The sequence below is a fragment of the Rattus norvegicus genome, chromosome 19, assembly GCF_036323735.1.
Source record: "Rattus norvegicus strain BN/NHsdMcwi chromosome 19, GRCr8, whole genome shotgun sequence".
Taxonomy (NCBI): Eukaryota; Metazoa; Chordata; class Mammalia; order Rodentia; family Muridae; genus Rattus; species Rattus norvegicus.
In genome coordinates, this window is record NC_086037.1 from 51,300,228 (window position 1) to 51,365,001 (window position 64,774).

General features: G+C 46.9%; 1 protein-coding gene across 2 annotated transcripts; it reads left to right on the top strand.

Annotated features, from left to right (window-relative positions):
* Positions 1-3,186: 3,186 nt before the first annotated feature.
* On the top strand, positions 3,187-53,673 carry Cdh3 (cadherin 3). Of its 2 annotated transcripts, none has more exons than XM_006255559.5 (16): positions 3,187-3,332; positions 3,936-4,053; positions 29,805-29,878; positions 30,961-31,086; positions 31,238-31,393; positions 31,495-31,639; positions 34,135-34,310; positions 34,943-35,071; positions 36,624-36,809; positions 39,121-39,362; positions 39,584-39,729; positions 40,649-40,873; positions 43,404-43,613; positions 50,005-50,135; positions 50,431-50,577; positions 52,820-53,673. In XM_006255559.5, the coding sequence occupies exons 1-16, from the start codon at positions 3,297-3,299 to the stop codon at positions 53,027-53,029; spliced, it is 2,457 nt and encodes an 818-aa protein (XP_006255621.1). In that variant the 5' UTR covers positions 3,187-3,296; the 3' UTR covers positions 53,030-53,673. The 2 variants fall into 2 exon arrangements, with proteins under 2 accessions (XP_006255621.1, NP_446390.2); NM_053938.2 differs by having other exon boundaries at positions 3,329-3,721.
* The last annotated feature ends 11,101 nt before the right edge of the window (positions 53,674-64,774 follow it).

Sequence of the window (64,774 nt, forward strand, 5' to 3'; positions counted from 1 at the left end):
GGTGGAGGAAGCATTTCGGGCATGTTTTGTTTTTCCAAGACAAGAGGTTGAAAAAATATATCTGTATTTGCCCATGCTGACCTTGAACTCATGATCAGGCTATCGGGAAATTTAACTGAAACTCAAGACTGAGATTCATTTAGTTAAATGAATGAATTGATAAATGACCAGCTGGGGAAGCTGCGCAGAAGGCAGCGTCCGGGCCCAGGCTCGCCCCGAGGAGCTGAGTATCATTTTCTCCGCTCTGCTCGCGGCCCCCCGCCGGAATGCTGAGTGCCCTGGAAGGAGGCGGAAATGAGCGCGCTCCACAGCTCTCCAGTCGAGTGTTTACTTAATTAGGGCCTGTATCCTGAGGCTCGTTTGTGTTTAACTGTCTGCCTAATGGTTTCGCCTGGCTCCGGGCCGGCGCTGGGGAAACTTTGGGGGTGAGGATAGGTCGAGCCACCCCGTCCCCTCTAGGTTAGACCATTGATCAGCCCGGGCGGGCACCTAGGACTTGGCAAGCGTCCCCAGCAGGAGAGTTGGACCACTAAGCTGCCTTGGGCTTTTCCTGAAAGTTGCCACCTCCTACCACAGCTGCTAGGACTGCGCGGATCACTGAAGACTCCAGAGATGGCAGATGCCGGCTACCCGCAGCGGTGAAATTGAAGGATTCTGACACTGCTCATTCTCTTAGTTGTGGAACTGGGAACGCTAGCCAGTTCCCTGGCTGGTGAGGCAGAGAAAACTAAATGAGCCACATCTTAGAGCCCTAATACAGCATTAGGCAACACTGGGCCCTTGCTCAGTGCCAGCTTCTGAGTTCAGCGTTTTTAACACATTAATCTGTTTAATCCTCAAGTACACATATTCGTTTAATTCTAATACAGCCGAAATTTCTCCTCCCTGATCTGTTGAGACAGACAGACAGACAGACAGCTTGTTCATGAGTATGAGTAGAATCCGTGTGTATAGCCTGAGGACAACCTCTGAGACAGTCCTATCTTTCACCTTGTTTAAGATTGGGTGTCTGCTGTTTGACAATGTATAGACCAGACTTGCTGGCTGCTGGATTCCTTCTGCCCTTCTCCCATCTGTCCATAGGAGATCCTTATAGATGGGCTACTGCCTTCCACATTACATGGTATCTGGGGACTTGAACTTGGGACTTACCAAAACTTATTATCCACCAAGCCCTCTCCTCTAGACTACCCACCTTCATTTGAAACAAATGCTCACTATGTAGTGTAGGCGGTCCTTGAACTTGCAGCAATCATCTTGCCTCCATACCCTGTGTTGGGTTATGTCTCAGTAAGAGGCAGGGCCTGAGACTAAATCCCACCCAGTAAAGTGAGTCGAGCCAATGCTTGCCTGATTACATCATAAGTTCCACTGCTCAGCCAGAGACTTGGGTAGGAAGGACAGGTAGGTTCAGGTTAATACTTGAAGGCAAACAAAACAAAACCCCTATAAACACACCTTTCAAGCTGAGCTAGATGGAGAAAGCAGGGCATCATCCTGGGGTTCTCTGGAGAGCAATGGAAGATGGGGAGCACACGAGAATAAGAGCAAAAAAGAAAAGATACATTGGTTCAGAGAGCTCATCTTTTTTTTTAAAGATTTATTTATTTATTATATATAAGTACACTGTAGCTGTCTTCAGACACACCAGAAGAGGGCATCAGACCTCATTATAGATGGTTGTGAGCCACCATGTGGTTGCTGGGATTTGAACAGAGAGCTCATCTCATCCCGGGCTGAGGCTGCAGCTCTGCATAGAGCACTTGTCTGACAAGGGCAAGGTCTTGTGTTCAATCTCCAGCATTGCAGAGAGGCAGGGGGGGAAATGGGGGAGGAGCTGGAGAGACGGCTCAGTGGTTAAGAGCACTGACTGCTCTTCCACAGGTCCTGAGTTCAATTCCCAGCAACCACATGGTGGCTCACAACCATCTGTAATGGGATCTGATGCCCTCTTCTGGTGTGTCTGAAGACAGCGACAGTGAACTCACATACATGAAATACATAAAAAAAAATTTTTTTTAAAGTGGGGAGAGCTGCTTTTATTGGGAAAGGGCATGTGGAGTGGGGCAGTTGAAGCCCAGGGACCTGTGTGCCTGTGTGTAAGGAGGACAGTCACTTGTCCAATATAGTTGAAAGAGCAACATAGAAGAGGAACATGTTTTAGCTCGCTAGGAGCGCTGTCTTCAAGGGACAAGCACTACACTGCAGCTGGTTTTTATAATATGTACAGTATTTCAGGGCAATCAAAGCTACATTTAAGATTGTCACTATTGGGACTAGGGTTGTAGCTCAGATGACAGACTGTCTAGCATGCATGAAGCTCAGAGTTCAGTTGCCATTAACCACCTGAACCAGGCATGGGTATGCAAGCCTTAGTACTAGGAAGGTAGGTAGAAGCAGGAGAATCAGGAGTTCAAGGCTATCCCCAGGTGCATATTGAGTTTAAGGCCAGCCTGAGATACATTACACTTTTTTTCTTTTAAAAAGCATCATTATTAAGCTGGTCATTACGGGTCATGTCTTTAATCCCAGAAGTTAGGAGACGGAGATGGAAGGTTTGCAGTAAATTCAAGACCAGCCTGAGACTACAACGCGAGACCCTCATCAAAACAAAAACCCCATAAAAACAAACCAAATAAAAGGGCAAAGGAGATGACTTAGCAGGTAAAACACAATCCTGATGACCTGAGTTCAATCCCAGAACCTATTTAAATCCACAAGGTCGTCCTCTGACCTCCACTTGGGTGCAGTGGGTCATCACACATATAAAGATAACTAATAAGGAAAACATCTCCATTGTTTGCATTTAACATAAAATTAAAGGAACATTTATATTTGAGGAAGAAAATATTTATATTGGGGGTGCCAGAAATAATGGAGCTAAGTTGGGGGTGCCAGAAATAATGGAGCTAATAACAAATAACTTGTTCCCTACCTCAAGCCCTTTGAAGTTACTATGGCTTCCAAACTCTGGGGCTTTCTGTACTAGCTTCCTTCCACTTGTTCAGCTGCAAACGGAAGTAACTATTCTCTCAAACGTATATCAGATCCCTTACCGCGGTCCTTTGAGACCTCGATGCTACTTTTAAAACCCCAGTGCTTCCCCCGGGATAGTGTAGGAGGTGGAGAAAGTGGCAGAGGGCAGACCCCGCTATAGCTGGTGTAAAGACACGCCCTGCCTCCATCAAAGCTTTGAACACAAGCGCCTCCGGCAGCATGAATGAGGAGCCTCTGTTTTTTTGTCGGGTTTCAGATGAGTCTCCACTTTTTTTTTTTTTCCGCTGTAGCTGCCAGCAATGGAATATTTGTCTTCCCGTGCTGCAGAGGCAGAGGTGAAGTGGATTGGGGGTTTTGTTTTGTTACATTTGTTCCATTGAAGCCAGAAACTGCGAGAGCCACGGGGTACCTTTCAGAAGTAGTTCCAGAAGAGCAGGGAGGACGGAGGAGGGTACCGGGGAGGACCTTTAGGAGCTTCGGGAGCGACTTCGGCAAGCTGGTCTGGACTCCACCTGCGAGGGGGCGGGACCCTGTGACGTTTGACCAATCAGCAGCTACCTGAGCGCACCTGGCCTCCTCCCGCGGGCTCTAGCGAGCCGCGTTGCTCAAAGCTGCACCGGGAGCTTAGCGGAACGCTTGGCTACCGTCGCGGCAGCCTCCTCACCTCCCTTCAGTCATGGAGCTGCTTAGTGGGCCCCTGGTCTTCCTGCTCCTCCTGCTCCAGGTACCACAGTGCTTTGCTAATGGTCCTAACTCAGATTGCTCCCTGGAGGGCGGGTGGGGTTCTCACGCTGCGGGCGTCGGGGGAATCTTAGGGCTGTGCTCCTTGGGGCCAAGGTTGTCCCGGAGGCCCACCGAGGACTCCCAAGGATGGGTGTACAGAACCAGGCACGCTTGTGACTCAGCCTTCTCCTTAACCCTTCTTCCCTCGCACTCAGGTTTGCTGGCTACGCAGCGTGGTCTCCGAGTCCTACCGGGAGGACTTCATCCGGGAGGCTGGAGTGACCTTGGAGGTGGGAGGAACTGACCTGGAGCCGAGCCAAGCGCTAGAGAAAGGTAAGACCCCTCCCGGAGCCAGCCTGGATGGAACCACAGTGCGGAAGACCGCGCGTGGTTCGCTTTTCTGTGGCCCATTGGAGAGTTGTCTAGACCAGAGCTGGGACGTCTGGAGCCACCTCACAACCCGAGAGGCGCAGAAAGTGGCTCCGGGGCTGGGATGGGAGCGAGAGGGCTGCGCAACGGTGCGTCTACTAACGTCCAGCTCCTCTGTGCCTCGCTGCTGCTGCTGCTGCTGCTGCTGCTGCTGCTGCTGCTGCTGCTGCTGCTGCTGCTGCTGCTGCTTGTCTTGACCTCTTGGTGCCTCCCGGCTGAGCCCCTCACCCAGCCCCGACGTGGAAAACTCTCCCGCCTGGGCCACAGCGGAGGAATGCGCAATGCACATTCCTCCCGCAACCCCCGCGCAGGTGTGGGGATGAACCGTGCCCAGAGCAGCCCCCTTCACCCCTTCTCTGGCCCCCTTTGTGAACCGTGCTTTGTGTCTCCGACAGACAGACCGGGTCTGTTTCTCTTCTCCAGGCTGCCCTCCCCGCCCCCCTTCTTCCCGGGCAGCTGGAATGCACTCTTAACCCTGACATTCCCGGAGGGCCTGTGCCCCTGCTGCCTGCCTGCGAATGGCCTGGCACACCTGGGTGGAGGGCATCATGCATTGGGGACACTAAGTCCCTCACTTCAAGTGTCTTGGTACTAGGATGTTAGATCACTTGAGTCGCGGGGGGGGGGGGGGGAGGGGCAATCTGTGTCCCAAGCGGGCGAGTGAGCGAGGGATCAAAGCACATTTTGATCTTTCTGTTGCGATTTTCTTCACTCTAGTTCAAAAACTTGAAAGTGGAGGGTCATTTTGGTGCTGAGAACCAGTGTGTCATGAGACTCGGGCATCTATCAGCTGGTTGGCGGGCTCTTGACTAGAGAGGACAGTGGGGTTTTCTCGGTAGATTAAACCGAAGTTGTTAAACCAGGAGTAACTTGGGGATCCTTGAGTAAAGTTTCAGAGGACTTGGGAGAGGATCTGTAGTTTCAGCTGACTTCCAAAAAGCATTTGCCACCTAGCACTTTCTAGTGATTCTCACCCAAGGTACACATGGCCAAAGCTTGAATATGGGAGTGAGAAAAGTGAGACCCTCGGGTCTGTAGAATGCCTTAAAAAAAAAAAAAACTTTTCTCAAATAACTTTGCAGATTGACAAAACAATTAACACCCAGGCTAGGCTAGGTTCCTTAAAGGCTTGGCTGTAGGGAGCCGGAGCCCAGGCATTAAGAGGCCATGCCTCATAAACTTTAAATTCTTGCACATGGGTTTATTACTGGCGGGCTAACAAACTGCGACTGAGCCAACCTGTAAAAATGTTAACTTGGCCGGGGCCCCAAATCCAATTCTGGCTCCCTGAGGAAGCTCTATGGCTGACCAGATCTCTGCCAAATCCACCTCCCTGCCCCGGCCCTCGCCCCGCCTCCACATCCTCTGCTCTATTCGGAGAGCAGGTATGGCTTTGAGTTGTAGGTGTCTTATCTTCCTCACTGAAGCAAAAAGTATCAGATTAACCGTCACTTCACTTGGCTGGAGGTTGCTGATCCCGGGTTTTGATTACATGGTTAAGTTGACCTGAGCTTCCTGGTGATATCACGAACTTTAAAACTTTTTTCCCCCTAAGTAAATTCTGCCTTCTCTGATGTCTGGTTTATGATTGTGAAAATGGTAGGCTTGTGTGCCAAGAATGTACCTGGTTAATAAAACAGAGAGTGGGCTAATGTGCTTGGCACATCGTGATTTTTCCCTACGATCTCGGGGCAGGCTTCCCCGGAAATGGGAAGTCAGTTTGGTCTTAAGTGAAAGCAAGTTTCTGGCCCACTTTGAGCTAGTAAGTTGAGATTTTCCATGCTAGATAGTGTGCTTACAGTTCCAGCTCCTTCAGAGACTGAGACAGGATCCCTTGGCCCCAGGAATTCAGTTCAACATAGAGACTATAGCAAAATCCTAGCTTTTTTTTTTTTTTTTTAATTACTTAGTTTGGTGTGGTAATGCATGCCTTTAATTCCATCAGGAGGTGTAGGCAGAGGTCAGTTAGGCCAGGCAGGGCAACATAGTGAGACCCTTTATCAAAAAACAGAACAAACAAAATAACACCCAACAACAATATTTATTATTTGTGGCCAGAGTGCATTCAGAAGTCTATTTTCTTTTCCCTCTGTGGTTTCCTGATATTGAACTCAAGTTTTCAGGCTTGCTCAGCAAGCTTTTTCACTTAGGAGAGAGAGAGAGAGAGAGAGAGAGAGAGAGAGAGAGAGAGAGAGAGAGAGATCGATCCCGTATGTATGTATGTACAGCACATGAGTGTCCCCACAGAGGCCAGAAAAGGGCTCTAGTTCTCTGGTACTGAAAGTATAGAGGTCGTAAGTCTCCTGAGTGCTGGGAACTGAACCCAGGCCCTCTGTGCTCTTAATCACTGAGCCATCTCTCCAGCCTAAGAGGTGGTCTCTTAAAAAAATATAAATGCAGCTGTGGCTGTACCTCAGTGGCAGAATTAGGTCCTGGATTTGATACTTAGCACTGTAAAACTGGACTTTCAAATTCTAAATGAATGAAACTTCCCCCAACAACAACAAAAATATGCGGGTCTCACTCCCCAGTATTTTTCTTCACAGTCTTCAGCTGCTGTTACATTTCTACTTCTCTGCCTCCACCCTAACTCTCTTGAAACATTGATGTCCCTGGATCTGACAAGGTTAAAAGGCTTATCCTGCAGGTACATACAAACCCCCAAGTTTGGCCAAACAAACAACACTTTCCATATTACAACCCTCCCTCCTTGCCCCTGGGTTATGAATGTTACAAGAGGCTATGAAGTTGAGCTCAAAGAAATGATGTGGTGTAATTAGTGCCTTGTTTGTGTGTGTGCGCGCCTTTCTCTTCAAAGCCCTTCGACAACTCGGAGCTTGCTCTACCCTCTTAACATTCCCTCGAAGCAGGTAAGGTGAATATTAAATACTTTGAGGTCTTAGTGTCCGAGGTGGAACTTGAGAAACCCCATGGCCAAACCCTGCCAGAGATTTTAAAGATGGAGAAACAAAGGCTCGGCTTCCTGGTTTTAATATGTTCAACAGTTCATAAACATCTTCCAGGCTCCCAGATAGAACTTTTACTTCCTGGTGCTTACCCAACGCCCAGTAAGTCCATTGTGAAGGTCAGTCCTTTTTTTTTTTTTAACCCCTATCCCCAACCCCTTTTTTTAAAGCTAGGGTCTCATTATGTAGCCCTGGCTAGCCTAGAACTATGTAGATCAGGCTGGCCTTGGACTCACAAGAGATCCACCTGCTTCTGCCTCCCATACCCAGCTTGTCATTTTACAAAAGAAACTCCAGTGGCTGTGATTTTTACCACAGCCATTGTGTAGTGCCTCGCTAGGATTTGAATGTAAATTTTGACTCCCGTGTTGTGCGGAAGGAAGAATCGGAATGCTGGGTCATGGCTCTCACAGACACCAGTCAATCCCTACTCCTGTGAGCACTTAGTCGTTTGTCTGTCTGTTTGTTTGAGACAGAGTCTTGCTATGCAACCCTGCCTGGCCTAGAATTTACTCTTTAGACCAGGCTGGCCTTGAGCTTGCAGAGATCTGTCTGCCTCAGCCTGGTGAGTACTGTGGATAAAGGCAAGCACCACCATGCCCAGATAGTCAGATGTTTTCATTGTAGCATTTTTCAAAAACATTTCTTCACAGGGAGACACAACACAGTCTCCAAGGGTCCTAATATTAGGACTTTTACTATAGAAGTTAATCTCGAAGGAAAGAGAACAGAACTGTTCCTCTATTCTGGCCCCTCCCATGGGGGGAACCTTAGTCCTTCAGGTGTGATCTGAGAGCATTAGACAAACATAGAAAGTGATCAGTGGGAACTTGTGCGATATGAGTAGAGTTATTAGAAGTGAAAGACCATAGTCACCTTACCTGTAACCCTGAGCCTTTCCCAAATAAGGACACAGAGACTGACTATATTTATTGTAAGCTTTGGGTACTACTATAGCTGGGCTATAGTATCAACTATTCTAACCTGACAGTGTTGGCCTAGCCTATGTCCCGCCAGTCACCTGTCTGTCTTAGTCCCTGCACCTGCTTCTTCATCGTGTTGGGCTGGACTTTGCCTCTGCTTCCTGTCTGAGGCCCTCTCTTTCAGCCCAGATGTCCCACCTTAATCTCCAGCCCAGCTATTGGCTGTTCAGCTCTTTAACTGACCAGTCAGAAGGTGATGGAGAGAGATGTTTACAAAACATTGAGGCAGGATGTGCTTAACAATACCCAAATCCTGTCTGTAATTAGATCTCTGCCTTCTGAGGGTTCAGGAATCAGCATTTGAATAAGACAAAGACAATCTTTACCCAGTGTGCAAAAAAGATTATCCCTACACTTACCCATTCTTGAGTCGGAGCAATTGAGAGAAGCAGCTTCAAGATATTGGCCAAAGACACTCAGGACTGTAATTGACTCCTGTCAACCCTGTCCGCCAACTCTTAGGAAGCCTTTGGGTAAGTCTAAATGCTAATGGCCACTCTGTGTTCATCAGTGAACCTGACTTAGTTTCAATGTGGTTGTGTTTAGCCTAGCTTTGGGCATAAACCCCCCCACCCCTTAGCTTGGAGTGCTTCATTCTTTCAGTAAATGTGTAATTGATATCTTCGTGTTTCAGGGGTATCTAAAAGCAGCGAACTAAACAAAGTCCCTGCTTTTGGGAAGTTCACAGTCTGGCATGAGCTGTATTTTAATCCCTTGCAAAGCAGGTGCTAGGACCTTCCCCCATCCATGTAAAATGGAGTCACTGGGTAAGTCCAGGATGTAGAACCTGGTTGGCTGCCCATGGCCCAAGGGGGTTGATTCTATAGTGCCCCATAAATCTGCCTCAGAGGAATGAATGGTAGGGAACTGGGGTTTGGAGCCCAGCCAGCTGCCTTCCTCCCTCACAGAGGGGAGGGCTGGTTGCTGAAGACTCTGATCTATATCACCATCCATTGTGTCAGGGGAGCTGGTCTCAAACCTCTAGTCACCTCCTCTCCCAACACTGTTCCTAGGTTACCCAGAACCGGTGTTCTCACCTCTGCTGCATCAGGAAGGCATCTCAGGATGGACAGGGAATAACCAGGGCCAGAAGCTAAAGGTTTTTTAAGAAACATTTGGACGATGGTGGGATAGGAGGGGGAGAGGGCCTCCCCTGCCAAGATCAGTGAGGCTCCTGTCCAGAGACTTGATGTTGAAGAATACCGTAATGTTGAGGGCTGGCAAGATGGCAGCACTTTAAGGCCCTTGTCACTGAGCCCAGTGACCTGAATATGATCCCTGGGACCCACATGGTGGAAGGAGGTAACCATTCCTGCAGGTTGTCCTCTGACCTCCACACACACACCAGGTCACATGCCTTTCCCTCCTCCCCGCCATAACTGACTAGATAAATGTAATTCTAAGAAAAGAATTAACTGTGTTGGGATAAGTGGCAAAGTAACTGGCTTACTGACACATCACCAGCTTAAGATGTGTGTAGCAGCACACAGACCGCTGGTGTCACCAGTAACTTAGATGCCTCCCAGCACCCTTCTCTCACGATAACTACTGTTCTGGCTTCTGATATCGTAGGCTAATTTATCTACATTGGAATTTTATATATGAATCTCAGTGAGGTGTGCATTACTTTTCCTGTAACCCCAGTAGTTGGGAGCTAATGGATCTGTAAGACCTTGTCTCAAAAGACAAATGGTCTCAGCAGATAAAGACATTGCCAAACCTGAATTCAGTCCCTGGAATCCACATGGTAGAAAGTGAGAACTGACAGGCATGTGCCAGGTACCATTCTGAGGACTGGGGATACATTAGTGAACAAATGAATGAAAGCCCCAAGCTTCACGGGCCACTTTGAAAAGTGGAGAGGCGGTGGGAATGGAGACTCAGCTTAGAAGGCGATACCATTAGGAAGTGATGTCTTAGCTGGAGACCGAGACATAGCTAGAGTGCTGGACATGAAAGATGGCAGGGGATGTTCTTGCAGGTGAACATATGGGTTCTAGGGTTTTAAATACATTCCATATGGCTGGGCCATAGAATGTCAGGAGGGAGCGCAAGTGAGAGCTGTTTAGGAATGTCCGAGCCTGAGCACAGATAGCAAGGTGGTGTTAGGGAAAGGCAGGCCAGATGCTGGGGCACAGTCATAGTCTCACGGAAGTCCTCCTCTGAGCCAAGATGCTGACCCCCCCCATGCCCTCACCCGCTCCTCCTGGCTTTCCTCAGACCAGAAGACATGCCTTGTGTTGATCTCTTACCCCTTACTTCATTGATTTGGGCAGAGAAACTGGCAAGAAAGGGTTCAAAAGCTATCAGCCGAAATGACGTCTTTTATTTTTATTAGGTTTATGTATTTGTCTTGTATTTGTGTGTGTACATGGGCTCATTGGTGGTGCTCAGAGGGAAACTTGCAAGAGTTAGTTCTCTCCTTCCACTGTGTGGGATCCAGGGATCAAACTTGGTTTGTCAGGCTACCTTGACTCACCGACTTGGCTCTCCAGCCCTTGGCCCCCCTTCTTGAGAGCTTACTGCATTCCAGAACCACACTTCTTACTGATGTTATAAGCCCCTTTAACCCTCCAAAAGCCCCACGGGCGGGTACGGGCCCCATTTAGCTAGAAAACCTACATTAGTAATTTTGTAACTTGCCCAGTGTCATCTATTAGAAAGTTGTGGCATCCTGCTTTGAAGCTCCCGAAGTGTACAGTACCAACCATGTGGGAATCCAAGTGGTTGAGGGAAAGCCATTGCAAAGTCCTCTGGCCCCAGACAAGCTAGAGGAAGGTTGGAAATAGTTAACTTCTGACTCAGAAGCTTTGAATTCCTGTTCCCTCCCCTGGCTTCTGTTAATCACAGGGAACTGGTGTAGTGGGGGGTTGGGGATGGGGGCAAACACTTGTATCCAACAGCTCTGGTTCCTCCTTAGGATGGGGGGGGGGCGTGGAGTTCAGATACCAGGCCTGACCCTGCTCAGACTGACATTTTTAGCAGATACTGCCATGGGCTGTTTATCTTCTGCCTCTCCTCAACCCTCACCTCCCACCCCTGGCCCTAGACAGTAGAGCTTGAAAGACCCCACCCCCCTCTCATCTCCTCCACGACCAAATTCCAAACCAGAAGCATCAACATTAGTGGTCTAGAAACTACCATAGCTACCCAGGCTGCCGCAGCTGCCCTGGTCCTGCTGGGCTGCTCAGAAATACCTCATCCTAGGAAAGCAAGCCCAGTGAACAACTTCCTTTCTCTTTCACCACTTTGGCTTCATCACTCACTAGCCACAGAGGAGAAGGCTCTGAGCCACACAGACAGTTTGGTGAGGCAACTTCTGTCATCGAGGATGTGGCGGGCTGCTTCCTCTCAGGACTTGAATGGAGTACTCTAGGCTGAGGAGATGTAACCCCAGGCCTCTCCCCCACCCCCTTAACCTGAAAATCCCATTTTTGCCCATCTGAGAGGGCCTGAAGGGCCAGGCGTTGAGGCGCATGCCAGGGATTCTAGTGCTTGGAAGGTAGAGACAGGAGAGTAGAGGGAGCCTGACAGCTAGGCATGATGGCGCATGCCTGTGAGGCCAGAAGATGGTGGGGTGAGGCAGCCTGCTCTACATAGCAAGATTTTGTTTCAATAAATACATAAAGAGGCTGCCTAAGAGAACTGGAGGTATGGCTAGATCACTGGTAGAAGACATGATTAGCAAGTCTTCGCTTCCCTAGAATTATGTATATAGGGGCGTGGGTGCATATTTCTAAAAAGATTCTATTAACTTTTAAGACGGAGTATTGCTATGTAACCCAGGCTAGCCTAGAACTGGAGACCTTCCTGCCTCAGCCTCCTAGGTGGTAGAATTACATGCACATTCTCCCAAGCATACCAGGTGCTATACCAGGCACCTGGAGGTCAGAAGACAGCTTGAGGGAGCTGGTTCTTTCCTTCCACCATGTGGGTCCTAGGCCTCCAACTCAGGCTGGCAGGTTTGGAGGCAGGCACCTTTACCCACTGACCCACTGACCTTGGTCATTTTATACAGAAATAAGACCTCCCATCTAAAGTGAACATGTGGGGTTGGGGATTTAGCTCAGTGGTAGAGCGATTGCCTAGCATGTGCAAGGCCCTGGTTTCAGTCCCCAGCTCTGGAAAAAAAAAGAAAAGGAAAGCAAAACTGATGCACTAATCGTTGGGCTGGAGAGATGGCTCAGTGGTTAAGAGCACTAACTGCTCTTCCAGAGGTCCTGAGTTCAATTCCCAGCAACCACATGGTGGCTCACAACCATCTGTTATGGGATCTGATGCCCTCTTCTGGTGTGTCTGAAGCAGTGACAGTGTAGTCATATACATAAAATAAATAAATAAATCTTTAAAAAAATAAATAAAGTGAACATGTAGCACAGATCTAATCCCACATGGATCTAATCCCAGTGCTTGGAAGCTGAGGTGCTAAGAGGACCATGAGTTAATACCAACCTGGTCTCTATAGCAAGATCATGAGCCCCACTCCCAAATTCCTTTAGACCCTTGTTAAATGGGTCAGAGGGATAGACATACTATACACCTGAGCACTTAAAAGAAAGGGGAACTTTCTGTCTTGATGCTCACCCCAAACTGTATGACCCGGGGCAAGTTCCTCTAAGTCCCAGCTCCAGACCTGGAGGCTCAGAATGCCTCCCACGCCCTGGGTTCTGAGGAGATTAGACTCTGCTTAGACAATTAGACAGTCGGAGGGTCTGCTAAAGGTGCCGTGCCCCTTGGCACATCCTGGGTATCCTGCTTCAGTCTGGTTGCTGGCTGAGCTGCCTTCACAGGACAAGCCCTGTCTTGCTCCTTCAGGCATGAGGTAAATAGGTGCTTGTGGGATTCCTACACACAAGCCAGAACAAGACACCAGGCCCACGCCCTGCCCTATCCCTACAGAGTCCCTCAGCCCAGTTTCCCAGCTAACTCCCAAACACCCCCCCCCCTTTTTCTTGTTTTTGATGGTCTTTATCCCATTCTAGACTTTTCTCACATTTTCCCCAACTTGGACTTAGCCCTACGCCCACAGTTTCATCCCTGCCTTCTTCGGTCTCTGATTCAGTAATTCACAAGTTTGGCTGATAATCAAAATTCTCTAGGGAGTCTTTTATCTTTTAATCACCCTGCCCCCATATACGTTATTTTATTTTGTTGATATAGGGCTGAGTGGTTGTTTTCAGATTCATTTTATTTATGATTACATATACATTTGTGTCTGTATGTGGGTGTGTACATGAAAGTGGATCCTTGTAGAGCTGGAGTTACAGGCAGTTGGGAGCCACCTGGTATGGATGCCGGGAACCGAACTCAGATCTTTTGTAAAGCAGTGTATGCTCTTAATGACTACCATCTTCCCAACCCCTGAGATTTTTAATTAAACCATGTACATATTCTCCTCATAGATATAAACATTTTTACAGTAAAATATGTGGTATTTTCTATGTGGCAGGCAAGCATGTCTCTAAGAACCTGATATATACTGTTAGCTCATTAAACTCCCAGATTAAGGGAGAGGTACCATCACCCAACGTTACAGGCAAGGGAACTAAAGTCAGTTAAATATCTCCCCACTTCCCAGGCCACAATGATCTCAGCAGACACAGAGTTTAGACTTAGCAGCCCTACTCTCTGTCGGTAGCAGCACATCATAAGTAAATACAGGATAGTTTTCATTCCCAGATACTGCTTGCTATGGGCAAACAGTTAATGGCTTAATCTGTTCCGTTTTGTAGGCCTTTTTAATTTTTAAAAACACATTTAGGGGTTGGGGATTTAGCTCAGTGGTAGAGCGCTTGCCTAGGAAGCACAAGGCCCTGGGTTCGGTCCCCAGCTCCAAAAAAAAAGAACCAAAAAACCAAAAAAAAAACCAAAAAAAAACAAACACATTTCTTCATCTATGTATGTGGACAATGTGGTGGAGTTAGGGTTTTGAGATCTTTCTGCGATGTGGGCTTTAGGGGATTGAACTTGGGTCTTCAATCTTGGCAGCAAACTCATTTACAGGCTAAACCATCTCGATGGCCCCATGTAGATCTTTTCCCATACAAAGACATGAGCGCACATTCAGGAATTTGAACCAACTGGACTATGTCACACATACATGTTACCGTGCAGCTTGCTTTGTTAGCTTAGAGAAGCAGGCATATTTCCAGACTGTGAAATGTACATCTATCATGATGTGAGCCACTCTGGAGTCTTCCAATGGTGGATGGACATGATTTATTCGAGCCAGCTCTCTGTTTTTATCTTTTACAGATGTGGTGGTGGGAAGGAGTTAGCACCAAAATTGTGAAGCGTTTGGGTTTTTAGAAATCTATCAAGAGTCGCCTTATTAGGAAAGACAGCCGGCCGGCCGAAAGATGATGGAATGAACTTAACCCTGTCCAGGCGAGCTGAACTTTTTATGGCCAGGCTCTGCTGCAAGCCCAAGATAAGGCGTCTGCACTATTTAAAAAGCATTAGTTTCTCACAGTTACATTTTTTTATGACTCCATGAGTGTTTCAAAAGCATTCAAAAATCACCAAAAAAAATCAAGACAGTTTAAAGCCGTTTGACAGAGAAGTAAATTGCCAGATGTATGCATGCAGGCATTATTTCCTGAGACTGCTCAGAGCTTGAAAGTGTGGTTCAAACAGAACAAGAAAGAAAACACACACACACACATGCACGCACGCACACACACACATGCACACACACACACACACACACACACACACACACGCACGCACCCCAACCCCACACCCCTTACATTTTTCTTTAGACTTCGAATTCTGCTAACAGGCCTTTTGTCCCAGTAAAAGTTGGTTTCCATTTTTAAAGCAGACATTCACTTCTGATCTTATTTTTCCCTTGAAAGAGATTTATAAATTCTTTCTTAATCCGAGATAGTGCTGTGGTAGACAGTCTTGCACAGCTCCTAGCCTCACTGATGTAAAGGGTGCATTCCAGAAGGCCTCAGAAAATCCATAACACCCAGGATTTGAGACGTGTTTCCGTATGAGCAACTGTGAACTGTGTGTATGGCTCAGGGCAGCGGGGGCTTTACATTCCCACAGTCTCTGCAGCTTGGCAACTGTGTGACTTTCTACATTCTATTTATTTTATGTATATGAATACACTGTGGCTGTCTTCAGACATGCCAGAAGAGGCATCGAATCCCATTACAGATGGTTGTGAGCCACCATGTGGGTGCTGGGAATTGAACTCAGAACCTCTAGAAGAGCAGTCAGTGCTGTTACCTGCTGAGCCATCTCTCTAGCCCCCTAGGTTTTTTTTTAATACAAAAATATTGGAATTTGTGGGGTCTTTTTTCTTTTTAAGGTTTACATATTTATTTTGTGTGTTGTTTTGCTTGCATGCATATAAGTACACTGCGTGCTCAAAAGAGTTTATCAGATACCCAGGAGCTAGAGTTACAGACCTTTGTGAACCACCGTGTGGGTGCTGGGGTCCGAACCCAGATTCTCTGCAAGAGTAGCCAGGACTCTTCACCTCTGAGCCCTCGCTCCAGGCCCCTAATAGAAGGAATTTGTGTGTCTTTAGACTTTGCACACAAAGGGGGACTTGGTGGGATCATTTCAAATTTCTACAGTTGAAATTTGCATAAAATTCATCAACGTTAGGTGTGGTGGGCTTGGGCTGAAGTTCCAGTGTCACTGGACTGGATTGAACCTGTTTGTTCCCTTATTGCCTGTGGCCTTTGGTCCCAATCTTTAACTAATCACTGCTCCTTAGTTTCTCATTTGTGAAATAAAAAATATTAGGGACTGGAGAGATGGTTCAGCATTTAAGAGCTCTGTTCTTGCAGAAGATCCTGGTTCATTTTCTGATACCCACACGATGGGGTTCACTACCATTCTTAACTCCAGTTCAGGAGATCCAGTTCCAGATCAGTGCCTCTTCTGATCTCCATGGGCACCAGGCACACATGTGGTGCACAGATACACACAAAGGCAAAACGTTCATACACATAAAATAAATCTAAAAAAATTTCACATTTTTAAAATCAAGATTTTAAAGCCAGGCAATGAGAAGTAGAGATGAGAGGGTCCAGTGTCCAGGACAAGCCTTGGATATATAAGGAATTTGAATATAGCCTGGGCTATACAAAATACTGTCTCAAAAAATAATAATTAGCTGGATGTGTTGGTGCCCTTGGGAGACAGAGGCAGACAGATGTCTGTGAGTTCAAGGCCAGCCTGGTCTACATTGTTAAGGATAACCAGAGCTACATAATGAGACCCTGTCTTGAAACAAAATAATATTGATGATTATCTAGGTATGATGCCTGTTTGCTTGTTTTTAAAGAAACGGTCTCACTGTGTATACTTAGCTAGCCTGAAACTCAAGAGATCTACCTGATTCTACCTCCAGAGTGCTGGAATTAAAGGTGTGCACCACCACATCTAGCCTTGACTCTTGACTCATTCCACTATTTGGGATGCAGAAACAGGTTGATCTCCATGAGTTCAAACCCACACTGATCTAGTAGCAAGTTCTGGCCCAGCCAGTGCTAAAATCCTGTATTAGGAAAAAGAGGATGGTGATAATGATGATGGTGGTGGTGATGGTGGTGGTGGTGATGATGATGATGATGATGATGATGATGATGATGATAAAAAAGTAAATTGTATTACAGTGAGGGAATTTAAAAAGTGTGTGTAAAACCACAAACACACCTACCAACGGGAATCTAAGCACTGAGAAGATGAAGTTCTAAGGATTGTGAATTTGAGGCCAGCCTTGATTACACAGTGAGATCTTGCTTCAGAGAGGTGGGGGGAAAGGGGGAGAAGGGAAAAGAAGAAAAAAATTGGAAAAGGAGAGGAGACAGTGTGGCTAGACAATGAGGTAAAAATTGTCTATCAATGATTTTGAGGGGCTTTGTTTTAAAGTTTTTTTTAAATTTATTTAATTATATATAAGTACACTGTAGCTGTCTTCAGACACACCAGAAAAGAGCATCAGATCTCATTACAGATGGTTGTGGGCCACCATGTGGTTGCTGGGAATTGAACTCAGGACCTCTGGAGTCCCCTAAAAAAATTTTTTTTCCAGAGCTGGGGACCGAATCCAGGGCCTTGCGCTTGCTAGGCAAGCGCTCTACCACTGAGCTAAATCCCCAACCCCAAGATTTATTTTTTTAAATGTATGTAAATGTAGTGTGACAAAACACACTTCCCTACTCATCCCAGATAGGAAACCTACAACAGACCAAAGTACAGATACTACCAAAGTCCACCTTGGTGAACCAAGTTTTATGATGGTTACTAATAGTGGGGGTTTGCCTACAGGAGCAGAAATGACTCTAAGACACTTGCATCACCAAAGCCCGCCCCAGCATGTATGACAGCTCACAAAGCTGGGAACTGGAGCTGTGGGGACAACTCAACAGGTTAGAGAGTGTCCTTTGCAAGGGACTCTGGTCTAAACCTCTTCCAGGTATCTGGGCTGGCCTCAGTCTTCCAGGCAGCTGGGCTTTCTTTTCTCCTTACTCTGGCAGGGAGGGGCCTAGTGAATCTGGTCAGTTTTAGATACTGCCTGAAGGTTATTATCTTGAGGAGGCTGCAACACAACAGTCTGCCTCCATGAGTCTATGTGCACCCCATGCATGCAAGTGCAGACCCTTTCACAAGGTGAGCGCTCAGAAACTAAGAATGTACAGAGGTCAGCAGCAGAAGCTGTGTTTGTTTGTGTTTTATTTTAATTTTAGTGTGTTATTGTTGTTAGTTTAGAACTTACTATGAAGTCCAGGCTAACCTTGAACACACAGAAATTTTCCTGCCTCTGCCTCCTTAGTGCTAAGATAAAGGATATGCACATCTTTAAAAAGTATGGGTGTTCCCCAGCTCCGGAAAAAAAAAAAAAAAAAAAAAAAGGAAAAAGTATGGGTGTTTTTAAGTTTGCTGACAGTTTTATCAGCTGTGTTTGCGACATTTGCTCTAGACATTAGGGTCATTACTGATGTGTTTGTGACATTTGTTCTGGACATTTGGGTCACTGTGATGACACTAAACATATCGAAAGGAATAGACTGTGCGTTTTGTCCCTGGCACTCAGCAGTAGAACAGAAGTCCAAGGACATCCAGAGTCTCAAGCCGTCTTGGGATACAAGAGACTCTAGCTCAAAAAAAAAAAAAAATGCCATTTTAAAAATGGAATTTTGGAGCTTGTGAGATGGCTCAGAAAATAAAGGTGCTTACTGTGCAAACCTGGTAACCTCACTTCAGCCCCCAAGACACACAGGAAGGTAGACAGAGAGAACTGTCAGCACAAAGCTGTGGTGACCCTCCCCAGTGCATGCACATCATGCTCAAACACACAACCATAAATTCCCAAATCTTAATAATTGTATTCGGGCTTCCTCTCTAGTAATTGCCACTTTTTTTTTTTTTTGGTTCTTTTTTTCAGAGCTGGGGACCGAACCCAGGGCCTTGCGCTTCCTAGGCAAGCGCTCTACCACTGAGCTAAATCCCCAACCCCAAATTGCCACTTTTTAACACTTTATATTTCTATTCTGAATGACTTACCTGCTTGTCTTTTTTTTGTGTTTTGTGAAGACAGGGTTTTTACACCATAGTTCAAGCTGGCTTTGAACCCACTATGTTCCCCCGGCTGGCCTTGAACTTGTACAATCCTGTCTTGGTTTTTCCAGTACTAAGATTTCATGCTTGCACCACCACACTTTTTTTTTTTAAAGCATATCTCCCCAATTCATCTCCCTTCCTTTCCATCTAAGCGTCAGTCAGTGCCCAAAGCCAAGCTTCTCCTCCCGCACTTTTAGACTACGGTAGCTGGGAAGGGGCTCCAGGCTGAGCGCCTCCGATTGCATCGGGTTCTCTGCAAGATCAGGACCTCTGTAAATCCTGCAGAAATGAGGGTGACCTGCCACCTAACCTCACTCCCCGGAGATTGTACATCCTACAGGAGTTTATAAAGTCACTACTGGGATGGTATGACTTCCACTTTAGCTCCAGCATCAGGATACTGAGGACCCCTTAAACATCCAGAAGACAGTGTCGAGGTCTCATGCTGGACTTCCGGCTTGTCCACTATAGAAGCTCTGGAGAAGAAGCACCGGAACCCCCAAGTGTACTAGAGACTACCTTCAATGAAGTTAGTGAGGGGGTGGACATCCCAGCATGCCCTGGGGCAGCTTCTGAGTCAAACAAAAGCACTGGGTATCCCAGCCTGCATAGCGGAGGTATATTCCCAGTGTGCTTTTCTGCCCTACAGCGTCTTCGCATCAGCCTGCTCAGTTCCAGTCTTGCTCACCATTTTTTTCCTTTCCTCTTGCCTTAGCCTTTGGTGTTAGTATATATAGGAATGTGCACCACAGGCAGCCATCTTGGTATCCCTTTGTTTGGAAGATGTCTGATGGTTTGGGTTCAAAGCTTGGGAGCCTTCTTGGTTCCAGGGCTCGGCCCCATCTCTCCTGATTTGTGCCGTGTGAAACTATTAATATTGTATAATTGTTGGATGAGTACTATAAATGGCTCTTTGTGACCTTTCCTCTGCTTTGTAGAGCACTGGTTTCCCTTGGGGTTTTCTTTTATAGTATTTGAGGCTATAGTGTAGACATTTGAGTATCTGTAACGCAGCCTAATTAAGCATTCATTGAAAGGTTATTGAGTCCTTCATTTTCTCCTATTTAAGCAGCAGATTTGAGGATGCTCACAGATCTGGTTTTTGCCACACCTGGGATGATTTCTGACACGATACCCAGGTGAAAGGACTTATTTATGAATTCCTAAGTGATAGAAAAGTACCAGTTTCTATTGTCACTTGTCCCAGCAGTGTACAGCAGCACCTGGTTCCCTGGTAGTAGTCCACAGCACTTGGCTTTTAATTAGTCTTTCTCAGTGGATTTTTTTTTTTTCGTCTAAACACAGCTTCACTTGGGAAAGTCCCAGGATCTTAACGGTTATTTCCACGTGCTCTTCCCCGAGCTACCAACCTCTCATTCAGAAGCGTGTTCACTTTGTATTCAAGACAAACTAGAACAGAGACTTTGAAGGCGTTCTCTCCTGGCCTCTCTCCTTGGATGCCCTGTGGCCACACCCTGATCAGACAGGTACTTCCCTTGTCTTGTAGTCAGTTGCCCAACATCAGCGGGTAAATTGGCCAGGACTGATCATTGAGAATCTTCTGTGCTCAGAGAGATGGGTCGTTTTATTTTGCCAGAACATCTAACAGAATTGGACGTTGGAACTCTGTAGCACCTTCATGTTGTGTCTGAGATGTCAAATCTCCACCCCACTCCCCATCCCTTTCATGGGTGTTTCCTTGGGGTTGAGAGGGAGCAGTCTGGGCATTTCTGACCCAAGGGAAATCAGATGTCCCCAGCACAGTACCCATCAGTTTGCATACATCTGTCTTTCTTCTTCTTCTTCTTCTTCTTCTTCTTCTTCTTCTTCTCCTCCTCCTCCTCCTCCTCCTCCTCCTCCTCCTCCTCCTCCTCCTCCTCCTCTTTTCTTTTTTTTCTTTTCTTTTTTCTTTTTTCGGAGCTGGGGACCGAACCCAGGGCCTTGTGCTTGCTAGGCAAGCGCTCTACCACTGAGCTAAATCCCCAACCCTGCATACATCTGTTTAAGAACCTTTCTTTCTCTGGGTTCGGTCCCCAGCCCCGAAAAAAAACAAAAAAACAAAAACCTTTTTTTCTTCCCCAGCTCTAGTATCCCAGAGGCTGGACTCTTCTTGTCCAAGTTTTATAGTGGTATCAGCTTTTAGATCTGAGGTTCAGCCTTTACAGACTGTCTTTTAAAGAAGATTTTGAACCTAAGTCAGGGATTCCAGGTTCCATTGAGTGTCCCCCTATCTAGGGCGGAAACATGGGACTCCTACCTCTTTGGTTGTGCTTGTTACGTTACTTTCTGTAGACACAATCCCAGCAAGAAAGCCGTCCGTTCCCCTGCGTCCAGCAGGCACATCTTCCTTCTTCAGAGGATCAGGTTCAAGTTCATTTCCCTCTGTGGGGAAAACAGGCTACAGCAGTCAGGCGCCTGAGGCCTGGGGTGGGAATGGAAGTCAGAGCCATGTTAAGGCCTTTTGTTTTCCAGCTTTAAAGCTGTTGCGTCATGTGCTCTCTGGTACTCATCAACTCACGTCAGAAAGATATCGACACAGGCCCATTCATGCCCCCATCAGTTAGCTAAGATGCATGGCCTTGCAACCCTACCACACCTGTTTCTACGGGCATCTTTCACTGAGGAAGCTGAGGCCAAGGCAGGATGAGTGGTGGTGAGACCTGGTTTGAGATGAGCTTCACCCTAAGACTATGGCACAAGGCCACTGGTTCCAGGAAGCCTCTGCAAGGAAGCCGTAGTGATCTGCCCCAGGGCTTAACCTGTCAGCAGTTTCTCTGTGATGCTTAACTTACAAAGAAAGTGACTCATGTTCTCACAGATACCCCAGCAAATCTCTCTAGAAAGGTCAGTGTGTCTGTGAAATGTCCAGCCTCTGCTTCCCCCCAGTGAGCCACAGAGACCCCCTCAAACAGCCCTTTCCAGAGGCAGACTGAGCCAGTTTTCATCTGTGTTCTTGGGCACTGGGCATCTGCTTCTCTGTACTCATTCTTAAGGTAAATCACAGTCGCAGGTTAACCCCTTTGCAGGTCGGGAGGTGGTTTTCCTGTGGTTTTGAAAAGACTAGCGGGGGGGGGGGGTACTGGAGAGAAGGAGCAGGGGATATGAGCTCTGGCTATTCTTCAGAGGACCCAGGTTCAGTTCTAGACACCAGTGCGACCACTCAGAACTGTCAATAACTGCTCTTGCGCCCTCTTCAGGCGTGTGCAGGCACTACATGCACTTGTCCACATTCTTTTTAAAAATTAAAACAAAAGACTAACTGGGTATGGTTGTACACACCTCTTATCCTAGTACATGGCAGGCCAAGGCAGGAAAATGACAAGTTTGGGGCCAGCTAAGCCTATGTAGTGAGTTCAGGGGCAGCCTGAGCAGCATAGCAAACCTTACCTCATAAAAGAAAAAGAGGGGACCAGAGAGATGGCTCAGTGGGTGAGAGTGCTTACTCTGCAGGCATGAGGACCTGAGTTTGAACCCCCACATAAATGTCTGGCATGGTTGTGTGTGGCTATAACCCAGCCAGCACTGAGAGCAGAGACTGGCTGATCCTGAGAGTTTGCAGTCCAGCCAGCCCAGCTGAAATGAGGTGGGATGGGCACTTCCTGTTCAGTAAGAGACTTTTTTAAGGCCATAAGGGAGAGAGAAATAGAGCAGACACCTGATTATTGATCTGGCCTCCACATGTCTGTGCACCATACATATATATGAGACACCCATATATCCAACACACAATTTGGGGGGTGGAATCTGGGACTTGATGTAGACACCTCTGTATGTATTATGCATACGTAGATTAATGGTACTTTTATCGAAGGCTTACTTGTACCAGGCACACGTTAGTGTCCCCACTTTTCAGATGAATAGATAGAACTTCCATATGCTCACGATGTTTGCCTAAGCACACAGCTGGTAATTGTGTAGCTATCAGCCCAGGTCTTCCGGACCTGTCTGAAGCTATGTGGTTGGGGCTTTCTTTCTGATGCTGTTTCCTGGAGGCAGTTCAAGACACCTCCATCCCTGCACCCTACAGCCTCTCGTTCACTGAGCTGTTGGTTAGAAGCTGTAATAGTCCTTCCCAGGACTAGGGAGAAAATCACTGAGCTGAGTGTCTTAAGCACAGTGGGTGTTTGAAGCATGCCCCTGCCTGCCCGGATTCCTGCCTCGTGGTTGTGTTCTGCTTCCTGTTGAACATGAGTTGGAGCTGATGCTCCAGGGGTGTGCGGTCTGCGGGGGAGGCTGAGACATTCATAATACGTGACTGCTGGCTGCTTGATTGTTGTCTCAGAGGGGCCGTCCCCTCTGAGAAGAGATGGACAGCAGAGATACTGAGATGCTAACATCTGGCACCATGCACCAGTGGGGAAATGCAAGCGACCGGGTAGCAGGGCAGTCTGCACACTCCTTGAGGGTAGAGTTTGTAAATAATAGGAAGAGGTTTGTCTGAGTTAGTGACTCCTTGCAGGTATGGCAGATTTTAGAGTTTGGGGGGGGCTTGAGGCTTCTGAGTATTGGGGGAACCATTAGTTCCCTGCTGGGTAACCTGGAAGGATGGAGCTGCTGCAGAGACTGAGAAGTCGCTGGCACACCTGTGCTAGCTGGAGGCTATCTCCCAGTTCAGGAACGGGGCGGGAAGGTGGCGATTAAGTTTTCATGTTTGTTTTTTTTTTTTTTTTTTTTGAGATAGGATCAAGTACAGCCAAGGATGGCTTGACACTATATATAGCCAGCAAAGACACCGAGCTTATGATTCTTGTGCCTCCTCCTCCCACGTGCCAGGATTACAGGCATATGATAACGTGCCTGGCGTGCTTTAAGTGTTTCGAACAACTGATACGGTCAGTGCCATGGGAAGCCAGAAGGGACAGTGACAAAAAGTCTTATCTTTGTCCCAGCTGCAGGGTACTCTTCCCAGAAGCCTGGGTTTTTTTTAATTGTTTTTTTTTTCAATTTTCTGTTTCTGTTATTTGTTTTCATTTTAGTTAGGGTGGGGGGTCGGGTGCCCACAGAGGCCAAAAATGGGCATCAGGTCCCTTGGAGCTGGAGTTATAGATGTTTGTGAGCCACCTGATATTAGATGCTGGCATCTGAACTGCATTCCTCTGACTGATCAGGAAGTGCTTGTAACCACTCCGTCATTTCTCCAGCCCGCAAAGACAGTACAGATATGGACTGAGGAGCGTAGCTCAGTGACAAAAGTTTCCCCTGTCATATGTTAGTTCTGGTCAATATCCCATGCTATGATGATGATGATGATGATGATGATGATGATGATGATGATGATGTACAAATGCAAACATTACTAGGGAACCATATCGCTCTACCTTAAGATGTGTTAACAATGTGTCCCAGCATCTTCTCATATAACCTACAGAATTTGAACATCCATTGATGATAGCTTGTTTATTTTTTGAGAGCTGAAGTATCAAAGCCAAGGCCTCATATGCTAGGCAAGTGCTTTACCACTGAGCTAGATCCCCTGCCCTTTTCGTAGCTTTCTGTGATGTCTGGTTTGTCTTCCATTGCTTGGAGGCGGATGATGATGATGTCACAGGACTCCATCCCTCGTTGATGTGCATTTAGATTGTCTCTGCACTGTAGCTGTCAGCCATGCACTGTTGATTAGTTTGGAGAGCCAAGAGCACCCTGCAGGGATTTAGGCAAACTTGTGGGTGAGCGCTTTTGTTCCTCCCTGTGTCTTGGTATCATAGGTACACAGTTTGCACCAAGGCAGAGTTTGAATGAATGCCTTGCTGAAGAATATGGCTTTAGACTTCTGACCATGCCTGGGTTCTGATTCTGATTCTACTCTTTAGCAGTCTGGATTTGAGCAAGTCATGTGACCCTGGAGTTCTGGTTCCCTGGTGCTGAATGCTAGATGATGCTGTTTGCGGCTGACAGCGTCATGTTTGGAGGTTTTGCTCTGCGTGGTGTTTGTGGTAGTTCTGTGAAGTTGAGTGCTGTTCTTCCAACTCTAATAATCCAAATTCTTCATCAAAACACTATGCTTATGCCAGGCCATAATCCCAGCACTTGAGAGGCAGAGGCAAGTGAATCTCTGAGTTTAAGGCCAGCATGGTCTACAGAACAAGTTCTAAGACAGCCAGGGCTACACAGAGAGACCTTGTCTCCAAAAACAAAAAAGACATTGGTGTTCACAACAGATTTTAAAGATAAAAATATAGGGGGCTAGAGAAATGGCTCAGTAGTTAAGAATTACACTGCTCTTGTCAGGGTCCCATGGTTAGTTCTCAGCACCCATACTGAGCAGCTCACAACCACTCCTAACTCTAGTTCCAGGGGATCCGGCGCCCTCTTCTGGACGCCTCACATACTGCATGCCTGCAGTGTACAAACATACATGCAGGCAAAACAGCCATACACATAAGGTTAAAACAGAACAAAGACTGGCTTTAACAATAATCTTTATTACTTCTATAGAGGAGTGGTGGTAAGTGAAGAAGCTCTCAGAGAGATGGAAAAGACCAGAGGTGGGTGGCTATGCAGATGACTCAGGGTTCAGACTGGTTTGGGAAGGACTTGGATTTTCATCGCCTCTCTCTATGTGACTTCAATGAACTTGTTGAACCTCTCAGTTTCCCAGACTCAAAAATGTCCATTAAAATGCCTCTTATAAGTTTCTTCATGAAGATGAAATAAGGAGCTATGAGCTGGGCCTGATGGCACATGTCTATAATCCAGATACTTGGGAGACGGCCGTGGGAGGATCAGAGGTTCAAAGCTAGCCTAGACTACAAGGGACCCCATCCAAAAATAAAGAAACTAAAAAGCAAACTATGTTAATGTTGGCTGGTAACAGTAACGCAGAAGAATGAGAATTCCTAACCACTGAGACTGGAGCATAGCTGTTAAGACCACTGAGACAAAGACCCGGGGCTGGCTGGCCAGGACAGGAATTGAGTCTCACAATTCTAGAGGTTTAGGGTTGGAAGCCAAGGAAGGTTTGCTCTCCTGAGGTCCTTCTTGGCTTTGTGATGGCCAACTCCTTCACTGCTGTCACAAAGCCTGTACTGTGTCCAAAATATCTTTCCCAAGAACACTAGCAACAATGGGATTAGGGCCAGTGGCCTCTTTTAAGACCTTTTCTTCAAATGTAGCCACATTGTGATGTACAAGGAGCCAGAAAACTTCAGTGTAGAGATTGGGGTGGAGCAAGAATCCAAGATAATACAGGAGTCAGGCATGGTCAGCACACTGGAAATCCTAGAATCTTGGGAGACAAAGGCAGGAGAATCGTGAAGTCAAGTTTGGGCTTCAAGTTGAATTGCAAGCTAGCCTGAGCTAACAAGACCTTGTCTCAAAACAGAGGGCTGGAGAGATGGTATAGTCATTCCAGCACTTGCCACTAAAGGGTAAGGCTGGGAGTTTTGACACTTGACACACATAAAAGCTAAGAGGGGGCCTCGGGTAAGAAGCCAGGTGGTGGGAGGAGAGAGTCAACATGGTGTGCTTCGAGAGTCACACGTCCACAGACACACAAGTGTAATTACAGTAAAATAACAAAAAGCCAGGCGGGCATAGTGGCCTGCGTGATATTCCAGCAGAGCAAACTGACTGACTAGGTCTCTGCGAGCTCTGGGCTCAGTGAGAGACCCTGTGTCAGTAGGTGGAGAGCAGCTGAAGAAAACGCCACACACACGTGCACACAGAGTCAAAAAGATCGCCAAAAACAGAGAATGAAAACAAATGGTTAGCATATAGCCATGGCCACGTGGTTAGAAGAGTTAAAAGTATCCTGCAATCATGGGAAGGGTCATTTCTTCAAGGTTTTTCCCCCGTCCATAGTTACATGCACACTGTGTCATTTCAATGCCTGCTTTGTTTCATAGCACAGGAGCGTGTCCTTACATACTTTTAAAACTTTACGGGCTGGAGAGATGGCTCAGCGGTTAAGAGCTCCTACTGCTCTTCCAGAGGTCCTGAGTTCAATTCCCAGCAACCACATGGTGGCTCACAACCATCTGTAAAGAGATCTGATGCCCTCTTCTGATGTATCTGAAGACAGCTACAGTGTACTTATACATATTAAATGAATAAACCTTTAAAAAAAAAAAAACTTTACAAGTGCCTCTTTGCACAGCTGTATGAGTGCATGCTACACACACACACACACACACACACACACACACACACACACACAATATTTTCTGTATTTAAGCTGATTTAGTCTTTAGCATATCAGTCATTCCTGGTTTTTCTAGGGTTAAGGCAAAGCAAAGTTCCTCAGATGAGCCTGCAAAAGTGTGCAATAGAGTAAAAGACAAGGCCACTTCCATAGATCCTGTGGCTCCTGGAATGGAATCATGTCCAGGTCCCTTTCTTGCCCCAAACCAAGTGTGTCAGCGCAGGCCTCCTCAGAGAGGATATCGTCAAGGAGGCAGGGCCGTCTCTAAGCAATCTTCACTCTCCCACACGTACATCCCAGCCTTCCAGGAGGACTCTGCCTGCATGTGTGCACTCAGGGGCTCCGGGGCTCCGGGCCTCGGGGACTCCAGGCCTCGGGGTCTGGCTCTGGGGCTCTGGGGCTCTGGGGCTCTGGGGCTCCGGGGGACTCCAGGACTCAGGGTCTGGCTCTGGGGCTCCGGGGCTCCGGGCTCCCAGCCTCGGGGACTCCGGGACTCGGGGTCTGGCTCTGGGGCTCTGGGGCTCTGGGGCTCCGGGGGACTCCAGGACTCGGGGTCTGGCTCTGGGGCTCTGGGGCTCTGGGACTCCGGGGGACTCCAGGACTCGGGGTCTGGCTCTGGGGCTCCGGGGCTCCGGGGCTCCCGGCCTCGGGGACTCCGGGCCTCGGGGTCTGGCTCTGGGGCTCTGGGGATCCAGGGCTCTTTGGCTTCAGGACTGGGGGGCCCCGGAAAGCTGGCACTGGATTCCTGTGGGCTGCAGGTGGCTCGTTATGGTTGTTAAAACCCGCTGCCCCTTCCGCTGACTTCATCCACTTCCATAAGCTCTGCCAGGCTTCTGACTTTACACGGTGGAGCCACACTGCCGGCAAACAAATGTGTTGCCAGAAAATATGTTGTGGATCTAAATACTTTTGAGCAAAGTGCATTTAGGAAGAACCAAAAGAACCAGGCATGGTGGTGCACTCTTGAGTCCCGCTGCTCCCTTGGCTGACTCTGAGGTCAAGGCCAGCCTGGTCTACAGGGCTATCTAGGAAGACCTTGCCCTAAAAAAAATAATAATAATAAAAATAAAGCGAGGGGCTATATACCGAGCATGCGTAAGACCTGGATTTGGTACCTAGCACTGGAGAGAGAGATGGCTCTCTCTGCCCTCCTAGGTCAACTAGGCACTCCTTTCTGAAGACCAACTCTTATCAATAACGAAATCTCACAGCATTAGCTTGCTCCCTGGATTCACATCCACAGTCTCCTGCCTCTGTAATGGCTTCCCTCTGTCTAGTCTTGGAACCACACCATTCATGATGCCGTCCACTGAGGCTTTGCCTATGTGACACATACTGAATGCGCTAATACGCTTGTTTGTCTCCTCTTACTGTCTTTTATTACAGGGTCTGTCTAGACCACAAGCGTTGGCTGTTAGTGGGGGATTGTCTTTCTTCCCTGGCAAGCATGCATCTGGCTTTGCTTCTCACCTTCTGCTTCTTGAACCCACCCTGGTTGCATGTTCTTGTGGTTGAGTTGTTCCAAACGTGGCAGTACCACCATGTTTCTGTCCGTGCAGCTTTCAGGGACATCTACCATTTCCAGTTGTGGCGGTGAAGAGAACATCTTAACATGCACCTTCCCTTTTAAGTAGTGGGAATTTGATTCAGGACTTGGTATATATATTAGACAACACTCAACCACTGAGGGACATGCCCAACCTTGCGAATACATTTTAACTTTTTTTTCAAATTGTATTTATTATTTAATGCATATGGTGTTTTGTCTGCATGGATGTCTGTGCACCACATGCATCCTTAGTGTTCATGGAGGCCGGAAGAGGGTGTGAGATCTCCTGGAACTAGAGTTACACGATGTGGATGTTTGGAATAGAACCCAGATCCTCTGAAAGAGTAGCCAGTACTCTTACCTGCTGACCCCCTCTCCGGCCCCACTGCCTGACTTTTCCACAGTGCCTGTTCCTTTGCTCTCCCCACCAGCCAGACATGAGGCATCTGGTCTCTCCACTTCCTCCCTCTGGGAGCACAGTTCCTTACTAAAGCACCAGTCTCCCATTCGCAAAAACCCTGGGCTTAGTCCCAGCAACACAGAGTAAAAGGGGCGGGGCGGGGTGGGGCTAACAGCAAGCTTGGGCAGATGCCAGTGACTTGTAGTTACTGACTGTTCTTCCACAGGACCCAGGTTCGATCTCCCAACATCCACGCGGTGGCTCACAAGCAGCTGTCACTTCAATACCTGGGGGAATCCAGTGCCCTCTCCTGGCGTCTTTGGGTACTACATGGTTGTGGTGCACAGACTTAGAAGCAGGCAAAAATAAAAACACTCAACACTCACATGTGTAAAATAAAAATAAATCAGTCTTCTTTGTTGGGGGTGGCTAGAGGGCAGTAGCTTTGTAGGCAGAATTCAGAAGAACTATTGTCAACTTAAATCACCAGAAGTTGGACAAATCGTCTGTGGGTAACAGTGTCACGTTCTCGGGGATAGGTTGCCTGCGGTGTGCAGATAGCCTCCAGGATGCTGTCTTCCTTCAGCTGTATCTCAACAAAGCTACCTGCCCACAACCTCCAGCCTGATAAACACAAGGGTTAGTTAGACACACGAAGGGGTGGTCCTCCCTCTCCCAGATCCAAATGTAGGGGCTGGAATGAAGATGGCTCAGAGGTTAAGAGCTTATACCATTCTTCCAGAAGACCTGGGTTCAGTTCCCAACACTCATTTGACATGGCTCAAAACCACCTGTAAGTCCAGCTCCCAGGCCTCTGACTCCTCTGGCCTCCACGGGCACCTGCACACATAAGGTGTACACCAATGGAAAAATGTTTTAAATCGTGATAAGACTGAATGTAAAAATGCCAACTGAGAGTTGTAACCACCGCCTGGCCAGGAAAAGTAAGCCAAGGCCCTGAGTGCCTTCGGCTGGTAGTCCTTAATCTAGTCAAGGGACTGCTTTCTAATTTTCTCTCTCTTCCTCACAGAGGCATTGGCTGGACACGAGGTGCTCGGTGCAGACAGTGGAGGAATCATTACACTGAATAGGGAGACAGTCCAGGTAAATTGTCATGTCTGTCATCAGGGCAAAAGAAAGGTGCTATGTTCAGATTTCTGCTGGCCAGAGTCTTTGTTACTATAGTAACAGGAACCAAATTAACCCTAACCCCAGCCAGCCGTGAGCTGTGGCTGCTAATCAGAGCCGTGACTGAGGTTTACCAATAGGGGACGATAGAGAGTTGGTCCAGGGGCAGGGAAGTGGGGCGGGGCTGCCATCACCCAGCTCACTCAGGCTCTGTATACTTTCATCCCCTTGCTCCCTTCCAGTTTTGTCCAGGTTAACCCCAGGTGAAGCCTATTTCAACACAGGATTGCCATCCCTATGGACTTCTAGAATTGTAGACCTGAGGCGTTTAGTCATACTTCCTGATGTCTTTTTCCCCCTTTCTCTATGTATTTCTGGCTATCGTAGAACTCACTATGTAAATAAGGGTGGTCTCCAACTCACAGAGATCTGCCTGCCTCTGCCTCCTGAATGCTAGGATCAAAGGCATACGCCACTACAACCAACTCCTGGTGTCTTTTAATTGTTTGAACGGGAGAATGTTCAAAACGTAAAAATATTTAAAACTATATAACAATCTGTCTCCCATCTATTCATAGCCTGTCCATCCCTTTTGAGAAGACACACATAAAGATAAATTATTCCTTGTATATATACAAATTAAAAATGGACGTCTTTTTTGTTTTCCTTTATTGTTACTATTACAGTTGTTGTTGGGTGTGGTGGCATGGACCTTTAATCCCAGCTTTTAGGAGACTGAGGCACGAGGATCTCTGAGTTCAAGGTCAGAATGGTCTACAAAGCCAGTTCTAGGACAGCCAGAACTGTTATACAGAGAAGCTCTGTTTCAAAAACAAACAAACAAAATTAAATAAACAATTGTTATTGTTACTTTTTGTGTTGTTGTTAAAGGCGAGGTCTCATGTGGTTTAGGTTGGCCTCAAATTGCTATGTAACAGAGGAGGACCTCGAATCCTCCTGCCTCTCCTGAGAGCTGGGAGTATGGGTGTGTGTTGCCACGGACGACTCTTTCTCCTTCCACGCAAAAGCTAATGTGCTCTCCACACCTTTGCTCGCAGGGAGGGAAGGGTGTGATGAACTCCCCACCCTCACGCATCTTACGGAGACGAAAGAGAGAGTGGGTGATGCCACCAATATCGGTCCCTGAGAATGGCAAAGGTCCTTTTCCTCAGAGGCTGAATCAGGTATGGCTGGGCAACTCTAGGGTCTACGGGCTTTATCGTCCAAAGGCCTAAGAACAAGGCTTCTTGCTGCTGGGTATCGCCTGCAGAAGGCTCCTGGCCACCAGGTGAGGCACCTGTCCCTCTGTCAACTGTCATTTTCCTCTGCTTCTAGCTTAAATCTAATAAGGACAGAGGCACCAAGCTTTTCTACAGCATCACGGGGCCTGGAGCTGACAGTCCCCCTGAGGGAGTCTTCACCATAGAGAAGGAGACGGGCTGGCTGCTGTTGAATATGCCACTGGACAGGGAGAAAATTGTCAAGTATGAGGTAAGAAGCCTTCAGCACCCAACGTAGATATGTTTACTGAGGCAGGCGCAAGGCCTGGGGCGGTGGGAACAGCAGCTGACCCGAAACCTCTGTGCCCACAGCTTTTTGGCCACGCTGTATCTGAGAATGGTGCGTCTGTAGAGGAGCCCATGAACATATCCATCATTGTGACAGATCAGAATGACAACAAGCCCAAGTTCACTCAAGACACCTTCAGAGGGAGTGTTCCGGAGGGGGTAATGCCTGGTAAGGAGGTTGGGAAGGGGCTCTTCTGGAACTTCATCATATTCCCTGTGCACCCCATGAGTCCTGCTCAAGCCTGACTTGTAGCAGAGCTCTGGCATTCACATTTGAAACCTTCCCAGAAGCTCTGGACTCAGCCAGACTTAGGAGCTGCAAAGACTCAGACTTGGATCTGGACTTTGTCTCTTTGCTGGTTGTGACCATAGGCAGGACCTCTGAGCTTCAATCCAAATGGGAACATCAACTTTGAAATGCTACAGAGATTAGAAATAACACATGCCACTGAGGGTGTAGCTCAGGGGTGGAACACATGCCACATGTATGACAGGCCCTGGGCACCAGCAGCACGCGAGAGGGTGGGAGGGAGGGAGAGGGAGGGAGGGGGAGAGGGAGAGCACGAGTGCATGCATCATGTGTGTACTCCTACATATGTGAAGCACCCAGCCAGAAGTTCTACAGCTACGGGGCAAGCAGCCAGGACTTGGAGGGATTAAAGTGTGATTTTCAGAAAACAAAATAGGTTGCCATCCCTAGGGAGGAGATGGATAGAAGATGAAGGAGAAATAGATTCGTATTCCTAAGAGCAGCAAGGGGTACAAGGAGATGGAGGGGGCTCCTCTTCTTGCTTAGAGTGATAGGGAGGGACTGCTCACCACTCGGCTTTCCGGCTGAGAGTTTCAGAAATGAGTTCACCCGAGATTGCCAACAACAGAAATTCCCACCATTAAAATGCTGATTTTTGGGGTTGGGGATTTAGCTCAGTGGTAGAGCACTTGCCTAGCAAGCACAAGGCCCTCGGTTCGGTCCCCAGCTCCGAAAAAAAGAAAAAAGAAAAAAAATGCTGATTTTTTTTTTTATTTGTTTATATTTTTTGGAGACAAGATCTCCCCATATAGCCCAGGCTAGCCTCAAACTTGTGGCCCTCCTGCCTTAGCCTCCTGAGTACAGGCCTGCGCCAACACTGATAAAATGAATGTTGGGGGCTGGAGAGATGGCTCAGCGGTTAAGAGCACCCAACTACTCGTCCAGAGGTACTGAGTTCAATTCCCAGCAACCACATGGTGGCTCACAACCATCTGTAAAGAGATCCAATGCCCTCTTCTGGTGTATCTGAAGACAGCTACAGTGTACTTATATATAATAAATGAATAAATCTTTTAAAAAAAAAAAAGAATGTTGGTCTCACTGTATATCTTTGGCTAGTCTGGAACACACCATGTAGATCAGGGTGGCTTTGGACTCACAGAAAATCACTTGCCCCCACATCCCATGGCTGAGATTACAGGTGTACAACACCATGCCCAGCTTTTAAGTCTTTTGTTTTGTTGTGTGGTAAGTTTGTTTGTTTGAAACACGGTCTGTGTAACCTTGGTTCATCTGAAACTGACTATGTAGACCAGGCTAGCTTAAATGGTCTTAACAAGATGAAAACTTTCCTCTTTCCTTTCCTTGTACTCAGAAAGCTTAGAGGCTGTTGATCCAGGTGCCAATGGGGATCCTGTTAAAGGGCAAGGATCCTGTCTTGTTATTTTGCTGTTTTGGCCTCTGTTCCCACAGTTAGCTCTTGTGGCTGCTAGAGCCGTTAGATTTAGTGTGTGTGTGTGTGTGTGTGTGTGTGTGTGTGTGTGTGTGTGTGTGTGTGTGTGTATCTGTGTGTACCTGTGTGTCTGTGTGTGTATGTGTGTATGTGTGTGTGTCTGTGTGTGTATGTGTCTATGTCTGTATGTGTGGGTGTGTGTGTCTATGTCTGTATGTGTGTGTCTGTGTGTGTGTCTGTATATGTGTGTATGTGTATGTGTGTGTGTCTGTGTGTGTATGTGTGTGTGTGTCTATGTCTGTATGTGTATGTCTGTGTGTGTGAAGAACAACATCCTTATTTATTGTTTGTTTAAGACAGAGTTCTCCCTACTTAGTAGTGAAGCCCTGACCTTACAAACCGCTCTCCCGCTTCAGCCTCCCAAAATTGGGATCACAGGCTTGAGTCACCAGCTACAAACAAGCACAGTCTTTTACAACAAAAAACTTCCTCCAGGGCTGGAGAGATGACTCAGCAGTTAAGAGCACCCGACTGCTCTTCCAGAGGTCCTGAGTTCAATTCCCAGCAACCACATGGTGGCTCACAACCATCTGTAAAGAGATCCGATGCCCTCTTCTGGTGTATCTGAAGACAGCCACAGTGTACTTATATATAATAAATAAATAAATAAATCTTTAAAAAAAAAAAAAAAAAAACTTCCTCCAAATGTGTATCCTGTTCTCAGAAGTCACTGCCGTAGTCATGTGGTTGCTGGAAGAATGGGCGCTAGTGTTTGTCCCCAGGGTCTGTGACCAGCCTAAACTGAGAATCTACTTTCTGGGGAAGAAGGACAGGATGGCAAGGAAGGCTTGGAGAGAGACCTTTCTGGTGTGCAGGGCAGAACTTCACAGGGTTCCAAGGTAGGCACGACTGGCTCTAGGCTGAGCGGGAGAGGTGCTCAGTGGTCCCCTCTCCCCCGCAGGCACTTCTGTGATGCAGGTGACAGCCACAGATGAGGACGACGCCATCAATACTTACAATGGGGTGGTGGCTTACTCCATCCATAGCCAAGAGCCGAAGGAGCCACACGACCTCATGTTCACCATCCATAAAAGCACTGGGACTATTAGCGTCATCTCCAGTGGCCTGGATAGAGAGGTGGGTAGTCTTCGGGAAGGCACCCGACAAGACCTGACTCAGAGTGGAAGCTTCGATGGTCAAGGCAGGGCAGGTCATCTGGATTGGCTTGGCTGTTGCTGCATTCACTTCTGCTGCCCCACAACTTCTTTGGGCTAGAGGCCTGCTGTCCAGCCTGCTGGCTAGATCCCCTGGGGGTGAGGAGGCAGCTGTAAAATGCAGGCTTTTCAGCTTTTCTCATTTCCCGTCCAAACGGCTCATTTAGTTTGCTTGTTGCCTGGATTTGTCCCTTGTGCGCCACAAAGTGGAACTAGCTCCATGGATATTGGAATTACCTTCTGTTTCCTAATTAATATCTTTGCCTAGATCCTTGCTCCAAGTTCCTGTGTGGAGCAGCTGAGGGTTGGGCAGTGCCTGGGCTTCCCCAGGATAGCCCAGGAGGGCTATTGAGCACCTCTTCCCCCCACCCCCAGTCATACATATACATGTCTGATCCCTGGAAGTTGGTAAGGGGTGAGCCAAGGAATTGAGGAACACTGAAGGGGGGAGGGGCTGCTGCTCCCTCCTCCATACCCCAAGGCAGTTTCTCATTACCCAGGTGAGTGGCCTCTCACCTCGGACTTACAGTGAACTCTCTGCTCCTCTCTCCCTAGAAAGTCCCTGAGTACACACTGACCATCCAGGCCACAGACATGGACGGAGACGGCTCTACCACAACAGCCGAGGCCGTAGTGCAGATCCTTGATACCAATGATAACGCTCCAGAGTTCCAGCCGCAAAAGGTAATGGCCCCTTCCTTCCTACCCGCGTCATCACGTAAAGGCCTGAGGTTGGCTGCTTCTCTCAAACCAACCCACGCCACCACCAGCCAAGTCCCAACTCCGTCACTTGCGGACTGTGTAAACTTAACTGCCTAGCCTCTCTGTGCCCAGTTTCCTAGTCTGTGAAATGGAAATTATGATACACACTGGATACAGTGTTCTGGAATTTTGGGGAAATGATCTGTGTAGAGTTCTTTCCAGTCTACAGCTGACATGGGGGCTTGGTGTGGAGACCTCATATCTGTTGCCGCCCATAAGTATTTATATAGCTCCTAGGACAGAAAGCTCAGTGCAAAACTGGAGAGTGGGCAAGAACCCAGATGACCTGAGTTTGATCACGGGACTCACATGGCGGAAGGAGCAAACTGACCCCAGCACCTGCTCCCACACCCACACCCCGCCCCATACATGCATGCAGTACAAAAATTAAAAGGAAAAAAATCTCAAATCAGTTAAGGTGACACGTAACACCTACATGTATTTACAGATCTAGCTTTGGAATGTTATTTAGGGCTCCTTAAAAAAAAAACCCTAGGGACAGTGCTCCCGATTGTGAAGTGTTTACTGTGCAAGCCTGGGACCTGAGTAAAAAGCCACGCATGGTGGCCCACACTCAGAACTCCATTGTTGGGGAGGTGGAAATGATATTTCTGGGGCTCCCTGGCTTGTGTCAGGAAACATGGTGGACCTATAATTACAAGGTTTAGGAGGTAAACGCAAGAGGAATTCAGGGTCGTCTTCCACTCCATGTCAAGTCCAGGTCCAACCTGGGCTACATAAGACTATCTTTAAAAACAAAAACAAAGGGGCTGGGGATTTAGCTCAGTGGTAGAGCACTTGCCTAGCAAGCACAAGGCCCTGGGTTCGGTCCCCAGCCCTGAAAAAAAGAAAAGAAAAAAAAAAACTAAAGTTTAAAAAAAAGGGGCTGGAGAGATGGCTCAGTGGTTAAGAGCGCTGACTGCTCTTCCAGAGGTCCTGAGTTCAATTCCCAGCAACCACATGGTGGCTCACAACCATCTGTAAAGGATCTGATGCCCTCTTCTGGTGTATCTGAAGACAGCTGCAGTGTACTTATATATAATAAATAAATAAATCTTTAAAAAAAAAAAAAAAAACCAATAACAATTCCCCAGTCTATTACCTGCACCAAAGCTCCTGGCCAGTGCTGCCAGCACAGTGAGGCACCTGTCCTTGTGGCCATCTTTCTTGGAGCCTCTGCTCTCTGTGGCTATGTACAGCTGGGGTTTATGCATCCAGACTGGAGAAAGTCCCGAGTTTCAGGCTCCCATGGAGAAGGAAAGTAAGTCCAGAATGTGTGGCCTTATCCCCAGAGCTGTGCTGATGGTTGGGATTGTCTTTCCATCCCTGTGTGTGTCCTGGGGTCTTTATGGGCCAATGGCCCAGAACTGTGAAAAGGCCACGGGGCTTCCCAGCTGCTGGAGAGTGGTGCAGCCTGCCGGGATGGCTCCTCTCTGCTCCGATCTCACTGTGTCCTGTCCCTCTCTTCCCAAAGTATGAGGCTTGGGTGCCTGAGAATGCAGTGGGCCACGAGGTACAGAGGCTGACAGTGACCGATCTGGATTCCCCCAACTCACCGGCATGGCGTGCCACCTACCACATTGTGGGAGGTGACGATGGGGATCATTTCACCGTGGCCACTCACCCAGAGACCAACCAAGGCATCCTGACAACCAAGAAGGTAGGTCTGTTTGGGCCTCTAGGGCAAAGGGACCCCTCCTGCCTTAGGTCACTTCCCTTGGGCCATTCACTGGGGACTTCACCAAGACAGTGGCTCCAGGTACTGTCCTGATTTGGGCTTTTGTAACAGGGCTCACCAAAGATTTTGGGTTTTTGCAGGGGTGGGCGGGGATGTCCTGTGGATCGGAATAGTATGGGGGTGTTGGAGATCAAGCTCAGGGCCTTTTTCTTTTATGGCCTTGTTTTTATCAGGATAGAGGGCAAGATTAGGTCAAAAAGTCTTTGGGAACAGGGCATGGTGGCTTACACCTAAGATCCTGCACTTTGGAGGTGGGATCAAGAAAGTCAAGAGGTCAAGTTCATTCTCAGCTATGTAGCCAGTCTGAGACTAGCTTAAGCTAAAACAAAACAAAACAAAAAAACAAACCCAAATGAATAAACACTTGAATAAATTTGATCTTTGAGAGACAAGCGGGGTTGGGGATTTAGCTCAGTGGTAGAGCGCTTGCCTAGCAAGCGCAAGGCCCTGGGTTCGGTCCCCAGCTCCGGAAAAAAAAAATAAAAAAAGAGAGACAAACTCATGGACATAATGTCACTTGTCTGAAATCCCAGCATTTAAGGCACTTGCTCACCAAGGCTAGCATGGCTCACCATGTGAATTCAAGGCCAACCTGAGCTGTACAGTGAGACTAGTTCAACAAGAGAAAAAAAAAAAACAATAATTAATGGTTCAAAAATATGGGCCTGGGTTGGGGATTTAGCAGCGCAAGGCCCTGGGTTTGGTTCCCAGCTCCGAAAAAAAGAAAAGAAAAAAAATATATATATGGGCCTGTTTAAAAGGTCTCTGGTTTAATCCCAGGTTTCAGCACTGAAAATCAACATGGACCTGATTTGGGCATTATGTCTTACTTGCTTACTAACATCAGAAGGCAGAGGCAGGGAGATTTAACGAGTTTAAGGCCAGCTTGGGATATACATACATACATACATACGTATGTACATAGCAAGACCTCATCTTAAAGAAAACAGAAAAAGGGCCTGTGTGTCTTTGCTTTCTTTGTCTTTCTAGTTCGCAGTAGAGAATGACTTAGTCTGAGTAGTTCTTAAAACAATCTCAGCCAAGTGCAGTAGCATTTAGGAAGCAGAGGCAGGAGGATCTCTGAGTTCAAGACCAGCCTAGTCTACAGAGGAACTTCTAGGACAGCCAGAGCTACATAGAGAAACCCTGTCTCAAAAAGCAAAGGAAGGAAGGAAGGGAGGGAGGGAGAGAGAGAGAGAGAGAGAGAGAAGAAGGAAGGAAGGAAGGAAGGAAGGAAGGAAGGAAGGAAGGAAGGAAGGAAGGAAGGAAGGAAGAAAGAAAGAGTACCAGGCCAGCCAGGACTATATAGTGAGACTCTTTATCTAGATAAATAAATAGAGCAGGGCCTTTAGTCCCAGTACTCAGGAGGCAGAGGCTAGATGATCTCTCAGTTCAAGGCCAGCCTGATCTACAGAATGAGTTCTGGGACAGCCAGGGCTGTTATACAGAGAAACCCTGATTCAAGAGGGAGAGAGTAGAGGGGAGGGGAGGGGAGGGAGGAGGAAGGAGGGAGAGGGAGGGGAGAGAGAGAGAGAGAGAGAGAGAGAGAGAGAGAGAGAGAGAGATTATAGAAGGAAAGAATTCTAAAGATTTTGACGTGTGAGCTGTGTTTGAGCACAGCTGCACCAGAAAGCACAGTGAAGCGGTCAGATGCTTGCATTTATTTGTAGAACATTCCAAGTACAGTGGATCCCAAATGTTGGCCTGGTGACACATTTTCTCTACTGGTATTCAGAACCATGAACCAGCAACCGAAACCAGCCTGAGCAAATTAACTCACCAGGCCCTTTTAGAAGTTGCCTTCCTCAAGAACTCAGCCGAAGCTTGGTTGATATATTAAACATGTTCTCCGTTCTAATTACAAACAGGTTTCTCACTCCGGTGACCACGGAAGCATCAGTATCGCAAGGGACACAGAGGGGGCCCTTTGTTTACAGCATTGGGGCAATACAGCATCCTACCCAGAGGCACCCTGGTCACAGTTAACACGCCCCGCAGGCTCTCAAGCCCCTCCTAGGGAACACCAGTACTCCATTGGGATCTAATCTGCTAGGCCTCACTAAGCCTTTGAGGTGGTCTGAGAGACCCCAGCAGATAGATGTTCTCTTAGGAAACGGGATTATGTCAGGGGTGGGAGTGGGAGGCCACCAGAGCCTTGTTTCTTTACTGTGAGCCATCTGATGCCCACAAGTCACCTCACAGAATGCTGCCTCAGATTCTTCTTCTCTCCTAGGGTTTGGATTTTGAGGCTCAGAACCAACACACCCTGTACATAGAAGTGACCAACGAGGCTTCCTTTGCAGTGAAGCTCCCGACTGCCACCGCCACCGTGGTGGTCCATGTGGAAGATGTCAACGAGGCCCCTGTGTTTGTTCCACCTTCCAAGGTCATTGAGGCCCAGGAAGGCATCTCTATTGGGGAACTGGTCTGTGTCTATACTGCACAGGACCCTGACAAGGAGGAACAGAAGATCAGGTACCTGGGGCTGGGCACTAGGTCAGCCAAATACCTAGGTACACTTGGTGACTTGCTCTTCTCCATAAAGTTTGTTCTACGCTGTTACCACCATTCTTACACCAAACCCTTCCCGCCCTCCATACTCAAGGCTAAAGGTTCTGCACTTGATCTGAGGAGGCTCTGGATGGTAACAAAATTCTACAGATGTTCTCCGTGACTCTTCTCAACCTTCTTTCCAGCTACAGCATCTTGAGAGACCCAGCCAGCTGGCTTGCTGTGGACCCGGACAGTGGTCAGATAACGGCTGCAGGCATCTTAGATCGTGAGGACGAGCAGTTTGTGAAAAACGACATCTACGAAGTCATGGTGTTGGCCACAGACAATGGTGAGAGCTTCCACCGTTCTGCCTCTGGTACCCAGACATAGGACACAGCATGTTCCCTCCTTAGCAGGGAATGGTGGTAGGGAAAAATGACAAACCAGTCTGCATTTAAAGGCCTGTTAGGGTCCTAATTTTCTAAATCCCAAGAGATAGGCAAGGTGCCAAGGACTCCCTTTTCTTTCTTTCTTTTTTTTATTTAAGATGTATTCATTTACTATATATATAAGTATACTGTAGCTGTCTTCAGATACACCATAAGAGGGCATCAGATCTCTTTACAGTTGGTTGTGAGCCACCATGTGGTTGCTGGGAATTGAACTCAGGACCTCTAGAAGAGTAGTCGGGTGCTCTTAACCGCTGAGCCATCTCTCCAGCCCAAGGACTCCCTTTTCAATCCATTTTTTGTTCACTAAAGTCTGAATTGGCCTGTCAGTTTCCACTAATGATTGATTGACAAGGTCTGCTGGGAATACCACAAATGATTAGTGGTGTTGCATCATAACTGGGGGAGATTATACTGTTCTGCCATTTGCTTGCCAAACGGCTTTGAGGCAGACTCCTCTGAAGCTTCTGGTTCCCTGAAGCTGATCAGTAAATGACTGTCCTAGCTTGAAGTAGCCAGCAGGTTTTACTCTGTGATGGATTATAATGTCTGTCTGAATGTAGTAGCTGCAACTGCTCTGTGATTTGTTAGTAATGTCTGCTGTGGTCACAGATTAAAGTCACGGTATGATCACCATGTATTTGCCATTGCCAGTTTGATCTACAATGAAGTTCGTGCCTGGCTTAAGAGGAGGATAGCTGGGAGGTAACCAGAAGCTACTTAGAAGCTGATCGAGTAGTCTTAGGGGAACTTAACATTGGTTCATTCACCAGCCAAGAGCAGATGCTGAAAGGAGATTGTATATGTAATTGTAAACAGGAAACCCTCCCACCACCGGCACTGGGACCCTCCTGCTAACACTTACTGACATCAATGACCATGGCCCAATCCCTGAACCTCGTCAGATCATCATCTGTAACCAAAGCCCCGTGCCTCAAGTGCTGAACATCACAGACAAGGACCTGTCCCCCAACTCCTCCCCTTTCCAGGCCCAGCTCACACATGATTCAGATATCTACTGGATGGCAGAAGTCAGCGAGAAAGGTAAGTCTGGTGATAAACAGGGGGCTGTCAGTTCAGCTGGGTAGGGGTCAGTCCCACAATAGGACTCACACACCTCCCTGTTCTAGTATCTGCAGGTCACAAAATTAGTGGTCTCAAAAATGGCCACCAGGTGTTTCCTTAGCATTATATGTCTTTGAAATTCCTCAGGAGCCCCTGTGGGGCTGGAGAGATGGCTCAGAGGTTAAGAGCACTGACTGCTCTTCCAGAGGTCCTAAGTTTAAATCCCAGCTCACGACCACTGTAATGGAATCTGATGCCCTCTTCTGGTGTGTCTGAAGACAGCTACAGTGTACTCATATACATAAATAAATGAAAGAAAGAAAGAAAGAAAGAAAGAAAGAAAGAAGTAAGTTCATTCCTCAGAAGCCCTAAACAGATAAACAGGGTTAGGTATGATTGCCTTAATCCCAGCACTCAGGAAGAAAAAAAAAAAAAAAGGTTTGTGGGTTCAAAGCCAACCTGATCTACTTAGTGAGATTTAGGGCTTTGTAATGAGACCCTGTCTCAAAAGAACAAGCAAACAACAACATCCACAATAAAAATGCAAGTTAAACAGAGAGAGATTTCTCAGAGGTTAAGAGCACTGGTTGGCCTTCCAGAGGACCCCGGTTCAATTCTCAGAACCCACATGGTGGCCACAACCTCCTGTAACTTAGTCCCAGGGGATCAGATGTTCTCTTCTGGTCTCTACAGCACTAGGTACACACGTGGTACACAGACATACATGCAGGTAAAACACCTGTATACATTAAATAGCATTTAAAATATTTTTTATAAAAGCAAAAAGCACGTTGCTCTTGTAGAAGAGCCAGGTTCGATTCCTAGCACCCACATGGTGACTCATAACTGTTTGTAACTCCCATGTCGAAAGATCTGACATCTTTTTTTGACATCCATAAGACATTAGGCACTCATTGTCCACATACAACATGCAGGCAAAACACTCATACCCATAGAATAAAATAAATGTTTGTTTAAAGATAAGCAACCGGGGTTGGGGATTTGGCTCAGTGGTAGAGCGCTTGCCTAGGAAGCGCAAGGCCCTGGGTTCGGTCCCCAGCTCCGAAAAAAAAAAAAAAGAAATTAAAGATAAGCAACCAAGTTAAATAATAATGTCTGTCTGTCTGTCTATCTGTCTTCCTTCCTTCCTTCCTTCCTTCCTTCCTTCCTTTCTTTTATTTGTTCGTTCTTTCTTACAACAGGGTCTCTGTGTATAGCCTTGGCTGTCCTGAAACTCACTCTGGACATCAGACTGACCTAGAACTCAGAGATCCACCTGCCTCTGCTTTCTGAGTTCTAGGATCAAAGGTTGTGTGCCACCACTGCCAGACTTATGATGCCTTTTTTAAAAATTTATTTATTTATTTTATATACATCATACAGTTTTCTGCCTGCATGTATGCCTGCAGACCAGAAGAGAGCATTGGATCACATTCTAGAGGATTGTGAACCACCATGTGGTTGCTGGGAATTGAACTCAGGACCTCTGGAAGAGCAGTCAGTGCTCTTAACCGCTGAGCCATCTCTCCAGCCCCTATCATTGTTTTCTTGTTTGTTTGTTTTTAATAAAAGGACAGCCAAGTTCAGTGGCTCACACCTGTAATCCCAGCACTCAGAAGACCAAGGGAAGTGAATTAACATGAGTTTGAAACCAACCCAGACTACAAAGAACTCTGCCTGTAAAAGATTAAAAATAATGAATTGGACCTGGGCAGATGACTCAGTGGTTAAGAGCACTGGCTGCTCTTCCAGAGGACCCCAGGTTCAATTTCCAGCACCAACATGGTGGTTCACAAACTGTCTGTAACCACGGTTCCAGGGTATCCTACACCACATTCTTCTGGCGTCTAAGAGCACCAGGCATACGTGGTGCACAGACATGCAAACATACATGCAGACAAAACCCATACACACAGAGAGAGAGAGAGAGAGAGAGAGAGAGAGAGAGAGAGAGAGAGAGAGAGAGATGTTGTGGTCTAGCAAGATTTCTCAGTAGACATAAGTGCAGCGCAGCTTGATGGAAGATAAGTTTGACCCTCAGAACCCAGAGGTTGAAGGAGAAAACTCATTCCAAAAAAGACTTGTTTTCTGATCTTTGTATGTTTATCATAGCACACACATGCCCACATTCTCACACACACACACACACACACACACACACACACACACACTCACACACCACAACAAAAACATAAGATGATATTTTCGAAAAAGAAAAGATACTAAAAGAATGAATTAATTCTGGTAACCCATTAATCCTTCTCACAGTGGTAAAGTTTTGCTCTGCCAGGGTTTTGGAGAGCTTCTGTTTGTTTTGCTCGTCTGTTTTGGGGATTGGGCCCAGGGCCTCGTGGACGCTGAACAGGTAGGTCCTCCATCACAATGCCACACCTAGACTAAACCTGCCTTTTGTTCTTTGGGTGCTGAGGCTGTTCTCAAACTTCTATCATCTTGTAGTCAGTGCTCAACCCGAATGACACCCCTAAGCTAATAAATCATCTCTCTCCAGGAGACACCGTGGCCTTGTCCCTGAAGAAGTTCCTGAAGCAAGACACATATGACTTGCACCTTTCTTTGTCTGACCATGGCAACCGGGAACAGCTAACCATGATCAGGGCCACTGTGTGTGACTGCCACGGCCAGGTGTTGAATGACTGCCCCAGACCCTGGAAAGGTGGCTTCATCCTCCCCGTCCTGGGTGCTGTCCTGGCTCTACTGAGTGAGTACCACATGCCTCCGTGTGCACCGGGGTAGTTAAGAGATTGTTCTCAGAACTTCTGAACTAAGAGGGCATCCATATTGTTCATCCGTTTCTTTCTCTTTTAGTTTTATGGGTATGAGTGTTTTTGCCTGCATGTTTGTATGTGCACTGGGTGTGTGCCTGAGCGAGCCATTATAGAGTCAGATCACCCGGAACTGGAGTTACAGATGGCTCTGAGCTGCCCTGTGGTTGCTGGGAACCGAACCTGGTCCTCTGCGTGAGTAGCCAGTGCTCGTAGCCCTCGTAGTCTCCTCCCCCAACTCATCCACTTCTTAAACTCTAAATTCTAAGAGTATCATTTAGTCAGTAGATGTTCCAGAACTTCTAGTATGTGCCAGACCAATGCCTCCCTGTCATGGCATTTTGAGGCCTAAGCAGTGGTTCTGGGCAGTCCAGGAATTTGTTAGAAAGGGAGACTTCCGGTTTCAGCCTCTTGCTCCTGCAGCTGGCTGTCCCCTGCAGTATAGGCCTGCTTTTTAAAGAACAGGCAGTTTCCTGGGTCTGCAATCCTGCAGACCTGCTGATCCAGAAACTTAGGAGTAAGACCTAGTTACCTGTGTTTTAACAAACCCTCAACAGCTTTTAAAACACAACACAATGTAAGAGCTACTGGACCAGTAGGCAGAAATGTTTAGTTAAAAACAAATTTCTTGGGGCTGGGGATTTAGCTCAGTGGTAGAGCGCTTACCTAGGAAGTGCAAGGCCCTGGGTTCGGTCCCCAGCTCCGAAAAAAAAAAAAAAAAAAAACAAATTTCTTTCATGACATTGGCAGGGAAGTGGATACAACTGGAAATCATTAGGCTAAGTGAAGTAAGCCAGAAAGACATTGCCACACGTGTCCTCTCACATGTGGTACCCAGACCTAGAATTCTATGTAAATATATTTATGTATGTGCATGTATGCATGTGTTTATACGTGAGTGTTTGTGGGTCATGAAACTAGAGTGGAGTTACAAGGGGAGGAAGTAGAAAAGAGGAAATGAATTTCACATAATAAGAATACAATAGGGGCGCTGTGTGAGGAAAGAGAGACCAACATAAGTGGGTGGTGGGGCCCGAAACAAAGGAGGACAAAGAACAGTAGCACAGGAATGAAGCTGATGTGATGAAACCCCTAACTTAATAATAAAATAGTAAAATAAATAAGTAAATAAATAAGAGCTGACCCTGGTGACCCAAGCCTTGCTGGGTCCCCAAAGTGAGAGTTCCAAGGCAAACAGGGCTGTTACACAGAGAAACTCTGACTCAAAAAAAAAAAATCTAAAAATAATAAAATAATAACAATAAATAAATACATAAAAATTTCTTGCAGCTGGACATGGTAGTACACAGCTGTAATGCCAGCACCCAGGGAGCAGAAACAGGAGTGAGGAGTGTTGCCACAAGTTTAAGGCCAGCTTGGGCTCCTGCCTCAATAATAATAATAATAATAATAATAATAATAATAATAATAATAATTTGAGCTGGATATGGTGGCATGTTCATAATCCCATCGCTAGGGAGAATGAGGCAGGAGAATCACAGGTCCATCCAGACTACAAAGTAAAACCCTGCCTCAAAAAACACATGCAAGCCCCAGATTTCTTTCCCTAAAAAATAGAATCTATCGCAGGTGCCTTTTCTGGCTTTTTGGCTTGCACTTCACATGCTCATAGCAGCCAGGTGTAGGTGTGGGACAAAGATGAGCCTTAACCACTCAGCACACTGTTCCCCAGTTAGCACACAGGCCCCAGAAAGTGAGGAGATGGGGCTGAGGGTGCAGCACAGAGAAAACTGGCACTGGCTGCCCAGGGAGAGTGGCCTCAGCAGCACAGATAGGACGAAGTTTAGCAGGCAAGTGAGTGCTGCCGGAGAGAGAAAGCCAGAAGAGGGACAGGGTTGGAAGTCTGCAGTTTTTTTAAAAATTTTTTTAAAGATTTATTTATTTAGTATACACTGTCGCTGTCTTCAGACACACTGGAAGAGGGCATTAGGTCTCATTACAATGGTTGTGAGCCACCATGTGGTTGCTGGGGTTTGAACTCAGGACCTCTGGAAGAGCAGTCAGTGCTCTTAACCACTGAGCCATCTCTCCAGTTTGAACTAGGATGAACAGAACAGGCCTCAATCAAGGAAGCCTGTAAATAAAGATTCCAATAAGAGAAGAAAAGCAACCATGCACATCTCCAGAAAACACCCTGGGGCAGGACTGTGCTCACTGTATGGAGACTGCGGTGGCTGTGCTGGGAAAGTAAGGGATAACATCAGAGGGTGTCATCATGGCCTCGTAGTGGGTCTTGTAGACTGCTGGAAAAACTCCGGGTTACTGGGAAGTCTCTAGAAGATCTGTAGCATTGAAGTGCTGTAAAATAACAAATTTTACGATATTCCTACTGAAAAGAACATGCAGGGCTGGAGTGGAGGCAGGGGACTGTTAGGAGACTGCTGCCATAGGTTACAGATGAGAGGATGGTAGGTGGCCACACCGGGATGGAGTAAAGAAAAGAGCTGGCGGGCTGGAGAGATGGCTCAGCAGTTAAGAGCACCCGACTGCTCTTCCAGAGGTCATGAGTTCAATTCCCAGCAACCACATGGTGGCTCACAACCATCTGTAAGGAGATCCGATGCCCTCTTCTGGTGTATCTGAAGACAGCAACAGTGTACTTATATATATAATAAATAAAATAAATCTTTAAAAAAAAAAAAGGAAAAGAGCTGGCAACCATTCCAAGCATTTGGGGATGAGCAAGTTAAAAACAGGATTTGGGGCTGGCCCTGGGGCCTCCTGCACCTTTCCTCAGCGCCCAGGCTCCCCAGCACTAATCAGTCAGTGCTTTGATGTTCCTTCCCATGAGTCATGAACCAGTTAGGGACTTTGTTCCCTGGGTTACAAACTTCATCAAAGTCCCTGGTGCTGCCTTTTGGTCTGTAGACTGTTGGATGTTTTTGCTAGTTGTTTGGTTTTATTTTCTGTCACTGTGATAAAATATCCTGACAAATGCTGGGTGACTCTGTCACGCACCTTTAATCACAGGACTCAGGAGGCAGAGGCAGGTAGATTTCAAGGTTAACCTGGAGGGAGTTCCAGGACAGCCAAGGCTACACGGAGAAACTCTGTCTCAATAACAAACCTGACAAAAGCAACTTAGGGGAGAAAAGTTTGTTTTCACTCCAGGTTCCACTCCAGAACTTGAAGTAGCTAGTCATATCTATAATCAAGATGCAATGACGCATCCCTTTAATCCCAGTACTCTGGAAGCAGAGGCAGGTAGATCTCTGTAAGTTTGAGGCTAGCTTAGTCTACATAACAAGCTTGTGGCTAGCCAGAGCTGCATCGTGAGATTCTGTCTCCAAAAAGGGATAAAGGAGGCTGGAACGACAGCTTAGCAATTATGAGTGCTAGTTGTTCTCCCAGAGAGTTCGATTCCTAGCACCCTAGCTTGTGGCTCATAACTATCTGTAACTCCAGTTCCCAGGGATCTGAGGCCCTCTTCTGACCTGTATGGACATCAAACATGTGCATGAGACACAGAAATATAAGCACCTGTGGGACAACAGAGACAGGATAGACGAATACTATGCTCACTTTTCTTTACTCATATATAGTTTAGGCTCCCTTGCCTAAGGAATGGTGGCACCCACAGTGGACAGTTCTTTCCACTTCAGGATAATCCCCACAGGCAAACCTGATCTAAACAATCCTTCCTTGAGATTCTCTTCCCAGGTCATTTTAGATTATGTTAAGTTGACAATTAAAACTAACCATCATACTAGTAGTAGTCACATCTTAGAAATTATTAAGGATAAGCAAGACCTCCTAAGAGAGCTCACTCCTATGTCACCCAGGTACTTAGACTAAGTTGAAATGAGCCCAGATTTCTATTTTAAGAGGATTGGGCCTTAGCCAGGCAGTGATGGCACACACTTTCAATCCCAGCATTCAGAAGGCAGAGGCAGGCAGACAGCTGTGAGTTTGAAGCCAACCTGGTCTACAGACTAGTTCCAGGACAGCACAAAGAATCCATGTTTCAGGAAAGAGAAAGAACTGGGCCATGACAGTATTAACCCAGGGACTTCACAAAGTATTGCTGCTTGATTGTACAATCAACTGGAAATCCAGAAGATAGCATGTGTCATGGTTGAATGAAACTTCCTTTATTGAGTATCAAGCCATGTAGCAGAAACTTTGATTTTAGTGAAAGAATACTTGCTTAACAGGCATGAACCCCTGAAACCCCTGGGTTCTATCCCCATAACCACATAAAAAAACTTGGTATGGCCAGGGCAGTGATGGCATAGGCCTTTAATCCAGCACTCAGGAGGCAGAGGCACATGGATCTCTAATTTCAAAGTCAACCTGATCTACAGAGAGTTCCAGGACATGCAGGGCTATAATGAGAATCCCTGTCTTCAAAAACAAAAACAGAATAAAGCCCAAAAAGCTGGGTATGGTACCAGACCCTGCAGGTCCAGTCACTGGGAAGCAGAGTCAGGAGAATAAGGTCATCGTTGGTTCCATCATGAGGTCAAGCTAGGGGACGCTATGACACCCTATCTAAAAAAGAAAAGTAAATAAAAGGGAAATAAGTTTGAACTATGATGGGGACTTGGGGAACTTCGATAAGGAAATACAGTTTCCTTTTGCCAGTTTGTTGAGGGAAGGGATCTGTCCCGCCAGACCAAATGGAGAAGTGAGTAGGTAGATACACATTAGCGCCTTGGGCGCCTGAGAAATCCAGCTTCCCTCAGGCCCCCAGACGGGGGAGGAAAAGAGATGAAAAGCCACATCTGGTCCATACCTATGTGTGCATCCTCAGAAGCCATGACCTCCCAAAGAAAGCTTGGCTCATCTAGACAGTGGTTCTAATCACCACCACCACTAATAACAACAACAATAACAACCACCTCAAACAGTAACTGCGTCAGCAAACGTGAGAGGGTACCCTATGACAGCCTGGCCTTAGCTGGCCAATTCTTCCCAGGCAAATGTTTTGCCAGTCTTACCAACTGTGTAACTGAAGACAGATCCCTTAAAATCCCAATTTAGCATTTGCAACTAGGTCAGTTACTACAGGGTATCAACATTAAATTACTTTACCTTTAAGTCCGTAGCTACTTATGGAAGGCAACAATGACAAGTATGGGGGCATCTGTTCCCTTAATGCCATCAGTGTGGAAAGTCTGATGTAGTAAGTGCTGTAGGGTTTTAGGTGGGAGTGGAGTCATGCTGCTTCCAGGAGGAGGAGACATTGAGCGGAGACCTAAAGGTAAAGCTATGAATGTGCACAAAAGTCAAAGGCTGGGGACTCTAAATATAAGTGGAGCAGGATATGGTAGTGTGTGCCTGAGATCCTAGCATTTGGGAGGTCTTGGAGGCAGGGTGTATTAGCAGGGTTCTCTAGAGGAACAGAACTTATAGAATGAATACACACAGACACACACACACACACACACCTCCTACACCTACATATAGGACTTATTAGAATGGCTTACAGGCTGTGGTCCAGCAAGTCTCACACAGACTGTCTACCAATGGAACATTCAAGAATTTAGTTGTTGGACTGGAAAGATGGTTCAGTGGTTAAGAGCACTGATGACTCTTCCAGGGGTCCTGAGTTCAAATCCCAGCAACCACATGGTGGCTCACAACCATCTGTAATGAGATCTGATGCTCTCTTCTGGTGTGTCTGAAGACAGCCACAGTGTACTTATATATAATAAATAAATAAATCTTTTAAAAAAAGAATTTAGTTAGGGGTTGGGGATTTGGCTCAGTGGTAGAGCACTTGCCTAGCAAGTGCAAGGCCCTGGGTTCGGTCCCCAGCTCCGGAAAAAAAAAAATAGAAAAAAAAAAAGAATTTAGTTATTTTTCAGTCCATGTGCTGGATATCTCAGCTGGTCTTCAGTATACACCAGAATCCCGAAGAAGTAAGGCTCTAATGCCAGTGAAGGGATGGACTTGCCAGCCAGAGAGAGAGCAAGCAGGCAAAAGGCAAGCTTCCTTCATCCATGTCCTTCATCTAAGCTGCCAGCAGAAGGTGTGGGCCAGATTAAAGGTGGATCTCCCCACCTCAGAAGATCTGGATTGAAAGTGGGTCTTCCCACTTCAAGTGGTTTAATTAAGACAAAACCCCTCACAAGTGTACCTGGCTGCTTGGGTTTTAGTTAATTCCAGATGTATTCAAGTTGACAACCAGGAGTAGCCATCAAACAAAGGGATCAGGAGCTCAAGACTAAGCTTCAGCTAGACAGTGAGACTAATCTGGGCTACGTGAGGCCCTCTCTGGAAATCAATCAATCAATCATCAATGCTCTGTGCTCTGGGGGTCCTCATGGTTGGGGGAGTGCTTACATTTCTCCACGCTTTCAGCCCTTCTTCTGGCGCTCCTTCTGTTGGTGAGAAAGAAGAGGAAGGTCAAAGAGCCCCTTCTGCTCCCAGAGGATGACACTCGTGACAATGTCTTCTATTATGGAGAAGAGGGTGGTGGCGAAGAGGACCAGGTGAGTCACTGGAGGGCTTAGAAGGTAGATTATGTTGACAAGCCCCAGCAAGCCCATCAGTCTTCATGCAGGACTGGCCACAGCTCCCTCTCCTGGGTAGGTGTCTAGTGCCATAGTCCCTTTGCCCCAGTTAAGTGGCTCTCAAGTCTGTCCTTAATTTGGAAGAAGATTGGGGAGTAAAAATGAGGGATTTCTGGGATCTCTGACCTCCTTGTAGAATGTCAGAGGAGTAAGATGTGACTGGTGGAGAAATGGGCACATTCTCAACCCAGTGGTCCCATTTGTTCTCATAAAGGACTATGACATCACTCAACTCCACCGGGGACTAGAGGCCAGGCCTGAGGTGGTTCTCCGCAACGACGTGGCACCAACCTTCATCCCCACCCCCATGTACCGCCCCCGGCCCGCCAACCCAGATGAAATCGGCAACTTCATCATCGAGGTGAGGCATGACAGGTTTACTGAGCAAGACCAGCCCTGAGTCAGGCACAAGCATGGAGAACAAACACTGGCTTTCTGTATTGACTGTGAATTCTAATCCTGGCTCTGTCCTCCAACTATGCGATCTCTGCATACTCGAATATCTGTGGGTTTCTCTTTCCTCGTCCACAAACTCCAGATTTCATTATTGAGCTACTAGGAAAATACTCCAGAGTCAGGCAGCTTAGGTTTTATTTGGGGTTTGGGGGTTTAAGGTTCTCTCCCTCTCCCTCTCCCTCTCCCTCTCCCTCTCCCTCTCCCTCTCCCTCTCCCTCTCCCTCTCCCCCTCCCCCTCCCCCTCCCCCTCCCTCTCCCTCTCCCTCTCCCTCTCCCTCTCCCTCTCCCTCTCCCCCTCCCCCTCCCCCTCCCCCTCCCCTTCCCCTCCCCCTCCCCCTCCCCCTCTCCCTCCTCCTCCCTCTCCCCCTCCCCCTCCCCCTCCCCCTCCCCCTTCCTCTCCCTCTCCCTCTCCCTGTTGGTTTTTGTAGATTGTTTTTAATTTATTTTTTTTTATTTGTGTGTATGAGTGTTTTGCCTACATTCATGTTTGTAAACAACATGTGCACGGTGCCCTCAGAGGCCATAAGAGGGTGTTGGATTCCCTGGAACTGGAGTTGTAGACAGTTGTGAGCCCTGTCCTCTGGAAGAGTAGCTGAGACTCTTGGCTGCTGAGCCATCTCTCCAGCCTCTGCTTTGCTTTGCTTGTTTGTTTGTTTGTTTGTTTGTGACAGGGTTTCTCTGTGTAGCCCTGGATGTTCTGGACCAGGCTCTCTGTAGACAAGGTTGGCCTCAAACTCGCAGAGACTCTCCGGTCTCTACCTTCCAAGTGCTGCAATCAATGGTGTATGATACTATTCCTGGCCTCTTGGGGGTGTTTATTTCATGTTTTTACGTTTTATATATGTTTTTAGTGTCTGTCTTCCATATCTGTCATGGTACACAAGTGAGGGTCAGAGGACAAGTTTTTAAGTTTTCATTTTATTTTCTGTTGGTGTATGTGGAGCTGGAGAGATGGCTCAACAGTTAAAAAGTATTTGCTGCTCTTCTAGAGGACTGGGGCTTGAATCTAAAAACCCACGGAGACTGACAGCATTCTGTAACTTCAGTTCTAGGGGTATCCAGTGCCCTCTTCTGGACTTTGCAGGCACTGCATACACATGGTGCATAGACACGTGCAGACAAAACACCAATGCACATAAAATAGATAAACCTTTTTTTTTTTAAAGATAAACCTTTTTTTTTTTTTTTGGTTCTTTTTTTTTGGAGCTGGGGACCGAACCCAGGGCCTTGCGCTTCCTAGGTAAGCGCTCTGCCACTGAGCTAAATCCCCAGCCCCTAAGATAAACCTTTTAAAAATAAAAGTAATTTTTAGGCCAGGCTTGGTGGCACACAACTTTAATTCCAGCATTCAGAAGGCAGAGGCAGGTGGATCCTTGTGAGTTTGAGGACAGCCTGGTCTACAGAGCAAGTTCCAGGACAGCCAAGGCTACACAGAGAAGCCCTGTCTCGAACCCCTCCAAATAATAATAACAGTAATAATAACAACAATAATTTTTAAAAGTTCGTGTAGTAGTATATGTCTTTAGTACCAGAATTTAATAGGCAAAAGCAAGCAGATCTCTGAGTTCAACACCAGCCTGGCCTACAGAGTAAGTTCCAGAACAGCCAGGGCTTCATAGGGAGACCCTGTCTCAAAAAAGAAAACAAAACAAACAAACAAAAAAAAAAACAAAATGATAATAGTTTTTTTTTTTAAATTAAGTACTGGACTGCTCTTCCAGAAGTCCTGAGTTCAAATCCCAGCAACCACATGGTGGCTCACAGCCATCTGTAATGGGGATCTGATGCCCTCTTCTGGTGTGTCTGAAGACAGCTACAGTGTATTCACATATACTAAATAAAGTCTTTTTTTTTTTTCTTTTTTCTTTTTTTCGGAGCTGGGGACCGAACCCAGGGCCTTGCGCTCGCTAAACGAGCGCTCTACCGCTGAGCTAAATCCCCAACCCCCTAAATAAAGTCTTAAAAAACAAAAATAATTAAGTGCATGTATCTAGGGAGGAAAGTGTCCATGTGGAGCTAGGGGGTGGGTCCACGTGGGGGTAGGGATGGGTATAGAGGCTCAGCAGGAGTACTGATTTGTCAGAACCCAGGCAGCTGGCAAGGGTCTCCATCCAATGTGTGCTGACTGCTGCTCTCTACTAACCTAGAACCTGAAAGCTGCCAACACAGACCCCACTGCTCCTCCCTACGACTCCCTGCTGGTGTTTGACTACGAGGGCAGTGGCTCTGATGCTGCCTCCCTGAGCTCCCTCACCTCCTCCACCTCTGATCAGGACCAGGACTACAACTACCTTACCGAGTGGGGAAGTCGATTCAAGAAACTGGCTGACATGTATGGTGGCGGTGAGGATGACTAGACTGGCCGGCCATGCTGTCCAGGCAAGAACTACAGACAGGTCACAGCAGCATCTCAGGGGAGCTCTCACTCCTGCTCCTGAGGACTCTGAAGCTCGCCAGGAAGTCGCCCGCAAAGCAGGCTGCATCTGACATGAAGGCTAGACTGTGAGCCTTTCAAATGGGAGGATGTGACTCTGACTTCAACACTGATCCCCCTCAGCCGATGCTGAGCCCTCAGAATGGACTGTCTAGAGGTCTCCCGCCTGCCACACAGGGCTCAGGGCAGAACTTGCTCTGATGCCCTTGGTGACTTTCTCCACTTGAATGGCTCTCTCTTTAGAAAGAGACCTCTCACTAAGGCCCCTTTTTCCTTTAATGCAGTTTTCATAAAGAGGCTCAGGGTGGGGCAGGGTGCAGACATCAGTCTCCCTTCAGGCCCTCCAGAAGAGAAGCCTACAGGGCACTGGCCCTGGTACATTTCTCTGATCTCCAGGTCTTGAGGCCTCACATTGGGAGGGATAAATGCTTTTTTTTTTTTTTTTAATGAGTATATCTAAGTTGTCTTGTATTTTTTTATTTTCCCTGATGTGTGCTGTAGATGGAGAGTGATGACAATCGTGTAAATGTACTAGAATTTTTTTATTAAAATGAACTTTTTCCCAGAGGTGCTAGGGGAGTGAATTTAAGACAAAAGAGTTAACGTAGTTCTCATACTATGCGTTATGTGAAGCGTTTGGTTTGGTGGGCTTTAGACTCTGACAAGCTCTTGCAAATGCCCTCGCTTCTCTCTCTCTCCCACTTCCCCACCTGTGGTAGATGCACTCAGGATTCACTTGCATGGCCTTGCAAGCTCAGCTGATCTCAGGGCTGAGGCAGAAATGATGCCTGAGGGCTGGAGGTAGGACACAGACCACCCTCCCCTTGCAGCTTCAGAGTTAGGGGAGAACCTCAGTTAACTTCCTTCTCTGGAACTGAGTGCTCCAAGCCCATATTCAGGACTTGGGAGGTGAGATCTAGAGCTCCGGAGTCTTGGTGAGCTATATAGCAAGCATGTCCACCTAGCGATGGGGGCGGAGGAAGGCTCGTGGGTGGTGTGCGTATGTAATCCTAGCACTCTGCAGAGGCAGGAGAGCTCGAATTGGAGATCAGCCTGGCTTACCCATCAAGACTCTTGTCTCAAGAAACAAAAATTCTTCCTGGTGGGCCAGAGCTTTGTGGCGAGACCATGTCTCAAACAAACAAACAAACAAACAAACAAGCGGGTTTTCTGGTTGAATAAATTGATAACCTGCCATTTGGTAAGGGCTGCCATTCACTCAGAACTTTTTAAGTCAGCCTGAGTGACAGTGACTTCTTTGTGAGGGTTGGGTTTTTTGGTTTTTGGGGGGTTTGTTTTGCTTTGTTTTAAATAATACGTAAAAAAGTCAAGCAAAACAGGAAATTAGAGAATTCACTCAAAATAAATAAAATTATTTTAATAATAAAATAATATTAAAATAAATTACAATGTTCCTGACACTGCCAGAGCAAGAGAACCTAAGTCAGAATGATGTCTTTGAAGTGAAGTCCAAAATTATTCTTTTCTATTGTTTTATGTATGTGGGTGTTTTCCCTGCATGGGTGTCTTTGTACCGGTGTCCCTTTTGCCCAAGGAGGCAACAGAAGAAAGTGGTGAAGTGTTGGATCCCTGGACCTGGGGTTATATAGAGTGCTACAAGTTGCCCTGTAGTGCTGGGAATTGAACCCAGGTCCTCCTGAAGAGAAGTCAGCATTCTTTACCATTTAGCCATCTCTCTCCAGCCCCACAAAATTGTTATTTTCAGATGTTGAGTATGGCCATAGACAAAAACATCCTTTTCAGTGAGTGAGAAGAGTGAATGGGGCTAAAGGAATCAGTGAAGTTACAATATATGCTTCTTCCCCTGATGGTGACATTTGTTTTGTTTTGTTTTGTTTCATTTTAGAGAAAGGGTCTCTCTAACCCAGGTGTTAGACCTCACACTTAACTGAGTGGATAATTGTCTTTTCTAAGGTTTATTTTTATGCATATGAATGTCTTGCTTCACGTATGTATGTGCACTGTACATGTGTTATCTAGAGAGGCCACAAAAGGGTATCAGCTCCTCTGGAACTGGAGTTAAAGAACAGACAGTGTAAGCTGCCATGTGAGTGCTGGTGTTATGGAGAACCCACCAAAGACACACTCAGACACCGTCTGTAGACAATTGAAATTCTTTATTCCAACTGTCTAGAACTGCACTTGGGTATTCAGGACGCAAGTGTAGCCCTGAGCTTTTAGAGCAAGGGGCTTTAAAGGCAAAAACTACATCCTTGTCTCTTGTTTGACAGCTGCAGGAGGAGGTTTTGAGCAAGCAGGTAGGTTAACAGAAGCTAAGATAAGCAGTTAGCAGGAAGGGGAGGTTTTGCACAAGCAGGTTGTTTAACAGAAATCAAAATAAGTTAGCTGGAGATCTTGACCCTTGGCTTCTTAGTTGAGTTGGAGCTCAAATTCTAGTCAAACCTAAGATTGCTTCCACATGGAGGAAACTCTGTTATTATGTCACTGGGAATTAAACCACAGGTCTTCTGTAGAAATATCAAGTACTCTTTTTTTTTTTCCCTTCGGAGCTGGGGACCGAACCCAGGGCCTTGCGCTTGCTAAGCAAGCGCTCTACCACTGAGCTAAATCCCCAACCCATATCAAGTGCTCTTAAACTGCTGAGACTATCTCTCCAGTTCCAGGAATGGTTAAGTCTTTAAAGCAGCTGTATTTCTAATCCATCCTGAACCTAGAAGCCCCAGCTGTCACCTGATGTGCAGGCATGCTGGGGGTGGACCCTGCAGTTGAGTTATTCAGACTTCAGGTGATCAGGGTGTATGCTTAGGTTTGATATCAAGACTGACAATTAATGCCACCTGATGAAATCCAAAGAGAATTCTGGGGACAAGTAAGATGGCTCAACAATTGAAGGTGCCTGCCACGAGATCCAACAGCCTGAGTGTGCTCACTGGAACCCATATTGTCCTGGGAGCTCCACATGTGTGCCAATGGCCTGCATACCCATGCACATGCACACTAGTAAAAATATAATAAAAAATATTTAAGGGAATTATGTGGGTTTCTCGCCTATTCTTGATTTGTTTGTTCCTCAGTCCTCAGACCAAGGCTGTTCCTGCTTCTTCTTTTGAGCCTTTGGTCCCCCTGCTGTTCTTGTTGATAAGCAGGTATGGGAGGATAGGATGTCCTAGCCAGTCACACCTGCTGCCCCTTATCTTTGACTCCCCTCTCAGAGGCTGAATGAAGCTGGGAAATCTTATCTGCAGCTGCACAAAACCAAACAGCCACTGTTCACCCAGCTTCCCTCCTGGGATTCTTGGAAAGTGTCAGGGGAGAAATGGCTTTTCACAGCCAAGTCTGGTCTCTGTGAATGAATCTAGGCATCTTTGACAACAGGGAGGGGAAATAGTCACCAGCCTGAGTGTCTGGGAAGAACAGGCCTAGACTAGGTGGTTAGGGTATGTGCCATTCTGTTCTCTTGCTACGAACATGCTTCCCATCTACAAAATAAACCTGTGGCCATTAGGTTCTATAGCAAGACACCAGGGGCTGTGAGATGGTTCAGCAGGTATAGGTGCTTGCTGATCTGGGACCCAGAGAACTGACTTCCTAAAGTTGTTCCCAGACCCACACACACATGAACACACAAACTAAAAAAAAAAAAAAAAAGAAGAAGAAAAAGCTGTTTTTTAAAAAAGGGCTGGAGAGATGGCTCAGCGGTTAAAAGCACTGACTGCTCTTCCAGAGGTCCTGAGTTCAAATCCCAGCAACCACGTGGTGGCTCACAACCATCTGTAATGAGATCTGATGCCCTCTTCTGGTGTGTCTGAAGACAGTGATAGTGTACTCATATATAATAAATCAATAACTAAATAAATAAATAAAGAGAGAGAGAGAGAGAGCACTGACTACTCTTCCAGAGGTCCTGAGTTCAATTCCCAGCAACCACATGGTGGCTCACAACCATCTATAATGGGATCCAGTGCCCTTTTCTGGTGTGTCTGAAGACAACAACAGTGTTACATACATGAAATAAATTTTTTAAAAATATATTTTCAGAATATAAGTCAGCATCTCTATTCCTGGCGAGTGATAGTTGCACATGCATATGCACGTATACACACACACACACACACACACACACACACACACACATACACACACACACAAAGGCTGCCATGCTAATGAGAACTGCCTGGGTTTTTGGCTGATCGTTTACGTTCATCAGCTGTGTGTGTCCTCCAACTTTATCCCGTGTGTAGCACCCACGTTTTGTGTCATACTTTTGCATAACACTGTGGGGACCCCTCTGTTGTCTCCATCAAACCCAATTTGGCCTTGATCTGCCCTCACCACAGTCTGTGAATGTAATTCTAGGTGTTTGTTTTGTTTCTAACAACAATGTCCAGGGCATCTGCTTTGTGGAGGCTTCAAAGCTGCCTCCAGGTCTGATGAGAGCTGAGGATGCAGTTCCGGCTGAGATCAGGGCTCTTGGAGTGGAAGGCCCAACCTGGGATGGCTGGTTAGTGTTGAGAAAACCTCTCAGGTCTACTCCTCAGATCTGTCCCCAGGCTTCTAAAAAGCCCAAAAGAAAAGAAAAAGTGAATCTTCAAGAATGCACCGAACCGGGCTGGAGAGATGGCTCAGCGGTTAAGAGCACCCAACTGCTCTTCCAGAGGTCATGAGTTCAATTCCCAGCAACCACATGGTGGCTCACAACCATCTGTAAAGAGATCTGATGCCCTCTTCTGGTGTGTCTGAAGACAGCTACGGTGTACTTATATATAATAAATAAATAAATCTTAAAAAAAAAAAAAAAAAAGAATGCACCGAACCAAAGATCCCAGTACTAGGGGAAGTACTAGTTCAAAGCCAGCCTGGCGCTTCCTGGTGAAACTTTCAGAACAACAGCAAAACAAACCCACCCCCACACCCAGCCCCTGAGAGCTTTCCTGTGGGAAAGATCTTAGATTCCCTGAGCCCTGTATCCTCAGCGCCCTCCCAGCGTGGTAGCAGGCCTTTTTACATTGTCGCTCACCTAGCATTGTTTTGTGGGGTTTTCCCCCTCCATTAGGTTGCAGGTAATTCTGCATGCCCAGTCATCCCATGGCCTAAAAAGGAATTAAGATTGTGGCTGGCTGTCCAGTCAAGGCAGGGACTCTGTGAGGCCAGCTAGGTGACAGGCCACCATTGATACTTGGGGCAGTCCCCCTGGAAAGTCCCACCAGCAGCCTACCCCGTGTGTCTAGTTGGCTCACTGGCGAACTCCATGGGCTACCTGCCCCAAACACTGCAGGCAGAGCCTTCCTTCCCACCTCCAACTTTTCCTTTTTGTTGTTTTGTTTTGAGAGGGATTCTCTGTGTAGCCCTCGCTGTCCTGGAACTCACTGTGTAGACCAGGTTGGCCTCTGCATCCAGAGTGCTGGGATTAAAGGCATAAGGTGCCACTGCTGGTCTTCCCAGCACTTTTTCTTTTTTTTTTTTTAAACATTTATTTATTTATTATATATAAGTCCACTGTAGCTGCCTTCAGACACACCAGAAGAGGGCATCAGATCTCATTACAGATGGTTGTGAGCCACCATGTGGTTGCTGGGAATCGAACTCAGGACCTCTGGAAGAGCAGTCAGTGCTCTTAACCACTGAGCCATCTCTCCAGCCCCCGCCCAGCACTTTTTCTAAGGAAGCATGGTTCAGAGGCCAGATTCAGATCCTGCACTTCTGGATGAGGCCTTGGGCAAATCGCTTTGGTTCTCTGTGCCTCATTTTTTTCCCATTTGCAAATGGGGTGAGTAAGCAGATCTTCATCTGGAAAGTGCTCAGAGGGTGCCTGGCTTGGAAGGGCTGTGTAAGACTGATTGGTGTAGGAGGTAGAGGGGAGTGTGAGGCCTGCTTAACATCCCTACACACGGAGTCTGTGTGGAAGGTGAACATCCATGGGAAGAATTCTCGGAAATTCCCAGACTGCTAAGGGACATCTCCAATGATCAATTGCTGTGGTTATCCCTAGGGAACGTTCCTCTCCCTCCCAGCAGAGGGCACCATTCTCCAAACCACAGCTGGGGCTGGCATTTGCAGCCTGGCTTGACGGGGTGGTGCCACAGGAAGCAAGGGCACATGCCACAGGGCCACTGGCGGTGGCATACCTTACACGGAAGTCTGCTTGTGAAGACAGTTCAGCCTGCACAGAACCTATGCTTGGCAAATACTTGTTGAATCAGTGAACAAAAGAGCTCTCTGATGATATACCCTAGATGGGGATGATGGCTGAAGAGACCCCTGCAGTCCATATTTATTGGACTGTGTGATGGGCTATGGCCTTTACCAAAGAGTTGGAGTTGCTTACGGTCTCTCAACGAGGTGGGTTTTTTTTGTTTTTTTTTTTTGTTTTTTTTTTTTTGTTTTTTTGTTTTTTTATGGTTTCCTTTTAAAAAGGAAGTTGAGAGCCAGAGAGACGGACAGCTCAGTGGTTAAGAGCATGATGTGTTGCTCTTGCAGAGGGCCCAAGTTCAATGCCCAGCATGGTGACTCACAAATATTGATAACTCCAGTTCCAGAGGATTCAAGACCCTCTTTTGTCTTGCATGGGCACCGGCATGCATACAGTAAACAAATATACATGCTAGCAAAACATCTGTACTTATATGATAATTAAAATTAATAAGTTTAAAACAAATGCCAAGGGCTGGAGAGATGGTTCAGTGGTTAAGAGCACTGACTGCTCTTCCAGAGGTCCTGAGTTCAAATCCCAGCAACCACATGGTGGCTCACAACCATCTGTAATGGGATCCGATGCCCTCTTCTGGTGTGTCTGAAGACAGCTACAGTGTACTCATAAGAATAAAATAAATCTTTGAAAAAAAGAAAAAAGGAAACGGTGAGTTAGTTTAAGTGCTGGGCTGGGCGTGGTGGCACACCAGCGTGCATCCCTGTAATCAGCACTTAAGAGGCAAACTGAGACAGGAGAATTCAGAGTTCTGGACCAGCCTGATCTATGGGAAGACACCCAGATAGAGTGACAAGGGAGACAGGTTCAGATCCAGTTCTCCTGGATCTCCAAGGATGGGCCTTTATGTTTTCTTTGAGGCTGGTGTCTCATGTGTACCAGGTTGTTCAAATCTGAACTCACTCTGTAGCTTCCAACCTCTGTTCTGTCTCTACTGCTCAGATGCTAACCTAAGAGGAAATGGACCACCATGCCTACCTTATGAAATGCTGTAACTGGACCTAAAGCGTCATGAGTGGCAAGTGTTCTAGCAAACGAGGCACCTCTAGTCAGCAGCCCTTTTATCATAAGATTAAAACCTCTGCCAGGCATGACGGTAAATATACTTCGGCATCCAGGAAGCAGAGGGCAGAGACAGGCAGATCTCTGAGTTCTAGACCAGCCTGGGTTATGTAGCTAGCTCCAGGACAGCTAGAACTACACAGAAAGACTGTCTCAAAAACCCAAAACCAAACAACCAGCCAGACAAACAAGAACAAACCAAGGCTGGCTCCTACAGGGTTACGTGTCACCCTGCTAGAGGTTACAGCTGGAGCCAAAATGCAGGCACACATGGGACAAAACTAGCCTTCAGATGTTACTCTGGTCCTGCAGTAAGGCAGGACTGCCCATATGACTATAGGACTCTAGGTTCTACATCAGCCCTTCCAGCCTTTTTGGGGGGCCCCTTTGAATGTAAGCTCTATATCTCAGGGTCTTTGTATTCATTCACGTAACAACTACTTACTGATCAAACTTGTTCTATGCCAGGTACCATTGTTGGTGATGGAGAAAAAGAAATTTGGCAAGCAGCTAAAAATCCAAACTCTGACATGTCGGGGTCTCTGGTTAAAAATTGTGTAGTCTTGGTGCAGTGGCATAGACCTGTAATCCTGGTGCTTGGGTGGTGGGAGGAGGAGGATCAGGTGTTCAAGACCAACCTAGTCTGTATACTATATAGAGAGTATGTAGCTAGCCAGGCTGCATGAGAACCTGTCTCATATAAGCTAAACGTGTAGAGCTTACTACGGAGAAGAGAGCTGGGGTAGAGGAGAGGGGCCGGAATGGGGACTCCATTCTAGCAGTCAGAGAAGGCCTTGCTGAGAAGTGTGTGGGCACAGACTTAGGGAATGAGCTCCCAAGTGTGTGTCTCAGTAAGAGAAACAGAAAGTGAAAGCTGAATGCAGAAGGGGCTGGCAGAGTTCAGCGGGCAGGCCAGTATGGCTGGAGTGGAAGAACCAGAGTGGGTAGCAAGTGAAGTAAGGAATGGGATCCAGGGTGCCCAGTGCTGGGCATCTTTCTCTGGGTCTGGGCTAGGTGCTGAGTGAAGGGCCAGGCCCAGCCCTGGAAACCCTGGGAAAAGTCCTGACTCAGCTCTGCTCTGGAGCCAGCAAAACCTGATTCTTTCACTGAGCCATATGCAGTCACCAAGGGGGAGGCCAGGGCCTGCCTGGGCCTGTGTCAGCTGCAAACCTGGCAGACAGGAACAGCAAGATTCTTCTCTCAGGGCCCCAGGGCAGAATGGCAGCCTCTCAGAAGGCAGAACCTGGGTTAGAAATACAGACTTTGTCTTGGCAGGTGTGTGTGTGTGTGTGTGTGTGTGTGTGTGTGTGTGTGTGTGCCTGACTTCTCCCAAAGGGCCAAGGGAGCCCTCCGAGATGGTGTCTGAGGACCTGGTCTGACATGAGGCTAAGGTTCTGTAGGACATATTTGCTGTTAATATTGCTGTTATCTGCTCTTAGGCCCTCTCCAATTCCAGGTGGGCCAGGAGCCCTGCCCATTCCTTTAACCTCATCATGGTCTCAGCCCAGCAAGCTGCAGGATGGGGTAGGAATCTGAAAGGGGATGGGTGGGTCAAGAATGCTGAAATCCTGCCCTGTCATTCCTGTCCCCACTGCCCTCTTAGTAAGCCAAGCTCTGAGGCTATGAGGGCGGGCAGGGCAGAAAAGGCTCCTGCGATATCCTGAGATTCCCTCCCTCCAAATCAAACCTGCTTCACTCAGGGCCCCTACATTTGCATATTGCCTGGCAAGCCAGCCCCTTACTTCCTTAGGCGCAGCCCAGTGTCAGCTTCTTGGAGATGCCATCTTTGGATAACTCTCTAAAGAGCCTTTCTTTCTTGTGTATGTACGTGTTTGTGTGTATGTACACATGTGTGCTGGGGATGTGGACCAGAGGGGTCAATGTTGGGTTTCTTCAACTGTTCTCTACCTAATTGTCATTAGTGTGTGTGTGTGTGTGTGTGTGTGTGTGTGTGTGTGTGTTTCCGTGTCTCTGTGTCTCTGTGTCTCTGTGTGTGGTTTTTGAGACACAGTTTCTTTATGTAGCCCTGACTGTCCTGGAACTCACAATGTAGACTTTGCTGGCCTGGAACATAAAGATCCCCCTGCCTCTGCCTCCCAGTGCTGGGATTAAAGCCATGTTCCTCTATGATAAGCCACCTACATTTTCTAGATCAATGATGGATGTGGGTGGGCCCAGCCCACTGTGGGCGGTGCCATTCCTGAGCAGGTGGTCCTGGATTGCACAAGCCATGAGGAGCCAGCCAGCGAGTAGCGTTTCTCCGTGGTTTTTACGTGAGTTCCCGCCTCAGGTTCCTATTTGAGTTCTTGCCCTGGCTTCCCTTCATGCTGGACTCTAAAGTGTAAGTCAAATAACCACCCCACCCCCACGTTTTTGTCATGGTGTTTATTCTAAGGGCCTGAAAATCGCTGACGGAAGGCCCCAGATTCAGATAGAATCCAAAACCAAAAGGTATTTATTCTGCAGAAACAACCAACTGGCAGAGGTCAACCATTCTTTGAAACGGTGACCTCAGACAAAGGCATGCAGGCCTTCTTACAGGGAACCCAGGGGGCTCTCTAGAAGGATTAGGTAATCTAAAGTGTCATCGGTGGGTGCTGGGGGTAACAGGTATGGTCTGCATTCCTCTGTCATGAACGTTCAACCATGTGATGAGATAAGGCTGCCCAGCGCAGATGGCCCATTCCGAGATAAGACATTTCTCCACTTGTGTGGTTATCCCCAGGCTGTTCTTTGAGAGGGTGTTTATGATCTTCTGGATTTTATGTCTGTCCCTGGAGCTGATGCCTCATGGCCTAGTTTCTGGGACTTATAGTCTGTCCCTGGAGCTGGCACCTTTTGGCCTTTTTTTCTAAATCAGGCCTGGTCTTAAATGGAGACAGATGGGGATTATGTTGCCCTTTCCTTTATCAGGGCAATAGAGAGCAAACCAGAACGAACGCCCACTTGCTTTACTTTTTGGGACAGGGCCTTTGAACCTGAAGCTCACCCTTCTGCTAAACTGGCTGGCTTGCAAACCCCAAGGAGCCTTCTGTTTCCACTTCCCAGTGCTGGGGTTTCAGGCACACATTGCTAAGCGTTCTACCTGGCTTTTTATAATGGTGTTTGGATCTGAACTTATGTCCTTAAACTTCACAGCTAGACCCTTACCATTGGGCCATCTTCCTAGCCCATCATAGTCATCGTCGTCATCATCATCATCATCATTGTCCTTCATGTGTCACCCAGACTGGCCATGAATTCCTGAGTAGTTAAGGCTAAAGGTATACACCATCTCACCAGGCTGGATTGCATCTTGAAATTTGAGCATGTTCTCCCAGTGCCCCATATATATATATATTATATATATATATATATATATGTATATATGTATATATGTGTATATGTGTATATGTGTATATGTGTATATATGTATATGTATATATGTATATATGTATATATGTGTGTATATGTGTGTGTATATGTATATATGTATGTATGTATGTATATATGTATATGTGTATGTATATGTATATATATTATATGTGTATATATATATATAAATGTGTATATATATATTTAAAACCACATTGTATCCAGTTTGTCGTGATCTGAGGCTACCTGAGCACAAGCTTCCCGAGTGCAGGGGCAGGAACTCTGTCTGTTTCTTCACTATTCTAACCCTAACTTGGAGCGTACTGCCTGCCACTCATTAGATATTCAACAAATATTTGCAGAGCCATGTACAGTGGCCTATAATCCCAGCACTTGGGAGACTGAAGCAGTAGGATTGCTGTAAACTTGGAACCTGTCCGGGCTACAGTGTGACATCATGCCTTGAATAATAATTAATAAATATTTGTTGGGGGCTGGAGAGATGGCTCAGCAATTAAGAGCACTGACTGCTCTTCCAGAGGTCCTGAGTTCAATTCCCAGCAACCACATGGTGGTTCACAACCATCTGTAATGGGATCCTATTCCCTCCTCCGGTGTGTCTGAAGACAGAGACAGTATACTCATATAAATAAATAAAATAAATAAATAAATAAATAAATAAATAAATATTTGTTAAAACCTGATATGGCCAGACAGTGGTGGCATAAGACTTTAATTCCAGCACTAGGAGGCAAGGGCAGGCAGATCTCTGTGAGTAAAAGTAAGGAAGGAAAGATGGACGAGGGAGATAGCTCGGCAGTTAAGATCACTTGCTCCTCTTCTTTTTTTTTTTTTTTTAAGATTTTATTTTATTTTTGGTTCTTTTTTTTTTTTTTTTTCGGAGCTGGGGACCGAACCCAGGGCCTTGTGCTTCCTAGGCAAGTGCTCTACCACTGAGCTAAATCCCCAGCCCCATTTTATTTTATTTTAAATATGTGAGTACACTGTAGAGTGAGTACACTGTAGCTCTCTTCAGACACACCAGAATAGGACATCAGATCTCAT

Bases quoted from the DNA above. Each gene is read 5' to 3' on its own strand.
- Cdh3 (NM_053938.2), top strand. From the start codon at position 3,674: ATGGAGCTGCTTAGTGGGCCCCTGGTCTTCCTGCTCCTCCTGCTCCAG. The intron at 4,054-29,804 runs GTAAGACCCCTC...TCTTCCTCACAG, and splicing joins GAGCCAAGCGCTAGAGAAAG to AGGCATTGGCTGGACACGAG. The intron at 34,311-34,942 runs GTGGGTAGTCTT...CTCTCTCCCTAG, and splicing joins CCAGTGGCCTGGATAGAGAG to AAAGTCCCTGAGTACACACT.